We start from the raw sequence: 72,089 nt of genomic DNA, 5'->3' as shown, positions 1-72,089 counted from the left end.
AAAAATTAATTTTGAAAGCATACAAAAATTTAAAATTATATTTATAAAGAACAATAATTAAATATAAAAGAAAAAAACTAAGACACTAAGTTAGCTGAATGTAAAAAGTAATAGAGTGAAGCAGTAAAAAAAAAATCCTAATTGCTCACCCCTTAACTCGCGCCTCACTCATCTCTGCGCCGTCTACTCCACCAAGCACAATGTGTAAGACCCTTAATTATGAAAAGTTATTAATTAATTATTTATAATCTATTATATTTATTTAAGATTATATTTTTGGAAATTTTTATACATAAATTAAGTAAATTTTTATTTATTATTTAGAGTTTTTATAAAATAAATAAATAAATAAATAGTGAATATTTTATATATCTTACTTTTAAATATTTAAATTTTTAATCTTATTTTATAAATAAAAGAGAATTAATTTAATTATTATCAATTTTGATTGAATTAGTATTTTTTCGAAGATAGATTTTAAGTTAGTAATTAAACAGTATTTCAAAAATAATTACTTTATATTTAATTTGATTTTAAATTATTACTTTACTTTATTACTTTATTAATAATTTTACTCTAAAAAAAACTTTAATTTATACTCCCAAAACATTAAACGCTAACTTATTAATCCCAATTTTACTTAAACCTAATTTTCTACCCTAACCATCTAACACACAAACAGCAGCCACATCCCTCACTCACTCACCCACGGTCACACACTCACACTCAATACACACAAAAAGAAACCTAACAGCAATTAAAAAAGAAATAAAAGAAAGAAAGGGGAAGAAGGGAAGCACGAAGAGGGAGAAAGGGGAGAGAGAAGAAAGGAGATCCGAGGATGAGAGGGCTGCGCTGCTGCCACCGCTAGAACCGCGAGGAGAGGGAGTCGCGCCGTCAGCCGCATCGCTGTCCGTGAAGCCATCGCAGTCCGTGAAGCCATCGCCGTCAGCCGCGTCGTTACTGTCGTCGCCGGTTTTCACCACGCCTCGTCACCACCGCCGCGCCGTGCTCCATGACGTCGCCGCCACTGTTCCGTCACAAGAGAAGGACGCACGAGGGAGGAAACAAAACCGCAAAGGAGCTCAGCCATAGAGAGAGGAGACGCGCGTCAGATCTGTTGCCGCCGGTCCGCCCATCGCCAAACCATGTCGCCGTCTGTGAAGCTGTCTCCATCGCCGCTGCCGGAGGTCGCCATCGGAGCCGCCGCTCCACTTCTGTCATTCTTCTTTTTACAGTGAGTTGCCCGCGCCTTGAACCGTGTTTCCTTTTTGTAGTTTCACCTTGTCCTAGGTTCCCAGCAGCAATGTCTGTGTTATTTTTCATGCTTGGTTTTTGGAACAAAGAGCTTCCGACAGAAGATCCTCTTGCTTTTCATGATATGTTTGCATGCCTTGCCTAGCTTCTTAATCATGCCATTGACTACTTAATCATGCCATTGACTACTAAATACTAGACACTGAAATTCTTTCGTTTTGAAGAATAATGCTATCACAAGTTGAATCTTATAATTAGAAATCGTTTTCAAGACTGGGATTGATCTAAACCTATTAAAAGGTCTGAAATTTAAAAAATGTAAAAAATACTCTGTCTTCATTTTCATAACGCATCAAAATTAAGTCTCTTCTTCTTCTTCTTCTTCTTCTCTTCTCATTGGATTGGATCTCTAACAGTAAGCTTCTTCCTTTCAACTCTTCTCATTGGATTGGATCTCTAACAGTAAGCTATTCCTGCTCCTTCTTCTTCTTCTTGACTAACTTTCTATTCATTCATTTTTTTGTAATTGTTTCGATGTATTATTTGCTCTCTTGGAATGCCATAATTTTTATTTGTTAGCCATTTTTTGTTTTGTTTTGTTTGTATTCTCGCAGTCCTGATTATTCGATGTATTCTGCTATTGGAATTGAAATACTTTACTGTTGCTCTAGTTCTTAGTCTTAATTTTACTATATTTTTCTGCTGCCGTCTAAAATTAGAACAATTGGATGATTAGTATTTTAAATATTTTTTGTATATATAGTAATATGGACTGGTAACTGAAAATATTGCAGGGCTTATGTTTTATTGGGTAAACTTTCAGTTTTTGCATTGTTGACAAGGAAATCTTAGGTTCTTTTTAAATTTTTAACCATGGAACATCAAGATTTAGTGGATAAGAATGAAGAGAGCGTTCAATCGATCGAAAAGGTTACTAATACTGAAGATCGGGATAAGATGAAAAAGGTTGAAGGTGTGAAATCTGAGTTGATTAATGTTGATGAGAGCAAGGATTTACAATCTGAAACTAGTTCTATTCAAGAAGTGCAAGGGAGTAAGTCCAAGGGATTTGAAGCTGAAATTAAAGTCAATTCTAATGCACAAGAGTACTATGGTGATAAAGAGGGTGCCAATGGAGATTGTGAGCCCGAAAGGCTATAGCCAAATCTGGATAAAGATTGATGAACTTGCAGTAATTGTCCGCAAAATGAAAGAGTTTATTCCTAGGAAGGACAGATTTCACAAAATGTGCAGGTTCACTAACTGTTTTAATTTCTTGAGTCAGAAGTTGTAGATTTCTTGTCTGAAGGTCAGTATCTAGAAAACCCAGAGGTATGGATTTAATTACCCTATATACAACTAAAACCCATGCAGAAATCCTCATATGTAGTCATTGTTTCATATTCTTTGATCATTTTATATTTGTTAATCATATGATCAGACAAATCTGTTGAATATTTTAATTGATTATCTTGGTACAATTCTTAGCATCATATTGTCATTACTATCTTTGTGATTGTTGTCTGGTGGTGTAGGCTGTTGAGTTTGGACAAAAGCTTGCTAGCAAACTCTTCTTTTATCATGTTCTTGAGTATGTCCAAGCATTTTATTTGACGCTTTCAATTTCTGTTGTTTCAATTATGTTTTATCAGAAAGTTGACAATTCTATGGTGCCTTATTATTTTACTCTAGTGCCTTATTATTTTGATTCTATTTTTTGTATTTTTTTTGTGATTTTGATACTTTTTATTTTCTTAAATTTTTGTGTTTGTGAATTGAGTGTCTTAGGTAACTACATCATCATTATTAACATAGAAATATTAATTCAATTTTGTTATTGATTGTGTTTTTTACAATGCATTGAATTAGGATAGTTTGTATTGTGGAGTTATAGAGAACCGCCTTGAAATTTAGTTTACATAGAGCCCTTTGAAAGTGATAGTCGCTGTGATGCTAGGTTATGGCATAAAGGTTTCGAAATCTAAGTTAAGGATTCAAGTACAACTTCAAGAGGCAATGCAAGACCGTGAGGAGCTAACAAAGGAAATAGATGTGCTCAAAGAAAAACTTGAAAAGCAACAAACACGCCAAGAGGAAGAATTAGCTCGAGTGAAAGCTCAATTGGAAGCTCAACAAGCCGTTGTGAACTTTTTCATAGCGCGCTTTGACAATGAAAGAAACTAGACAATTAAAGGTACTCCTAAAATTGCTTATGGTTTCAATACATATTCCTAGATGATTCATATATTATTAGTATAGTTTAATTTGTATATGGATCTATTTATTACATTTTACTTGTGTCATGGTTGAGAAATGACAAATGTCCTATTATTTGATTTGATAAATTTAGTTGTGTATTAGCTGAGAAATAAGTAGTGAATTGGGTGTTTTTTATGGAACCGTAGACGGTGGAAATATTCAAGTTTTAGGGGAGGTTCTGCCAAAATTTTTCTAAACATTTTGGATAAAAGTTAATGAAAAAAAATTATAATTGGTGTTATATCTTATTTCTAATTTTTTCTTTCAGTTTTTCATATTTTCAGGATTGCTAAAATGGTGACAACATGCTACTATAAGGGTTGAAGAATATTTTGATTCATACAGACACTAATCTATGTTAGACTTTTAACTTTTGGTTGAACTTGTACAAGAAATATAACTTATAGAACTAATCAATGTACTCACTAATGTTATTTTGTTTTAAAATAATTTTAGTTAAATAAAGTATGTTTGAATTATGTATGTTGTTATATATTATATAAATGTTGACTTGCTTAGTAAAGTAGTTAATATATCAGTTAATTAAAAAATAATTTGGTAAATTATGCATGCAATTTGTATTAAAAAAATTATTACAAAAAAAATATTTTGCTTTTGTAACTAAAGAAAAAAAAGTTACAAAATCAAGTTACATTTTGTAACAAAATTTTATGATAGGAAAAAATATATTGTCACAAAATATTTTGGAGATCAAAATTTGTTATCACTTTTTTAATGACTTTTGGTTTTTTGTATTAGAAAAATTTGTTACAAAATATTAGTTTGAATTGTAACAGTTTTATTTTTTGTTACAAAAACTTTTTGTAACGGAACATATTGCAACGACCCTTTTTTTTGTTACAAAATTCTTTTGTTTCAAAATTTCGATTTTTTTTAACAATTTTTTTGGTTACAAATATTTTTTTTTGTAGTGCATGTCCGTGTCAATATCCATGCATCATAGAAATTAACCAATAATCACTTCATTTTTAGTACATATCTAAAATTATTATCACTGTCACCAACTCATCACCATACCACATCTGTTCTTTAGTACAATATTAGGTGTACATTTCTTTTTAGGATAATTTTTTTTAGGTAAAATATTAAATTGATCTTCTATATTTGAATTCAATTCTATTTGGGTCTTTAAAATTTAAAATATTCTATTTAAATTTAAAAAATTTTTATTTGGTTTAAGTGTAGTTATATCGTAAAGTCAATGTTAAATATTAATGTCCTGCTAAACTTTAATGTTCTTTTCTAAAAAAAATAAATACAAATTCAAGAAGCACAGGATCAGCAGTGGATGCATCACTGCGAGCCACTTATCTTAGTTCAAGCACATGGAGAATATCTTCGAAAACTCACTTTTTGCGAAAAAATTTATCGATGCCAACGAGGACAAGGCCATCGTCATCACAGAAAACTTCCTTCGACAACTGAAGAGTTTGGTTATATAAGTTTTTTATATTTAAAAATTGAGTTTCATTAATTATTTAACATTAATTTCATGGTAGGACTACATTGAAACTAAATAATTTTTTTTTAATTTAAATAAGATACTTTAAATTTTAGAGAACAAAACAGAATTAAACCCAAATATAAAGAACTAATTTAATATTTTTTTATATATTTTTAGAATAAATAACCATATTTTTACATTTTTTTCCGTCGTTTCAATGGTTTTTATATCAAAATTAAACATAAAATTAAAACCGTACATATAATTAATGTTTCTCCTTCTATAAACAAAAATACTAGTAGTAAGTGCAACAGAAAAAAATAATAGAAACATAGAACTAAATAAGTTATACAACAGAGATGGATCTATTTTTACGGGTGTGGGAGCAAGCATTTTTATTATAATTTAGAATTTTATTGAATAATGTAGTATAATAATATTTATTTACTTCCATTAAATTATTAAATTTGACCTTACAATAATTTTTTATTCAACTTTTAACATTTGATAGTCAATTTGAGTACTTCATATTAGATATTTATTATAATGATCAATTTTAAAATTTAAATAAGATTGGTATTCTTTCTTAAAAATGGACTCGAAAGAATATTATCTATCCATTTGTGTTTCTTCTTTTAAAATTAGTTTTAGTTTTTTATAACTACACATAAACTTTTTTAACTATGAATATCATCAAGAGCTAATTGTATAAAAGTTGAGTTTTAAATTATTGTTCAACGACATACATAAAAAAAAAAGACATTTTGATTATATATTGTTAAGATTTTAAAATATGAACTATAAAAAATTAAATTTTAAATTATATGTTATTATTTAAATTACTATTTTAGTATTTTAATTTGTAATTAGATATTTTGAAATCTAATCATATTTTATAATAACAAAATATAATTATAACAATAATTATGTTACGTATACATAAAATAATCATTTGTACAAAATAAATTTTAAAATACAAATTTTAAAATACAAAATACACATTAAAAATAAGTTAAATAATATATATATATATTTATACACAAATTTATAATAGATAATTTGATAGCTAATTTTTTATGTAAATTTAATATTTTTATTATAAAAATTATTATCATATTTTATATATTTTATCCCCATTATCAAAATTTTTTGAATCTGTCACTATATACAACTCTTTGTAATAATAAAGGAAAAAAATAAAAAAGACGATGAAGCTTTAGACGTGAGCTTCATCAATTGTTATTATTTTTTCTAGAGAGTTTTTAGAAACTTTTCTATAAATCAAAAATCATAAAGATGGAAAAACAAGCCTTTTTTTTTCTAGAATTTAATAACTTTAGTCTCTGAAATTTACTTTGCTTACGTCATTGTAATTTTTTTTGTTCTAGTTAAATTTAAAATGTGTACAATCCATTTACTCTTTATTGTTAGTTAAACACTAAAGTGACCGATATTATCATGTTAAGATGTTACTTGCCACATCAATATTTAATATTTTAAATCATTATTTAACAAAAAAAATTGACAACAGAAACCAAGATTTAACTTCTAAAGTTTATTTGATCTATCAAACAAAAATATTTATCGGTTTAACAAATACCAGCCCTTCCAGAACATGCTAAGGTTATTAACTAAAAAAGTATTTATAAAAAATAAAAAAATAAATATATTTATTATATATTTATTAAAATAAAAAATTTAAAATTTTTATTAGTAATAATTTTAATATGTGTTATAAAAATATATATTAGCTAAATTTATATTTATAAGTACCAAATATATATATATATATATATAAAAGATAAATTAATTTACTTTAATTAGATGTAGACTGAGTTTGATAAATTTTTTATTTTATAAAAATATAAACAATAATAAATATATTTGATAAAATTAATTTTTAAAATTTAAAAATATTATAATAAAAATAAATATAAAAGTTAATTTTAAAATTAATTAATGTAGGAGGTTATGTTTTTTCTTTAAAAAATGGAAAAACTCAATCCAACAAAGTAGAACAAAGACAAAAATAAACCATGACATAGTATAATAAAAAATAAAAATAAAACTATCTCATTCTCATAGTTGATACTGCTAGAATTTTTTTTTTTTAGTTTTTTACAGTATCTCACAAATTTATAGACTAAAAATTGATTTATTGTAGATTTGATCTCCATTTAAGGATAAGTTATTAGTTAATGAATTATTGTATATAGAATCTCTAACATTTTTTTAATTACTCTATTGATCCTTATAATTTCGCGAAATTTTCAATTAGGTCCCTATACTTTTTTTCCTTTTAATTGGGTCCCTATACGTTAATTTTTTTTTCAATTTAGTCCCTGTCGTGACAAAATCGTTTGATATAACGGAATATTCTGTTCAAAAATAGAATATTCTCTTAATTAAATTAAAACAGCTAATTGAACCCACATCCATTTTTTCAAAATACCAAAATTACCCTTGACATTTTGTCCCAAAAGTAAAAACCCTAGCTGGCGATTGTTCTCTGAAGTCAGTGGCGTTTTTCCTCCCTTTGTTGGTGTCGTCGTCGTCATCCTTGGTGGCATGAGCGTCCGTCGTTGTCATTGTCCATCGTCCTTGGTCTACGCTGCACTGCTCTGCGCTGATCGTCCGTCTGCTCTGCTCAGCGCTGATGGTGTGTCGCTTCCATCGCGTTCCCTCGCCGTGGATCGCCGTGCCATACTGGTGCGGTATTTATAACCCACTAACTTACCGGCAAGTGCACTGGGTCGTACCAAGTAATATCTTACGTGAGTAAGGGTCGATCCCACGATGATTGATGGACTAAGCAACAATAGTGTTTGATAGGCTTAGTTAGACAAATAAAAATTGGTGTTGAGATGCAATATAAAAGACATTAAACAATATCAAAAATATTGAAGAAAGGTAAGTAAATACTTTAGAAAAAATATGGAGAAAATAGTTAAGGTTTCAGAGTTATCTATTTTTCTGGATTAACTTTTCTTACTAACTAATTTAATTATGCAGGATTTAATTTATGGCAAATTGTATGTGACTAGACCCTAATTCCTTAGACCTTCCTAGTCTCCTCTAAAATGTATTAACTGCCAATTCCTTGGTCAATTAATTCCAATTAGAGGGTGATAATTAATTTCTAGTTTATATGCCACAAAAATTCTAATTATCTAAGAGGTAATAAAAGGATTATATGTCACATATCCTATTAAATTCAGATAATTAAAATTTAGGAGAAATAGTTTTCAAGCTGTTGTTCAGGTAAAGAGCTTTTCCAAGTTTTACAAGAACTCAAATAGAAAGATGATCATACTTCCGTTCCACCCAAATTCATAAAATAAAGAGTGAAAACAATTCTTAAATTATAAATCCATACATAAATTAAAATAGTAAAAGCAATAAAATTAATCCATAGAAATAGACAGAGCTCCTAACCTTAACAGTGGAGGTTTAGTTGCTCATGGAAAAGAGAAAATAAGGATTCAGGTAAAAATGTACAGAGTTCCAATCTGATGGCATTAGATCCCTTTTTATATCTAATCCTAATAAATTTAAAATCTAATATTTAAAATTAAACTTAAAATAATATCTTTTCCTAATTTAAGATTTGAATTTAAATTCGAATTAATTAAAATAATCAAGTCTTCAATGGATGGATGGGAACCACTTGATTTGTCCATTCTGCAGCTTCTAATCTGTATTTTCTGGGCTGAAAACTGGGTTAAAATAGCCCAGAAATCGCCCCCAGCGTTTTTCTGCGTTTTCTGCATGTGGCGCATGTGACGCGTCCGCGTCGTTCACGCGTTCGCGTCATTTGTTCAGATTCCAATCCACGTGTTCGCGTCAGGCACGCGATCGCGTCATTGCGATTTCCTCTATTCCGCGCGGTCACGTGAGCCATGCGTCCGCGCCGGTATTCGCTGGTCATCTCCTTGACTTCTTCTCTTTCTCTGCAGAAACTTCATCAAATCCATCCGAATGCTACCTAAAATAAATAAAATTGCACAAAACTCAAAATAGCATCCATAGTGGCTAAAATATAATTAATTCTTAATTAAATTCAACAATTTAGGTGCAAATTCACTAGGAAAATATAGGAAAGATGCTCACGCATCACAACACCAAACTTAAACTGTTGTTTGTCCTCAAGCAACCAAAACTAATATAAGCTTAGGATGTGAATTTGCATGAGAATGAGAGTTCGATTAAGCCCATGTCTTCTCTTATAGTGGGGTTTACAACTGCAATCCTGAATAGTTTTGGCATCTCACTTTATCCTTTGAAGTTCAGAATGATTGGCATCCTTAGGAACTCAGAATTTAGATAGTGTTATTGATTCCCCTAATTCAGTATGTTGATTCTTGAACACAGCTACTTTATGAGTCTTGGCCGTGACCCTAAGCATTTTGTTTTCCAATATTAACACCGGATACATAAATTCCACAGACACATAACTGGGTGAACCTTTTCAGATTGTGACTCAGCTTTGCTGGAGTCCCCAGTTAGAGGTGCCCAGAGTTCTTAAGCACACTCTTTTTGTTTTGGATCACGACTTTAACCGCTCAGTCTCAAGCTTTTCACTTGACACCTTCACACCACAAGCACATGGTTAGGGACAGCTTGATTTAGCCGCTTAGGCCAGGATTTTATTCCTTTTGGCCCTCCTATCCATTAATGCTCAAAGCCTTGGATCCTTTTTACCCTTTGTCTTTTAGTTTAAAGGGTTATTGGCTTTTTCTCTGTTTTTTTTTATTTTATATATATATTGCAAGCTTTGTGTTTTTCACTGCTTTTTTTTGCTTCAAGAATCAATTTTATGATTTTTCAGATTATCAATAACATTTTCCTTTTTCATCATTCTTTCAAGAGCCAACAATTTTAACATTCATAAACTTCACTATCAAAAATATGCACTGTTCAAGCATTCATTCAGAATCATAGAAAATACCACCACATCTAAGTAAGTGAGACTACTCTAAAAATTAAATTCAAACTCTCATGCACTACATCTGTTTTTCTTTCTTTTTGATTTCAAGTTTAGTGGGCAATACATGAGACATCTTTCAGAATTAAAGCATTTAACAGAAAAATTAAACTAGAACCTATGAATCTACTAATAAAGGATCATGCAATAAACAAAACAAAGTAGTAGGAAATCGGAACATACATAATAAAAGTGGGAGGGAATAAAAAATGAAAGGAACTCAACCACCTGGGTTATCTTAGCGGTCGTTTTATTCTTCAGGTTGTGCTCCTTTGTGAAGATGATTCGCCTCCCTTTGGTGCCATAAGAATAAACAGAAAATCCTTAAGTGAAGCGTCAACACCAAACTTAAAGGTTTGCTTGTCCTCAAGTAAATAAGAACTGAAAATAGAAGAGACAAATGTTAAAATTAAAGAAAAAATAAAAGGATAAGAGAATAAGAGAGAATTAGGATTGGGAGAGAGAGAAAGAAAACTGGGCGGCGCAAGCGACGCGTTCGCGTCAATGACGCGATCGCGTACGTCGCGCATTCTTCATAATGACGCGTTAGCGTCAGGCACGCGTCCGCGTGCCTTAGATTCTGTGCGATTCGCGCGAAGCCAGCCACGCGCCCGCGTGACTTTCTATTCGCATGGCTTGGGAGCCAAATTCTCATACGACGCGTTCGCGTCGTGCATGCGCACGCGTGGATGGCCATATGTGCAACTGACGTGAACGTGTCAATCACGCGTCCGCGTGACCAAATTTGTGCTTTTAGCACACTTCTTGCCCCAAGCCAGCATAACTCTCTGTCCAGATGCTCTTTTACGTCGAATTTGCAGGTCATGCGTTCGCGTCAGTGACGCGCCCGCGTGAATGGCGAAAATCACAAACGACGCGAACGCATGAGGTACGTGTTCGCGTGGAATCGTTTGTGCGAAAGGCATGAATCCAGTGCCACTCCCGCGCAACTCTCTATCAATTTTTATTTTTTACGCACACATGATTGACGTGTCCGCGTCAATGACGCTTGCGCGTCATGTGCCTCCTTTTTTTTTTTGAAATATAGCTTGAGGTGTTTGGTTCCTGGAAGAACATAGCTGCATGATCAGAAAATTAGTAAGAACTCAATAAAAATCAAATAACTAAGAAAACTACTACTACGAAAAATAACTAAGAATGAAAAAGAACGATCATACCACGGTGGGTTGTCTCCCACCAAGCACTTTTAGTTAAAGTCCTTAAGTTGGACATGTTGTGAGCTTTTTGTCATGGTGACTTGTGCTTGTACTGATCCAGGAATCTCCACCAATGTTTGTAATTCCAATGGCTATTGGGATCCCAAACTAGGCGCATAAAGCCTTTGAAGCAAGTGACAAGGCCCCAAGAGTGTTGATTGTGGGAATGAATTCCAGGGTCCCAAACCTTGATTTTACACCCGTCTTCTTGTGTATCACCATTGTTTTCACCGGGTGGCAATTGATCTGAATTCTCACAGAGACATCCAAAAAACCTTTTAGACCCGTTCAATTGAACTCTACACCAATTCTTGCACTTCAATTCGGAGCATGCAACTATATTGAACCTTGCTTGACAATTCTTAGCACTAACCATCTTCCTCTTACTCTTAATGCCACAAAGAGCTCTAAGTTGACCATCCGTCTCCAGTAGCCCATATTCAAGTTGGAAAGTAAGGGTTAAGGATAGAAATTTTACCCACTTGAATGTTGTATTGGATGGTGATGGCTTTGGGAGAGGTCTTGCAAGCTCCATTCCCTTGTGTTCTTCTTTGAACTCTTCCACTTCTTTGCAGGCTTCCTCAATTTCAACATCTTCTTCTTGGTAGCTGTCTTCTAATTCAATCTCTTCTTCATTTCTTACCAAGGGCATGGGAGGTTGTGCATCTTCCTCCTTCGTGGGTGCATCTTCCTCCTTTGTTTTTGCATCTTCCTCTTCTTCCATGTGTGAGGATGGAAAGTTCTCTAGTTCACTGGAGTATGAACTCTTTTGATTGATTTTCTCACTTTCTTCTATAGGATCTTGTATTATATTTCTTGGGAAGGAATTTGCTTGCTCCTCTTCCTGTGACTTGATAATCGACTGCACGTGCTTCTCTATATTTTTGACACTTGTCTTTATATCCTGTAAGAATTCTTTCATGAGAAGCTCAAGATTTGATGGTATTTGAAATGAATAAGAAGGAGGTGATGATTCTTGATAAGATTAAAAAGATGATGGTTCTTGGTATGGATAGGGAGATAGTGGCTCTTGATATGGGTAAAAAGATGGTGGTTCTTGATATGGATAGAGAGGTGGTGGCTCTTGGTATGGATATGAAGATGGTGGTTCTTGATATGAATATGGAGATGGTGATTCTTGATAGTTGGAATATGGAGCACTGAAGTTTCTTTGGTTTTGACCTTGCCCACCAAAATTCGGGTAGTTCCTCCATCCACAATCATATGAATTACTACTTGGGTGGGAGTAGTAACCCATGTGATCCCTCTCCATTATTTTTCCTTAGCACAACACACCAAAAAGAATTAAACGCACCATGTGGTAATTAAGAAAGTAAAGAAGAAAGAAAAAAAAATTTTTGAAAAGAAATAAAATAAAAAAATAATAAAAATAAAAGAAGAATTCAAAAATAAATAAAAAGAGGTCAACTAAAAAAAGAATTTAAACAAATAAAAATACTACTATTTTAAAAAGTATTTTTTAAAAGAAAGTTAGTACGGGACATCAAATTTAATTTTAGAAATTAAAAAAAAATATTAATATTAAATTATTTTTATTTTATTTTATTTTTTTAAAACAAAACAAAAAAAAAGAAACGAATGAGAAAGAACAGGGAGGGGGGGCAGGAACCAAAGAAAAAAAAAGTGTAACGGAAAAGAAAAAATAAAACGTAAAGAAAAAGATTTTTTTTTTTCGAAAATACTAATAATAAAAAAAATTTAATTAAAAGAAAAATTATCTAAGTAATCAAACAACAAATAGTTGTCAATCACAATCAATTCTCGACAACGACGCCAAAAACTTGGTGCGGTATTTATAACCCATTAACTTATCGGCAAGTGCAATGGGTCGTACCAAGTAATACCTTACGTGAGTAAGGGTCGATCCCACGAGGATTGATGGACTAAGCAACAATAGTGTTTGATAGGCTTAGTTAAACAAACAAAAATTGGTGTTGAGATGCAATATAAAAGATATTAAACAATATCAAAAATATTGAAGAAAGGCGAGTAAATACTTTAGAAAAAATATGGAGAAGATAGTTAAGGTTTCAGAGTTATCTATTTTTCCGGATTAACTTTTCTTACTAACTAATTTAATTATGCAGGATTTAATTTATGGCAAACTGTATGTGATTAGACCCTAATTCCTTAGACCTTCCTAGTCTCCTCTAAAATTCATTAACTGCCAATTCCTTGGTCAATTAATTCAAATTAGAGGGTGATAATCAATTTCTAGTTTATATGCCACAAAAACTCTAATTATCCAAGAGGTAAAAGGATTATATGTCACGTATCCTATTAAATTCAGATAATTAAAATTTAGGAGAAATAGTTTTCAAGCTGTTGTTCAGGTAAAGAGCTTTTCCAAGTTTTACAAGAACTCAAATAGAAAGAGGGTCATACTTCCGTTCCACCCAAATTCATAAAATAAAGAGCGAAAACAATTCTTAAATTATAAATCCATACATAAATTAAAATAGTAAAAGCAATAAAATTAATCCATAGAAATAGACGGAGCTCCTAACCTTAACAGTGAAGGTTTAGTTGCTCATGGAAAAGAGAAAATAAGGATTCAGGTAAAAATGTACAGAGTTCCAATCTGATGGCATTAGATCCCTTTTTATATCTAATCCTAATAAATTTAAAATCTAATATTTAAAATTAAACTTAAAATAATATCTTTTCCTAATTTAAGATTTGAATTTAAATTCGAATTAATTAAAATAATCAAGTCTTCAATGGATGGATGGGGACCACTTGATTTGTCCATTCTGCAGCTTCTAATCTATATTTTCTGGGCTGGAAACTCGGTTAAAACAGCCCAGAAATCGCCCCCAGCGTTTTCTGCGTTTTCTGCATGTGGTGCATGTGACGCGTCCGCGTCGTCCACGCGTTCATGTTATTTGTGCAGATTCCAATCCACGTGTTCGCGTCAGGCACGCGATCGCGTCATTGCGATTTCCTCTATTCTGCGCGGTCGCGTGAGCCATGCGTCCGCGTCGGTATTCGCTGGTCATCTCCTTGGCTTCTTCTCTTTCTCTGCAGAAACTTCATCAAATCCATCCGAATGCTACCTAAAATAAATAAAATTGCACAAAACTCAAAATAGCATCTATAGTGGCTAAAATATAATTAATTCTTAATTAAATTCAACAATTTAGGTGCAAATTCACTAGGAAAATATAGGAAAGATGCTCACGCATCACATGCCTCGCGTCGCCGCACCACGCCTCGCCTGGCCGCACCTCGCCTTGTTGCCTGAGGTCCTTGGTCGTAATTGGTCAGTTTCACCTTCAATTGCACTTTCTTTTTTAGCTTTTTGCCTCAGTTTGGTTATGCTCTTTTCATGTGGAACGGATTTTTTGTGGTAGCTTTAGGTTTTTAGAGGGAAGGAGAAGGAATCAAACATATAAGGAGGGTTTAGAGAGGGAACTACTCTGTTTTCCCATTACAATTGGGGTTAATAATATTTTAGAAAAAAAATATGAGGGGAATTAGGATATCCATAATATTTGTAAGTAACAGCAAAAATTGATGAATATATAAGGCTCTGCCTCCGAGTCTGACCTTGATTGCAGCAGTTAGGCTTATTGGTGTCCTTTAGAAGGAAATTAACATTACATGCTACTAACATTTAGTATTTAGGCAAGTTTTGATGGGTAAATAGTCTTGAAACTTTAGTGTATATATAAACTAGGAGTGGAATGTTTTGATTTTTGACTTCTGACTGGTAACTTATAATTGATACTAACTCTGGCCATACATGAATGTTGCTATGAAAAATTGTGTTGACTCACTATATTATGGATATCTTGTTACTGCTTTGTGCTGGCTGTAAATAGTTGAAAATCTGGATGCTTTTGATATTGAAGGTGTCCAAATGGCTTATTTGCTATATGTATCATTCTATCATTCAAAGGCATGGCAAAGGTTCGGTAAATGGTTAAGTCTTTTAGGATAGGGCCATTTCATTTTGAGGGTCCATAGTTTAATGAATTGTTAAGTCTTTTTGTGGTTGATGTTGTATGCAATGCAAAGGACTTGGTTTATGATATGTTAGTATTAATACATGGGAGAGATTAAGAGAAACTTATTGAAGACTCTTGTTATGGATTCATAAAGTCTACTATGACTGATGGTGTAAAGGATGACCAATTGTATTACCATGATGATACAGATCCTTTAAATTTAAAGTAATCATGAACATGATAACAAAACAAATTACGTCTCTTTTTTGGTATATGTCTTTAGATTTAGAGGCATCTTGATTGATACAAAATCCTAAAATTTTTCTGTCTATAAACCATGAATAATTTTGAGTTCGATTTAAGATGAGATATTTGTTATTGGAAATGTGGTAATTCTTGATAGCTTTGTTCAAATAATGAGTTCATTATGACTCTATATGTTGATGTATTCTCATTGATCTTTTGGATCAAGATGAGTATTCTTTTACTGCTTTTGGGAAGAAAAGGAAAAAAAAGAAAGCTAGAGTGTGTTCTATAAGTTAACAAACTATATAGCTGACTTTGTAGCATGTATTGCTGAAAGCAGGCTACTAAAGCTTTTGGTAGAGATGACTATCTTGTTGGGACATCTGCTGAACTCAAATATGCTCTTTCAGAATTCTTCTCAGCTTGGAAACCAGCCGTTATTAATGTTATTGTTGATTCTCATGCTAGTTCAAAGAGTGGGAGGCGGCAACACAAGAACTAATTTCTACATTATTTGTATTACACTAAAATTACGTTTTCTATTGTTTTCATTTTTAGATTTTAAATTTCAATAACACAAATTTCCTAGCTTTGTGGTTTTCTATAGTGTACCATGATATGATAAAAACACAAACTATATTCCATGAATCCACACAAATATAAAATGTTACATGATCATAATGAATACTTGAATGATAGAAACTGAATTTTATATATACTTATTACTACTATTTCTATTTTATTTTATCCATTCTTTTTTTTTAGATTCTTAAGATAAGGTATTTTTAAAGTCATAAAAAAAAGAGAAGGTATTTTTGGTACAATTTGTATATAAATAAGCAAAAGAATGATAGTGACAAAATAAAATAGATTATAAGAATATTTTTCATGTCTTAGAATCATTGAATAGGGATTATAGGAATATCTTTCATTGAATATTTATAGTTTTACCGAAATTTTTAATTAAGTCCCTATATTTTTTTTTCTTTTCAATTAGGTCCCTAAGAGTATAAAAATAATTTCATAATTCACTAACATTTTTTTTACGTTTAACGTTAATAGGGACTAAATTGAAAAAAAAAATTAACGTATAGGGACCCAATTAAAAGGAAAAAAAGTATAGGGACCTAATTGAAAATTTCGCGAAACTATAAGGACCAACAGAGTAATTAAACCTAAATACAATACACTTTTAAAAATTCCATCTTAAATGCTTTTAAAATATTCTTATTTTTTAAAACGGTAAAGTACTAAATTAGTCCTTTATGTTTGGGTCTAATTCTGTTTTGATTCTTTAAGATTTAAAATGTCCTATTTGAATAACAAAAAAATTTTATTTAACTTCAATAAAGTCCAGCCATTTAGCTTTAATATAATGTAAAGTCAATGTTAAATAATTAACGTTATTGTTCTACCAAACTTTAATATCCTTCCTTAAAAAAGATGTACAAACTTGAGAGGATTAGCAGTGGATGCATCACATGCATTATCATTAATCTTGGATCAAGTATATGGAGAACATCTTCGAGAACTTGGTTTTCGCTGAGAAGTTTGTTACTGGCAGGACAAAGCCATTATCATCTCTATTACACAGGAAATTTTTTTCGACAACCGAAGAGTTTAGTTATATAAATTTTCTATATTTAAAAACTGAGTTTCATTAAATATTTAACATTAATTTCACAGTAAGACTATATTAAAATTAAATAAAATTTTTTTAAATTCAAATATGACACTTTAAACTTCAGAGACCAAAATAAAATTAAATCTAAAACATAAAAGACTAACTTAATATTTTATTCTTATTAAAAAATACAAACTTAAGAACATAATATTGTCAAAAAAAAAAAAGAAAAATTTGTGCTTTTTTTAAAAACGCAAACGCTCTTAAATTTTTACCAAAAGTCCTACTTTTGGTATTGCTTTATATTAGTAAACTAGTATCTCTTATCATTAAATCAAAAGATTGTCAACCGCAGACTTAATGCAGAACGCAATAGAGTAATAATGATTTGAATGAAGAGAGAGAATATAAATTTAATTCAATATAACTTTGTTTTTTTTATTTATATTTTTATGGTTCTTTAAGTTTTTAGTTATAATGTACTCACATGGATACACGGACACAAAATACAATATGATATAAGATACATTAATAAATAAATTTAAAATTTTATAAGATATAAAGATATACATATATATAAAATATAAAATATTTTTTAGATAAATTATAATAATATTTTATTATTTTATTAATATTAAAATATAAATTAATTTTTTAATTATTTTTAATATATTATTTTAATTATATAAAATATTTAAAATAATTTTTTGTTTTAATAAATAATAATATATTATTTCTAAATTTATTTTAAAAATACATGTTAAAAATAAGGTTGAACACACTAATATGTAATGGTATATTTAGATGTATTTAAATATATTTAAAATATTTTTTTTTTATTTTTAATTAAGATTCGGTTGGATATAACAAACATGTATATCGAACAAATATCCATTAGTGTTATGTTTAAAATGTGTCCAACACACTAACACGCACGATTCAACAAGTAAAAAAAATATATCTCTTGTAATTTTTATGGTAATAAAAATAAAAAGATCCAACCTTTGGCACTTACCTATAAGAGAAAAGTTTGGTTTATCAAAATCACATCTTTGATACAGCTATATATATATATCTCTTCATCACTCCATGTATAATCAATCTAAATCTTAATAACTGTGAAGCCGGGAACAATGATGAAGCAAACTCTGCCAAGATTTATCATTGTTTTGCTTCTTGTTCTCTCCTTTGACTCTGGTATGTAATAATACATATACACTATTGTACAATTGCAATAAATAAATAAAAAATAATACATGAAGATTACATGCATATATATGTTTGTTGATGCAGATTATTGTGGATTATTATTAGCAACGGCAAGACCTGATGTTCATTATTGTGAAGCAAGAGAAACCGTTGAACATTGCAGCCAACCGGAGTGCTATCATTTGTGTATTCGGAAGTATGCACATGCTGAATTGGGATTTACCAGTGGCTTTTGCTATAATACTAAAATTTGTGATTGCTTTTACTATGATTACGACCCAAATTGCAATGCCCCCAAAAACCCTTGATATTTCCCTACCTAAGTTACCTTCATAATAATGGCCTTAGTTAGTTCCTTTTGTTATTGTTCTTGTATTAATATGTCTGACCGAAGTATAGCTCGTCGCAACGAAGATGAAAAAAGGTTTCTATTATTTTAGTATTTTACTGGATGAGAAATATTTTGGCAAATAAAAGTGCCTTAGTTTAGATATTTGTATAAGGCACTTTGATTTTCAAGTTAATATGAAAAATGTATTAGAATAATAAAATAATTCAAATTGAAATTTATCCCGGGTAGAAAAGTAAATGATGTTATATATCTATTAAATTGTGAATGACATCGACGATTATCCTATTTAAAAATGGAAAATTAATTTGAGAAATTATTTTATTTGATTTTTGCTTCAATAATAATTGCAATAATGCACAGTAGGCAAATAACTAATTGGTCGTGAATTTGAATTTTATTTAAGGGTTTGTCTTTGATCAATGGGTTGCTGCATGCACAATACAAGATTTAAACTTTTAACACTTGTTTAAGTAGATAAATGAGCTAACCATTCAATCAACTCAAATGGATTAAATTATGTGAGTTATAGGTATATGATAATATATTATTTTGTTGGAGGTGAAATACTGAAATGCATGTATTTCGTTGGGGCAAAATGTATATAAGTCCATGAAATTTTAAACCGAAAAGAACGTTTAGCAGAGCATTCTAACAATATAAAATGTAGCATCGTAGTTGAAAGATGATCCGTTTCGCCCCTAGCTAACAAATTGTCACCATGCATATATTTGTATCATACTATTGTTAATCACCTTTTTGCAATACACGATTAGTTGAGTCATTTAAAAAATAGTTAGTGGCATCTCTGTTCTATATTATTAAGGCCGAAAGTAAGTCGAATTAGACCAAATTTAAGTTCAGTTCACAAAAATTAAGCTTGACTTACAGTTTGATTTATTAACAATCGAGCCTATTTTGCAAGCTCAAGCGCGGCTCAACGAAAGCTCATGAGCTGACTCAAATAATATGAATATAATCTATAATTCTATATCAATAAATTATAACTTATTATATATATATTAAAAAATATTAAAAAAGATAAATTTTATATATTGTCTACCTATCAATTATAAATTTTTTATTTATGTCCTACATAAAAATTATATATAAAAAATGACTATAAAATTTTAATTAAATAATTAAGAATATATATATCTGTGTGTGTGTGTTATTTATAAAATTATATATATAAAATTATTATGTATACGCATATCTTATATACATTTATATATACTTTTAATATTTTATATATAATCGAGCTAGTTCATGAGCTGATGAATTGAGTTTATCCAAACTCAAACTCGACTCATTTAATTTATGAGCTCAATTCTAAGTTCAAACTCGGCTCACCAACTCACGAGTTTAGCTTATCGAACTATTAACAAATCAAACTCGAACTGGTTCATGAATTGGCTTGACTCACTTTCAGTTCTATATATTATGAATATTTATTTATTTAGTATATTTTATATATAAACTAGTATTTTTATCCATATCTTAATATTTAGTTTTATTATAAATTTAAAATTTAATAAAATCTAAGGTTTTTTTTTAAATAAATACTAAAGATTTTATCAAATGAGAGAAAGAAAGGGATACGAGATTAGCGTTCTGTTTTAGTATATTTTTCATTTTTTTTGTGCAACGAATGCTTTATGGATTATTGTTTTTCTTGTTAGAAGAGCGCTTCCCAGATATGCGATTTTTAGTCGGCATACCCAACAAAAAAAGGTATCATCGTGAGAAATCCAACAAAAAAAGGTATCATCGTGAGAAATGATCGTATCTGAATAAATAGTTTTTTAAAAAATAATATTTTGGTAATAAATTTTAGAAATGGTGGTATATTGATTAAATAGTCAAGAGAGATAGAACGAGAAAAAAAGGGAAAATTCCTTAATTAAAAAAAATTATTTTAATTACAATAAAAAAAATATCATATAATATATTTTGATTGTCAAATCAATGACCTATTATAGATATTAATTTTAATTGTAATAAAAAAATATTGTATGATACATTTTGATGGTGAAATGACTTAAATTAGTAATTAGTGATAATATATAAAAAATGAAATAGGTGGAGGAGGAAGAGACATACAAAAGCGTATAGGGAAAGGAGATACCTCTGATTTTGAAGAAAAAATGTCAATTTAATTATAATGAAAGAGGGTGTCATATATCACATTTTTTAAAAAATTAATAATATATAATGGATTAGTAATAATATATAAGAGATATAGAATTGATAAATAAAAAAAAAAGATATAAAAGGAGAAAGAGAGAGCTTTTTAATTTTAAAAAAAGAAATTATTTCAATTGCAATGAAAGTGCTATATGACACATTTGATAATAAATGTTAGAAATCATGACGTATTAATTAAAAATTTAAAACAGATAGAGTGAGTGGAGAAGAGAGAGAACTTTTTAATTTAAAAAAAAATAATTTATTTTAATAATTAATTGACTACTTTTTATAAGTGTAGCCTTAGGTCTTTTGTTTTTTTTTTTTTTTTTTGTATACTATAGCTACTGTATATAAGTGTAACCTTAGGTCTCAGTTTTTTTTTTTTTTTTTGTATACTATAACTACTGTATATAAGTATAGACATAGGTCTTTATATATATATATATATATCTAATAATTATTAATACAACATAATAGTTAATATGATTACATGTATAATAATTCTGTATTTTTATTTAAATGAGTTGATATTATAAAATAAAAATAAATACATAATTATACTAAATAATTCCTTTAAATAATAAAAATTATCTCTAACCAAAATATATTTATAATAATGATCCAAAAATACTAGAATGAAGTTAATTATAAAAATTCATACATCTCACACTAAAATAAACATAGTCATATCAAAATAACCATAATATCACTTAGAATTTACTACTAAAAATTAGATATAGTATACAAAATTAGATTCTACATCTACTACTAAACCACAACCAGCAGAGTACTCATGAAATTTTTGATACCTCTACAACCAACTACAACAGCACCTGAAACAGTTAAATTTAGGGACAAATTTAAGTGACTAAAAAGTTTAGACTCCTACCCTGGATGCCAGAAACAAAATATGATTAAAAGTTTGATTTTGTGAAATACCTATTAGGGAGACGAAGAACTTCGATCAACACAACTTAAAACAGAAGAGCAATAGCAATTGCCAATGCGCCAACATATACTTGTAGTAAATTATTAAGACATAAAAGAACCATACATACAACATCAGTATTTCAGTGCAGGAAGAACGTTTGAGAAACAAAAGGTAAGAATTTAAAGTTTCTGACCAGCATGCATGGTGAGATTAGAAAACAGTAATGTTATTCTGTTCAAATCAAAAGCAACATTTCACAAGATTTTCCCACTTGAGCTTGCAATGAAGGGAACACGTAGACATAGTAAACCAAGAAAGCGTATACAAAAAAAAAAATAACATGGTCACGGCAAAAGAGGTGAATTCAAGAAATTATGCATTCTTGTTTCATTCAAACCATGAAAATCTGCAGGTGTTTCTTTCTTCCATTTCCTTTAACACAATCCTGATATGTCCCTATAGCACTGTTCATGCACTAATTAACCAGACTTTCACACTTAAATTAGATATGGACAAATTCATATGTACCAAGTGCACAAAATCAGAAATACAACAACCAGAATTGCACAAACAAATTTCAGGTTCTATGGAACAAGGAACAGATAAGGACATACCACATCTAAGTTCGGAAAATGAGTTGATCCATGGCCGCTATTCGCATCAATCGGAGACTGTTGGTAAGAATTAAATTGATATAATCAAACAGATTTGGGACCCAGCAGCAGCAACAGCAATTAAATCATTCAAGAGATAACGGCAAAACAACAAAATAGGGCAGGAAAAAAAAAAGACAACCTAGAAGAAGGTGGAAATTAGGGCAGAACCGGATAGCACAGGGCAGAAGAGCAGCAGGCAGAATCGAAGAAGGCAAAAGGCGAGTCGTGGTCCTCATGGTGTAAGTTAAGGGTGTTCAACGGCCAGGTGAAGATGGAACCGGCGATGGAGTTCGCGGCTCAGAGGCTGCGAAACAGAGGAGCGGCGGCAAAGACAGCAGACGCTGGTGGTGCTGGGTGAGCCACCAAATTTTGCTCCTGAAAAGGAAACACAATTATGTCCACTGGCAGGTCTCCATCGGAACAGTTTGCTAAGTTTTTAAAAATCATAAGGACACATCAAATATCTTATTATTGCTTCATCAAAGGACATATGCTCAGGATCTTAGATTTAACAATTTTTTCTATCTTATATTTACTTAATTTGAATTAATAACTTCAAACTTAACTACTTAAAGCATGCACTACTCAATCATTTTTTCCATGAAATGGAATTTTGTAACTCATCAATATGTTCATATATTTCTCTGTAAATAAGCCCCCATATTAGGCATTCACTTTGGCTTCATTCAAAATTTTAGTTGAACCTCAGATAGAAAAGAGAAATAAAGCTGGCAGAAACATACCAAGATAAAGTCTTATTGGATGTTGAAAAGATAGTTCACGAGCATACCCAAATTTCTCTTGAGGACGCCACGAACTACACTTGAAGTCTGAAAGGGGAGGGGGAAAAATGAAAAAATCATCCTCGACAAAACATTAAGGTGTATTGACAGGTATTAGTCATCTTAAATTTTTCCCTTTAAACCATGCTCACAACCAGCAAAGCATACAAAATTAAAGATGATTTTTCATATGCAGAAGTTTCATAGTTGTTTCATGCAGGCTACCTTTATCACCGCATCTTTTATGGAAAGACTCATGAAAGTTTACAGCATCATCTGAGAAAAAGTACCTAAAGAAGTCTTCAACCTTTATCTGCAGTTTGTAAATTTAAAATTTTAAAATTTCTAATAAATTTACAAGACTAATATTACTAATATCAACAAGGGAAAACTTGAAAATGAAAAAAAATGGTATTTTTTCTAATAAGAAATACCGGAAAATCAGCTTCTGCAACACGTGTATTCTTCTGGGACTGCACATTAGAAAATAAGCTCAGATTAGCAGAGTTTTTGAAAAAATATGATGGATTAATAAAACATATTATAAGTTAAATACAATAGACATTTTCTTTTTATCCTTTTTATAAAAGAATAATTTCAGTAAGATTTAAGGAGATGGATAATATGATAAAAAAAGCAAAACAAAGGATTCATCTATAAAGCATAGCTTTTCAAACCCTAAACACAATGGGCATGAAAAATTGATCAATTTTGCTCAGGCAAAGTTTCCTAGCGTTATATATTTAATATTTTTTAACTTCTCAGACCATAAACAAACAGAGGGGCTGGAGAATTTCAAAGACGGGATCAATCAAGTCAGTTTACCAACTTCTATTTGTAAGAAATAGTAGTTAAGCAAAGAGCTTATATGGCTAATCCACCGCAGTTAACTATTTAAGTGTAACAGAGCTGCAATACAATATAGCATACAAACTCCAAACTCATCTGTCTGTAACTATTTAGATCATGTTTTGATGCATCTTTTATAGTTAAACCAACCTTTTCCACAATCTTCAGAACTTTCTCAAATCCTTTCTTGTCCTTTTTCTTCCTATTGTTACTACTCAAATCCAAACCTTCTTGCACGTACAATGCATAGAATTCCCTACGTTCAGCCGACAGTGCAGCCAAAACCGGTCCAACCCCATAGATTCCCTCACCAACAATCTTAGGCACAGTGGATTCTGTGGCCTCTTTCCAAGTCTTTCTACCCCAATTTTCCTGCTTATTCCATCTTCTAAACTCAGGCCTTTCTGATCCAACTTTTGCTCCCCCCCCATCCCCCTGTACCTGTTCTTTATGTTATCCCACCTTGGATCATCAATGGCTTCCTCTATTTCACCATCACCTACTTCACCATCATCATGATTATCAAACTTCCCATACCTGGTTCCATAGTCACTTCTCTCAGTCCTCTGAACTCTCACTTTCTCAGCCAATCCGCTATTCCTTTCTTTACTTGCTAATGATGGTCCTGGCTTAGAAAAACCTTCATGATCATGAACTACTGCTTTCTCTAACCTCTCAACCGATTGCTCCCAAGAGGACTTGGTATTCACCTTCTTTCCTGAACCTTCCTGAATAGAGCTACTAATCTTATACGGTTTCGCTCCAAACTCAAAACTTCCTGATTGTTACAAACTTCAGGCAGGTTATTTTGTGACAATGTATGATAAAGTATACGCCTGAATCAATATAAAAGCAAAAATTTCATTTTATTTATATTTCAACAAATATCTCGACATGCCGTTTGGTTTCAGTCTACAAACTACACTTAAAGTCTGAAAGGGGAGGGGAAAAAAATGAAAAAATCATCCTCAACATGCCATTTGGATTCAATCTCACAAACAAAAATACCACGCATCTTCATCAACAACAGCATTAATCACGCTCTGATCACACAGTTACAATTCATCAACCAGACTTGGGTTCCTGTCTCCTTAGAACTCAAGGATACAGTCGTACGAGCCTATAGAACAGATCCTGTTCAAGTAAGATCGTATCCTTGTGTATCACTCTTTGGCTATATAACTCTCCTTATCTAGCTAAAAACAATCGATGTAAGACTAACTTCGCTCTAGCAACTAATTTTAATATACACGTAACATAGATCATTACTTAGTGTTATCATTTAGTGTCAACAACCTACCAAATAAAATAAAATGATTACTCTTATCAATTCCCAAATACTAATTAGGAGTTTAGTAAAAATTTAACTAACAATTGTTTTAAGAATTTAGCTAATATATTTTTTAAGGACACATGATAAATTTATCATTAGTTAAAGGTTTTAAAATTTTTTTATTTAATAAATACAAAATAAATATATTAAAAATTTAAATCTTTTGTATTTCCAATAAAAAATTTTTTAATTTGTAATCTTAATATATGTCTTTAGAACATAAAATAAATAAATTCTTAATTTAAAGACAAATTAATATTGTTAATAATAAAAAATTTTAAATAATTTATTTTAATAAATACAAACAAATACATTAAGAATTTAATTTTTATCTCTTTTTATAATTTTTTAATTAATAATTTTATCATGTATCATATTACCTATTGTTGTTCTCTCCTTTGTCTCTGGTATTTTTTACTAAGTAACATTCTTTATCATCCATTCATGATTTGGCTGATTTTTTTAGATATGATCATTACCGGTGAGTTATGCTGAGATATGATCATTACCGATGATTTACACTGTTATGACGGTATTGCGTTTTTGAAATTTTGGGGGAAGAAATCGGTGCCACCGATTTCAAGCAGAGAGGAAGAACCACAAATCGGTCCCACCGATTTGTGTGAGAGAGGTTGATGGGGAACAAATCGGTGCCACCGATTTGTGTGAGGGAGAGGTTGATGGGGAACAAATCGGTGCCACCGATTTCTGGTGGAGGAAGACGTTATCGGATGAGTGCAGTAATCGGTCCCACCGATTACTAGAGGCAGAAAATTTTATTTTAATCCGGGGTGCACAAATCGGACCCACCGATTTGGGAGGTGCAGCGGTCGGTCCGTCCGATTTGCCCGTTAGTGCATACAAAAAGCGGATGGTGAGTTCACAGAAGCCCCATTTCTTCCTCGTCATGTTCATCCTCTTCTCTTCTGTTCTCTGATTCATCTCCATTTTTTTTTGTAAAAAAAAATTCTGTGAGGTTGAAAATAGTCAAGTACGTATAGTGTTATGGATGATAGAGTTGTATTGAAGATTTATTATTACGGACAGATCTTATTGCAAACATATGAGGGAGTTCAATTTGTGTGTGAAAATCCATTAAATGTTGTTATTCCGTTCATATTGTCATTTGAGGAATTGAAAGGTGTGATTTGTGAGAAGATAGATTCTCAAAGATGTAGGAGAATATCGTGTATTTTGTACAGGTATCCTTTACCTGTGTTTGGTGGGTTTGTTCAATTTCAGACCAAGTACGTGACGCACGAAGCAGATATGCATGAAATGTTTTCAATGTACATGGAAAATCGCCACCGGATGTCGTGCATCGAGTTATATATTGAGTTTGAGCAATCTGAAGCGGACCGTAACATTGAATTGGAAGATTATAATAGTGAAAGCGGAGATGAATTTGAAAGTAACTATGAGATCATCGGTCCAGGTGAAGACGAAGATGAAGCTGGCGGCGCCATGAACGCAGAAGTGGCGGAAGTTGCAAATGCACTAGCAGACTCGCATCCGTTTCAAGAGCCTTCTTTCATGCGGTCGTTGGATTTGGAGGCTATGCACGCACCAGAGTTTCCGCAATATATGAATGCAGGTGCGTAAACCTAGGTAGCTATGTGAAACTCTGAAGTAGCAGATCAATAAGTCGGATGAGTAATGTATGTGATATGTGACTAGGCATTTGTGACCATAGCGCTTGATTTTTTTATTAATTAATAGTTTTTTGTTGTGAATGATATTTAGTTGTTCTTTACGTAGATTTCAATAGCGAAAAATAAGAGTATAACAATCTTACATAGTAAAGTGTGTTTATTAATTGAGTTGTAATAAAAGACTTCTTACTGAGTACATAATGAAGCATTTATTACTTTTGATGTATGCAGCGCCTCCTGTTGTGGCGGATGGTGAGTTTACAGTGGGGATGGAATTCAGTTCAAGGGAGGCAGTAACAAAGGCAATGAAAGATTATACCATCCGGAGAGGTGTGGACTATCGGGTATATGAGTCGGAACCGACGACATTCTATGCCAAATGTACACAATATGGGAATGGTTGTGACTGGTTGATCAGGGTAACCAAAATGCAGAAGAAGTACTGTTGGGAGATAAGGAGGTACAATGGAAGTCACACTTGTACCAGGTCTACTATTTCTCAAGACCATTCAAAGCTGGATTCCAAGACAGTTGCAGAAGCAATAAAGCCGTTGGTAGAGGTTGACCCGTCTATAAAGGTGAAATCAGTAATTGCTGATGTCCAGTCAAAGTTTAACTACACCATCAGTTATCGCAAGGCTTGGTTAGCAAAGCAGCAGGCGGTCGAATCAATTTTCGGAAGTTGGGAAGCATCGTACGAAACTTTGCCCATATGGTTTGAGGCCATGTGCCACAAAGAGCCATCAGCAGTGGTTCACTTTGAAACAATGCCTGCTTACCAGGGGGATGATTTGGTTCCTGATATACGTGTTCTACATAGAATTTTCTGGAGTTATTACCCCTGTATAAGGGCCTTCAGACACTGCAAGCCAGTGGTGTAGGTGGACGGAACTCATTTGTATGGAAAATACAAGGGTTGTTTATTGGTTGCAGTCTCACAAGATGGTAATAACAACATCGTGCCTATTGCATTTGCCATAGTGGAGGGAGAGACTTCTGATGCATGGTACTTTTTTCTGAGCAACCTGCGTCAACATGTGGTGACACGTGATGGTGTGGGACTTATCTCTGATCGACACGATTCGATTAGGTCAGCTATTGAACGAAGTAATGGGGCGTGGTCTCCTCCTAGAGCTTTCCATATGTTTTGTATCCGCCATATTGAGTCCAACTTCTATTACTCTCCTGAATCAGAGTCATCGGAATACGTCTAGGGTTTCCACTTTGTATGATCCCTCCCGCCGCTTCAGCACTTCTGCTCGAGTCAACAGACATTCTGGCACCAGAATTATCAGATGAAGTGCGAACCCGAGATCTCAAATCCAATGACCCCCTAGCTGGAGTAATACCAGCCAAATGTGCTTGGTGGTCAGTGGGAATGTCAACATAGTTACCTGAATGTGAGTGGTAAGACCCCGATGCCATGAAACCAAGCAGCTGACTGAATGAAGGTTGCTCTCCATACTCAAACTGTGGACCACCCCAATTCTGTTGATGTGCCGGGACTGACGCTGAGTAATAATCAGACGGATGCGTGTCAGGAACATATGGTGTAAAATACTCAACCCCCTGTTGTGGCGGTTCCGGTGGCGGTGGTGGTGGAGGTACTGGTGTCGGTTCCGGTTCCGGTGCCGGTGGTGGTGGTGGTGGAGGACCTTCTGGATTCTCTTCAAAGACAAGGTTCGACAATTGCAAGTGGTCACCAAATGCTGCTCGGTACCAATGCATGTAAATTTCCAACGGATAATGTAAATGCTCGAAGTCATCCGAGAGAGTGTGACTATATCGATTTGTCCACTGCATCACCTAAAGAGAGTGGGTATCGGCCCAATCTTGATTCTTAGGCCCAGTTAGAACTTCACCGTGTGATGCACCTAGATCCTGCCCTTGAGCAGGAACACCCTGTGTCAATCCAAATTGCCTCCTGACTCTATCAGTTGCATGCCACTCAATGCATTCAAAAGATATAAGTGGCACTGTGGCACTCCAGATAACCGAATTATGACGGATGGCTAAAGGAATTACGTCTGGGTCGATGTATCCAATGCCATAAGCCTGCCAAACAAACTGGACACATCGAACCAGTCAGATTATTACACAACAATTAATTCACTTAACAAGTTACATAAAGTACTTGTATTTTACAAAATACTTGTCCTTCTTGTAGACCATCCAACAACCTCCTGTAGTGCGCAAGCGTTTTATATCGGTAGGGATAGTTTTGACGGTCCCAGTTATGCCACCTGCCGACGGACAATCCATTAGTTAACTTATCTTACCATAAAAAAAAATACAATTTCTATCAATTCTTTCAATGCATACTATAATCAAAATTACCTGTTTGCAACTGGAAACACTACGGGATTGCCGGGAATCGGCGCTAGAAATGGTAGCCGGATCCAAGCCCAACTGACCAACAGTGTCAGTGGACCGTCCATCTCCTTGCAGTCGACACGAGTTGCCCTACACAATGATCTATACAAGTGTGCCAGGCACGCTGAACCCCAACTAAACTGTATGATCCCACCGAAGTTGCGGAGCAAAGGTAAAAATTTCCAGTGCACCGCTGTACCCGACTTATCTGCAAACAGAACTGTCCCAAATAACATTATGTGACACTTTACATACATCTGTATGTGCACATCATCATTCAACACTATACGATCTTTCAAACCCCTAAACCACTTTAATTTTATAAAGCTCCCTCTACAATCCGTCTTCCTCGATGCAATTCCAAATTGGTGCAAGCACTCGGCTTCCAATGCCTCAAAGCTACTCATGGTCGGACCTGTAACCGGAAGACTATTTGTCGGCAGACCGAGGATTAGCGCCACATCCTCCAAGGTCACGGCACACTCACCAACCGGAAAATGAAAAGTGTGAGTCTCGAGCCGCCATCTCTCAATCAGAGCATTAATCATTGCTGACTGACCTTTAATAACTCCAATTTGGGATACATAATAAAATCCAGTCTCGCGTAAATGTGGCTCAACAATTTCGTTGTATGGATCCGGCGGATGTAAATGATCACACATTAACATCCTTGAAGCCTACAATATCACATTTCCATTATAAGAACAAGTATAATATAACTATATTATTCAAAAACACAATTATCCTTAACATGTCCATTATAACTAATTCCCAGCATAATTGCATTTCAAACATACACATTAAATCTGTTATACAGTAAATCCTTCAATCATATTCATTACTTTATAACAGAAATTAATTAACCTTACACAGTAAATCAGCCTCTATTATTATTATTATTATTATTATTATTATTATTATTATTATTATTATTATTATTATTATTATTATTATTATTCATACATATAAAACAGCATATTAATTTTTTTTAATTATTATTATTATTTTTCAAACAACATACATACTAGTTTTATTATTATTATTATTATTATTATTCAAACAGCATACATACTAATTTTTTTATTATAATTATAATTTTTATTACTATTATTATTCGTATAGAACAGCATACTAATTTATTATTATTATTATTATTATTATTCAAACAGCATACATATTAATTAGTTATTATTATTATTATTATTATTATTATTATTATTATTATTATTATTATTATTATTATTATTATTATTATTATTATCTAACACAGCATATAATTTTAGTTATTATTAATTTATTGTTTAAATTTTACTAAATTAAAATTCAATTGTTAAAGATCATAAATAAAACAATAAATTAAATTTTTATTTTTCATCATAATAATTAATTAAACTCAATTACTAATACTGATAATATACTAACTAACCATATCATTCATACATTCATACATACATACATATAAAGTTTATTTCTATTTTAATTTCTATTTCTAACCACCTAATAATAGAATTATACATACATACATACATGCTTAATTTCTACTTAATGCCATTCTAATATATTGCTAATAAAATTTAAAATTCTCACTATCATTATTTTTAAATAAAATTATTAAAAAATAAAAACTTACATAATTTGGATCTCCAAGATAATTAACAATATGAACCTCTGGTTGATTTACTTCCTTAATTTTTCGTCTTTTTGGCATTTTTACTCAGATTTTTTACTGAGCTTTTTGGTGGTCCAACAATGGTGAAATGGTGGGGTTTAAGCGTTGCAGAAAGGGGAAAGGGATAGTTTGTGTGAGAGTAAATGAGAAACTGTTGGGAGGGTGAAAGAGATAGGGAAACACGGGTTTTGAGGGATGAAACACGCATAGGAGTCACGGGCTACCCACAAGCCAGCTGCATGCGTGACGCGTGGCAAGGGGTCACCAATCGGTGCCACCGATTTGCGTCCCATCCGCGCCCTGAAATCGTTGCCACCGATTTCCGTCCCCCCTCATCGGTGCCACCGATTTCTTCAACAACGCCGTCACATCTCCGTGAAACACCCCAAACCCTCATAACGCTATGAAACTCGTTCACCGTCTCCATATCAAAATTAAAAAACTCTCATGATTTATCCTTGTTATTTGTTCTATAGAAATAATTAATTAATAATAAATAATACTGTTTTATTGTTGTAGTTTTTCATGCCATGCATCTTTTATTCTTTGAATTTTGTTTTTCTTAAGTGAGTGACCGTGGCTTTTAGGTAGTCTAACCTCAACTTTGATGAGACCAAGCATCTATCCAGTCTTTCTCTAACAAAACTCTCACCATATTGCTTGTTGCTCCATGTAAATTTACTCCCAATATATCCCAAATTCACCAGTCCTCCTTCATTCATAAAGTTGTTGAAAGCTTCAATGGAACTTCTCGACTTCATACGATCCCCCTTTTTTTTATGATGTGCTGAAATGGCGTTAAAGTCACCAATCACTAAGGAATATTAACTCGAGCAACGAAGAATTTCCAGTTTCTTACCAAATTGATCATTCCTTCGGTTCTCTCTCACAAATTAATTCTCGTGATACCGAAAACAATGAGGAATCAGATTATGTCCACTTTTCTTATTGTTTTGTTTGCTGTTCTCTCCTTTATTTTTGGTATGTACTACTAATTAACATTGCTTATCATCCATTCATATTCATCCTTGTCATGTGTTCTAGAAATAATTAATTAATAACGAATAATATTATTTTATTGTTGCAGATGGTAGATTATTAATAGTGACATAGCATATAACTAAATGTCAAGCTAGCGAAAATATCCATTGATGTATGCACCAAATCGCATTATTATTCATTGTGTGATCAGAAGTATTCAAGTTACTTGAGACTTGCAAAAGGTAATTGCTCGAGTAACACAATCTGCAATTATATTTACCTCAGCTTTAACATAGATTGCCATGCCAAAAATCATTTGATTTGATTTGCTACAATCATTATTATGCCTTCCGTTAATTACTACATCATTCACCTTTGGACCCCAAGAAGTGCATTGAAGAAATAATGCATTCCCTCTTTAAAATGTATAATCTTTGAGATCGTGGCGGCACACACGTAACCCTCGTGGATTAACTCGCTTAACCTAAGCAAAATGGTATTATGGGAATGAATTTGTTCTAGGATTAACAATGCATTCCCTCTTCTTTTTTTGGGGGGTAACATAAGGGGCCTAAGACCCAAAGAAGAATGACAAATTTTTTGGACTGGGAAAGACATTGTTTAACAAGTGATGTCTACTGCACTTCTTATTGTATAGACCATTTTTTGGGGGGGATCTTGGGTCTGGACACTTGAATTTACGTCAATTTATTTAATTTGAAACGAAAAACCTCAATCAATACTGGACATAAAAGCCTATTAGACATTGCAGTAAGACCAAAGTCATAAAAATAAAAATAGCTAATATGCAACTAGTGGTTAGCTCACTAGTCCGCTTAAGCAAGTGTCGGGGGTTCGAATCCCGCCTTGTGCATGCAGCAACCCATTGGCCAGCGGCAAACCCTTAAATGGAGCTCAGTACCGCGACGGATTAGTCCTTGACCTGCCGGGTTGGGGGATACCGTGGGAAACCAAAAAAAAAAAGAATTATTTGTTTTGTTTTTCTTTGGTCAGTTTGTTTTGTTTCTTTGTGTTGGGGTTTTGTTTTGTTTGTATTTTTGGTTTCTTTGGGCCTATGACGCTCATTCGTATATCAGCAATGGGGGAATTCATGCCTCATTGCCTCAAATGATCTCCATCACTATGTTGAGGTAATGCCTTCTGCTGATCTGCTTAATCTCCATTCAAGACTAAATTTTTACATTGATCTCTAAAATTTACTATTTTTATTATTTTAATTTATCAGATTTAAAATTCATTATACTGGTTCTTGAAATCTAACTCCAGATACTATATTGATTCTTAGATCTTTTTAAGCCTTGAGTCAACGAACAGAATGCTGAGCTAGCAAAAAATATCTTTTGGTTTTAGCTCTTAAATAAGGTAAAAACAAAATTGTTTTGAAGAATTGATTGTGTACTAAAAATATAAAACTTTTTTGTACATAATTATTTTTATAATGACCTACAAACATGGTCAAAAAAGAGTTAAGTTCCTCTTAAGGGTATTGGGCTAAAAGGATGGAACCCAAAATAACACCTTGAGGAGTTGAATTTCTCTTCGGTGGAAACTATATTGGTGGAAGTGGATTGGTTGGATTTGGAATGTAAGGGTGTCATCTAGTTGAAAGAAAACCAAACTAGATGTCCATTCACTAATGTCACATGTCAGGAGCTTTAGTTTAACGTGTGGGTATCAACTTCCTACCCTTTTCAGCTGACAAGACTTGAGGTGATCCCAAATACTTAAAGATATTTTGGAAAGAGCAGTAAACCAAATGTCAGACTAAAAACCATTGGCCAATGGATGTCCTCTTCATCATGGTTTTACACTATAAAAGAGACCTCAAGCCATCTCTGTAAATCATCTTTTCCTTCATTCTTCATCCTTCACTCTCACTCTTCACTTTCACCTTGATCATCTTCTTCTTCACAGATCTTGAAACCCTTTTCATCCTTTACTTTCACCTTCACCTTCATCCTCTTCTTAGAGCTTCTCTTCTCTGTAAACCATTCTTGTCCACTTTAAACAAAGCTCGTTCATCCTTTTGTGACATTAGTGGAGGTCTCAACACTTGTTCTCCACCTCTCTTCCTCACTATTAATTCTTGTATTGTTTATTTGCCATTAACAGAAGTGTCTTCCTCACAAGTTTACTTACTCCTAATCTCTCACCTTAACTATTATTTTTCACTTAATCTATTTCTCACGAAACCCACCCGAATCAAGAATAAAGGGAAATATAATGATTTGCACATTATATAAACTCTTCTTTCTCTTCTTGTTTTTGCCTTATTTAAGTGCCAAAACAAAATGACGCTCTTTAGCCATGTGTCTAGCATGGCAAGTTTGAGCCAATTCATTACTTAATTCGCTGATTTAATACTAGAAAGGGTCCAAGGATCAATATAATGTCCACAACTAAATCTCGAGAACCAGTATAAATAATTTTGAATTTGATAGACTAAAATAGTAAAAATTGTTAATCTAAAACACCACTTTGAAGATTTAGTCCTCCATTCAAGTTTGATGTGAGATATACATTTTTCACACAAATATCTTGTGCTTTTCTGGTAAGGAAAGCAGAAACAAATGCATTTAGTGCTATTATATATCTTAACCCTTTTGCTCTTATATGCAGCAACAGAGTGACAAGAAACAATGAAGCTTGCACATCGTTGTTGGGACTATTCACTTCTCAGTTTCAACGGGAGTGGTTTCTGCAATAAAGGCAGGAACAATCAGTTGCATTTATATATACGGTAACTTGAATAAATTTTAGCATTATCATCACCATTCTGAATACAATGAAAACGTTATTGAATTACAAACCTTAAAAGCTAGGCGCTTCAAGTTGTTCCATTCAAAATCATTTTTGCAGTATGCTGATCGCACCTATAATAATTCAAGTAGCTCGGTAAACGTGATTAACTAAGTTCTTATGTCTTGATGATTCTCTCATCATAGTGGCACAGAATTTGTCCCCATCTTTCAACGAGTGTCTACTCAAAAATTCCATTAACTCTTCATGTGCTTCGGGGTTGTAGCTCTGCTCAAGGAAATTATCAACATTATTACAAAATTGAACACATGGGAGCATGTAATAAAATCTGTTGAGTATGATATATACTATTACAAAATTTAAACGTTTAAAGACTGAAACTTTTCCCTTTTCTAATGTATTTCTCATGGCTGAAAGTAATTAGTGTGAACATATGCTTAAGCAAGAAGAACCAAAACAAAAACTAACAAAAGCTTAGCAGAAAAAGGCAATTTCAAAGAAGGAATTATCAACCTCAAGTTGAGCAGCAACAATTTTAATTGCAGTGTAGTTAAAAGAAATTGTGTAGGTTATTAGCAGCCTTTTTTTCTGGAAAGCTTCTCCAAATCCTGCATCCAACCATATTACTCTATTGGTATATATATATATATATGCAATGAAACACGGAGATAAAGCAAGCCTATTGTAGCCAATGAGTTATAGCTCAAATGGCATAGTCTCCCCATACTCAATTAAGAAGTTGCGGGTTCGAGTCTCCTATCTTTGGTAAAAAAAAAAAAAAAAAGCAAGCCTATTTTTACTATTAAACACACAGATAAAATTTAAGCTAAATTTTAATCCACTTTAAGTATACTGTATAAGGTAATTTGCTACCGTCTCCATTTTCATTATAATACGTAGTTTGATAGCGTTTTAGAAAGTGACATTTTTCTCCTTTTATTTATTCACATTGTACTAACCTTTTGTAACTACTAAACATTTGAAAATCGCCCATTTGGAGTTACGCTTGCTTCCCTTTCCAGATGAAGCTTAAGTAGTCATATTCTCCACGCAAACATCCAATTTTAAATTAAACATGACAATGCTTCAAAACAATTTAAATAAACATAAATACTAAAATATTAGCAATTTTTTGCTAATATTAACAATATATTAAATTTTATATATTCTAGTACTTTTTACATAACACATATAAATTAGTAAAATTTATATATTTATATTCGTCCAAGGTCCAACTTCTCAACGATTTTTCCATTTCCATAAGCACAAAAATGAGCAGAAAGCCAAACGCAAGAAAACAGCAGCATGTTCCATTGATTGATCTCCTTATTCTCTGTTATCTTCTCTTGTTCCCTGCCACAACCACAAAATCCGAAGCTAAATGCAGTTCTGGGTGCAACCTTGCACTAGCTTCCTATTACCTATGGCCAGGAACAAACCTCACTTACATCACCACCATCTTCGGAAAACCACAGTCAGAGATTCTGAAATACAACCCTGAAATAAAAAACCCAGATTCCATTGATAAGCAAGAAAGGATCAACGTTCCCTTCTCATGTGACTGCTTGAACGGTGATTTCTTAGGTCACACTTTTTCATACGAAACACATCGCGGTGACACGTACAATAACATTGCTCATGTTGCTTTCTCAAACCTCACAACTCAGGAGTGGCTGAGTAGGGTTAATAGCTATCCAGCTATAAACATTCCTGATGGTGTTCAGATCAATGTCACTGTAAATTGTTCCTGCGGAGATATACATGTGTCTAAGGATTATGGATTGTTTGCCACGTATCCCCTTAGGATCGGCCAGGATTTGAACACGGTGGCGGCCGAATCCACCGTGCCGGCCGAGTTGCTGCAGAGGTACAATCAGGGCTCTGATTTTGGTGCCGGGAATGGAATTGTTTTTGTGCCGGCCAAAGGTACGTGTAGCTCTATTTTATGCATTTTTCTTATGCAACTGGTCATATATAAAATAGAGAAAAATAAATTAAGTAGTAAAACATAAAATCATAGTAATATTTAAATTATAATAAAATCTTCAGATTTAATATACATTTTATAAAATCGATTAACTTATTTAAAATTAAAATATAAAAAAAATTTAAAAATTAAATTAAATTTTTAGCTCTTATAATTTTAAATTTAAAAATATTCAAAATTTTAGTGACCATGACACAAAAATAATAATTAAGATGAAAAGACATGTTATCATTATGTTAACTAATATAGTTAAATATGTTAAATTACTTAAATACTTTTAATAATTATTTTTAGAAAAAAATTCTAAACAATCTTTGACAATTATCTCAAAAGATAATGAAATTTTTAACAAAAAAAATCAACTTAATTCTTGATAATTATCTTAAAAGAATAATGAGACTTTTGTGCCAAAAAAAAAATCAAAGGACGGGTTGTGTATTTTTTTTAAACTTTGTTGTACTTTCAAAATAATTGTCAAAGACGGCCGAAGTATTCACTTTTTTTTATATAAAAATATATTCAGGCAAATAGTTGTACTTTAATAAATAAATAAAAAATTGGTTCCAATTTTGGCCTTTCAACTGTATGTGAAGTTGTATTTTTTGTGCGCTTAATTATTATTAGGTATAGCTCTAGTTTGGCTTTGGCCATTCACGAAATTATCTTATAATTTCAAGCCAGTTCATGTATGGTGTTGAAATGATTTTTGGTTTATATATACTATTTTGAGAAACCGTTTGCTTGAAATTGAATGTTGTTTTAAGTTTGTAAGTGAGTTTCAAACATCTTTAGTGAAAGTTGAGACTTCCTCGCCGAGACGGTGGTTTCTCACCTTTGGTGAGGGTTACGACTTCCCCGTCTTTCCTGAGGTCCAAACAGAATGTTTACATGCATTTTTTTTTAATTAAAAACGTATATTTTAATTATTTCAACGAATAAGAGGAATGACATAGTCTTCTCATATTCATTTAAAAAGTTGCGGGTTCGAGTCTCCTATCTTTAGTTAAAAAAAAAAACGAATAAGAGGCATATATTCTCCTTTTGATTCAGTATATTCGACCGTTTTGGAAAACAATAATTTCGACAATAATTGTTAAAATTGGACTAGACGGATCAGTTCGACTGAAAATTTAGTGAATCGAATTTTAAATTAGTCCATGACCAAAAAAAAATAGAATTTTAAATTAGTCCAATCTAACATTCTAACAATTTAAGAAAAAAAATAGATTAAAATCATACCAAATCAGTCAACATTAACAAAAAAGCCTTTTTGGTAATTCTTTTTGTGTCACTAGATCAAATTGCTTTTCATTATATTTGTTTTTTCTAAGTACATAACATATTTAAATTAAATTATATTTTTAAAATTTATATTTATTAATTATAATTAAACAATTCAATTAATGACTCACTAATTAAATTAATAAATTAATAATTTAAACGATTCGATTACCGATTGGTTCTGACAATTATGATCTTCACAACTATCAACTTACAGAAATAAAACATACATTTTAATTTTATTTTATTAACGGCAATCATTAGTCTAGCAATGAAACGAAATAATGGAATGAAAAAAATCTTGCTGGTGTATTATTTTTATGATCCCTTCTGATAATAGGTTTGGAGATCGAGAGTTGTTAAAAATAAATAAATAAATAATAGAGATCACGCTTCGTTCATATTTGTCCGCTTCTTATTTAGCCTGACGATAATTTCTTATGAAACAAAACAAATTGACATAGATCAGAATTGCAATAAAATTTGTCACTTTTGTCAAGAAGATTTATTGTTTGATATTATATGTAATCGTATTATACTATTGCCGATATCCATAAGTTCAAATGGTATAATTTTTCTATACTCATTTAGAGTTCGAATCTCCTTATTCAACAAAATTTATTGATCTTAAATTTCAATACTCTAGTCTACTAAATATCATATTTATTTAGTATAAAAGAAACATGATGTCACTAACAATAATATTACCTGGACAGGCGGCTAAGCAGGTATATTTTAGTTTAATAAAGTTAGAAGATAATTTCAGTTGGCAGTATTTCCTTTTAGAACACCTAATGAGTGAGAATTAATATCAATTAAAATATGTGTAGTTTAATCATTATATAATTTCAGTTTATGTTAATAAAATTATAAATCATTCAACTAATAAGAATAAAACGCATATACTTGATTTTTTTTTGAAGAAAGAGAGCTCAACACAATAGAATGGAGCAAACATTAAAAGGTAACAACACAAAAACCAAAATAAAGATACATAACTCTGGAGTAGGATCTGCTGTTATCTCCGGCATTGCTATCAACAACCAAACGGATTAACGCCACACCATTCCTTGTAGCTCAGAAACGACTTATTCTTTATTCCATCAACACCTGTTTCCAATTTCTGGAAGATCCTGTTATTCCGTTCTAACCAAATATTTCAGATAACCGCGAAGAATCCTATCTGCCACTTCTTCCTCTCAGAACTACGACCAGACATTTTCATCCAACTCTCAAACAGTTCTTTTACAGTCCCCGGAATAGCCCATGCTCTGTCTGCACCCCTCAACCAAGCGCACCACACCTGCCAAGTAATTTCACAACCAAGAAACAAATGGTGCACAAATTCTATTTCTTTTTTACACAACACACAAATCGTATCGCTATTGGGTATAATTCCTAGCCTACTCAGTCTCTCTTTAGTGTTGATCCTGCCTATTAGGACAAACCACGCAAAAAGCTCTACTCTTGGCGGCACCAATCCTCTCCAAATGGCACTAGTGAAGCTGTAGCTTGTGATGTCTTTTGGGAGAGTCTCTTTCTGTAGCACCTGCACAAAGGAATTAGTAGAATAGATACCTGTGTTATCAAATTTCCATACAATTGTATCGTCTCTACTAGGCAACATTCTTACTACTCGCAATCGGTCATATAGTTGATTGAGCAGCTCAAGTTCCCATTGGAATAACTCTCTCCTCCACTGAAAGTTCCACACCCACTCTATCCCATCACAGAACCCACAATCACCTACTATAGATCCTTGTTGGTTTGAAACAGAGAAGAGTCTTGGAAAACTATCTTTTAACGGACCACCTTGTAGCCAATCGTCCTCCCAAAAACGGATACATCTGCCATTTCCCACCTCCATAGCCAAACCACTAATCATCATATCTCTCCTATGTGGCTCTTTAAAATTAAGCTGACAAATATCTTTCCACGGGCCTCCTCTTATAGGTAATGGCTGTTTTGACAACATCACAGAAGGGTCCAACAGATTACAAGAACAGACAACCTTCTTCCACAGCGGACAGTCTTCCTTCGAAAAATGCCACCACCACTTGAACAGTAGCACCGTATTCATGATCAACGCATCCCCCACCCCCAAACCTCCTAACTTTTTCAGTGCTTGTACCATCTCCCATTTCACAAGTGGTATACCGTTTTTCCCATCATCTTTACTCCACAAAAATCTTCTCTGTAACCCGATAATCTTGTCTGCAACCGCTTTTGGCATTTTGTACAAGCTCAGGTAGTAAACCGGCAGACTATTCAGGACAGATTTTATGAGTACCAGCTTGCCAGCTTTGTTGAGGGACTTAGCTTTCCACAAACTGAGCTTATCTTCCACCTTATCTATGATCGGTTTCCATGTCTTCACCAACCGGGGGTTTGCACCTAACGAGATTCCTAAATACCTGACTGGTAAAGTAGCTTCGGCGCATCCCAACAAACCACACATATCTGTCGCCCATTCCTGCTCACAGTTAACCGGAATCAGATTTGACTTCTCGAAGTTGATACTCAGGCCAGACATCCACTCGAAACAACGCAAAAGCCTCTTATAGTTCATTATTGTTTCTGTATCCTGAGGACAAAATAAAATTGTGTCATCCGCAAATTGGAGATGCGACAATTCTATGTTGTCCCTACCCACCAACAGTGGAGAGATGCGCCCATTCCTGACTGCCTCACCCACCATCCTATGCAAGACGTCAACAACCAGAACGAATAGGAAAGGCGACAGCGGATCTCCTTGTCTCAAACCTCTCTCCATCCTGAACGGCTTGGTTGGTGATCCATTAATCAACAATGAAATGGATGCTGTGGTCACACATTCCTTCACCCATGCTCTCCATCTGGGGCCAAATCCCATATTTTGGAGCACCTCATCCACAAAGCTCCATCTCACTTTGTCATAAGCTTTCTGAAAGTCAAGTTTGCTAATTGCCGCCTGCTTCTTACGCGACTTCAGCCATTGGACCGTCTCACAAGCAATGAGGGCACCGTCATGTATCTTGCGACCCTTCACAAATGCAGACTGCATCTCTCCCACTAAACCTGGCATTACTGACCGCATTCTTCTCACCAAGACTTTGGATATCACCTTATAAACACAACCAACCATGCTAATTGGCCTTAAATCTTTAATTTCCTTAGCTCCCACAAATTTTGGGGCTAGCGCCACCCATGTTACGTTAGCATCTGTTGGTAGCTTCGTACTTTGGAAAAAGTCCAAAACAGCTGCAGTAAACTCTTGGCCAATCTCATCCCAACATTTCTTTATGAAGTTCATATTGTAACCATCAATACCTGGCGCTTTACTGGATCCACAATCCCAAACTGCCTCTCGAACTTCCTCGGGTGATGGTACCACCTCTAACTCTCCTGCTTCCTCCTCATTAATCTGCCTTACCAACCCAGCACGGATTCCAACCCTTGGGTAGAGTTCCTGTCGATATAGTTCTTTATAGTATCCTGTAATTGCAACTTTTATTCTAGCCTGGTTCCTCACTACTCTGCCATTAATTACCAGAGACTCGATTCTGTTGTTTCTTCTTCTAGCTGATGCTATATTATGGAAGTACCTGGTGTTCTTATCCATGTCCCTAGCATGTTGAGATCGGGACATCTGCTTCCAATGAATCTCTTTTCTGGCATACCACTTCGCACAACAAGTCACAAGAGCCTTCCGTCTAGCTTCCAGTGTTCCATCATAACTGCCAGCACTGACCACGTCATCAATCTTCTTGATTTCTTCCTCAAACTTCTTTATTCTGTTTTCAATATCCCCAAAATTGTCCTTGTGCCATTTCCTAAGCGGAACCGTCAACGCCTTCAACTTACTAGTAAAATGTTCATTACCCAAGTTCCTCCACTCCTCCTTCACCATCCTCAGAAACCCTTCATGTGTAAACCAGGAGTCTAAGCTTCGGAACGGTCTTGGACCAGCACTAAATCTCGCATCTTCTAGAATCAACGGGTAATGATCTAATAACCCTCTAGGTCCTCCTCTCAAACGAGTATCTGGAAACTCCTCAAGCCACTCCACACTGACAAGAACCCTATCTATTCGGCTACAAGAACGACCTCGAAACCATGTGAATTTCCGATCAGTAAGCGGTAGATCCACTAGCTGTAAATCTTGCACCCATTCCTTAAAGTCTTCTGCAGTAGCCGGTAAACTAGCTGCATCCTTTCTTTCCTCCAACTTTAGTATTTCATTAAAGTCCCCCATAAAACAAAACGGAACCTGACATAGGCCCACAATATAGCTCAACTCCTCCCACATCTTCAGTTTCTCATTCCGGACATGTGCGCCATACACCAAACAGAATGCACAGTTAAAGTTATTTTTTGTCAGCACGCCTTCCACACAAAGCCACCCATCTCCTTTATAGTAGTTCAATTGTTTAAACAGCAAATCATCCCACATTAATAATAAACCGCCAGAGGCTCCTACTGATTCCACATATTCCCAGCCCACCGTGTCACAACCCCACACTCGACCAACATCAAATTTAGTCACTACCTCCCTCTTAGTTTCAATTAATCCTAGCATATTCAATTTAAACTTCTTTTTCAACTCTTTCACCATACTCAACTTTCCATCCCCTCCTAAGCCTCTAATATTCCAGCAACTATAAATCATTTAAATGAATTATTACACACCTTTTTATGTTGTTTGGGCCTACACCTCCTTGCTTTCTCCTTTTGTTTTGCAATCTTTCTTTTCGCCGCCAGAGCTTCATTCTGACTTTTTAAAATCGCCATAATATCTTCTTCTTCATCATAAAAAACTGCACCTGACTCCATAGCTAGCTTCTATGTTTCTTTATTTTCGGCTATCTGATATTCCTGCAGACGCCTCTTATCAGCTTCCTGATTTGTTTCTTCCTCTTCCGCATTAGATCCTACCTCCTCTGTGCCCTTACCTTCCACATCTCTATTTTCTCCAGCTTCATCCTCTTTTCCGATCTCTAAATCATTACTCTTGTCCTTCTGCAGTTGTACCCTACCGCTTCCCTGAGTCCCCTGCTCCACCCTTCTTCCATCCGGTTTGTCCACAGCCTCCCCTTGTTCATGGCGTTCCTCAATCCCCTTCGCTAACCGGCTCTCCACCCCAGCGTAACAATTGCCCCTCCGCTGGATTCCAAGACCCTTCACCGAATCCGACCCCGACAGCCCATAGGGACGCGCAGCTGAGTCAAGATGCATGGTACTTCCATTCAATGCAGCGTGATTAGCGAGTGGAGGGCGCTGAGGTAAGCAGCCCGTTTCAGAGAGTCCAGCTGCGTCCAAGATTTGTTCCTACTGACCCGACCCGACGGACCCGATCAGCTCTTGACCCAACCCATCTCCCTGCCCGGTCTCTTGTTGTCCAGCCGCACAGTCCATTCGCTTCTCCTTGAGCAGCCCAATTCCTGCATGATCAATCAGGAGACAAGGCTTGGAGCCTTGTAAGTGGGCCGCAGCATTATTGGAGCCCAACCCCACACATTCCCAACCTTGTCTACCTTCCTCCAATCTTTTGGATCCACTTCCATCATCAATGCAAATATCCGTATTCGTTCTTTCCGAATCCGCTTCATCATAATTGTCAAATCTCGCACAAGCAGCCTCGCCATTAATTCCATTAATTCTGATAGAACCCGTTTCCATTTGCATTTGATGCTGTTTTGAATTTTCTTGATTGCACTCGTTCAAAAAAATATCTGATGTTACCATTCTACCCTTGTCCTCATCCCTGTCATTTTCCCGTTCCATGATGATCTCGGTCGCCGGATCCCAGACCGCCGCCATCACCACTTTTTCACCAGACTGTGGGTTTGAACTTTCGCCTCTTTCCCGTACATTTGCATCCTCCAGTAAACTATTATCTCCATATACCTCATGTCCCACCTCTTTTACAAAGACATCGAAACCACTAGTACCTACGGTGAGATGCACCCATTCCTTGATAACATCAAACACACAAGTATCAATTAACACACGACCAGAACTGAACGATAAGGCTGATTCCGTCCTTTCATCACACTTGATTACTTCTCCCCATAGTCCGCCTATTCTGTTGAACGTCTCCACTGACCAAGTATGTAGCGGTATTCCAAAACATTCCAGCCAAACTCTTCTAGTCTCACTGCGTTCCGATTCCTCCCATCTCCATACAGTATGAAAGAATTGCAGGAAGCAATTCATTTTGAATGTGAACGCTTCTACCGCATTCTTCACGGTGTCAAAAACTAGCAAGGCTTTATACGCTCCAAGTTCTCTGACTTCAACAACCTGAGGAAAATTCTTTTTGATCCCTCTCTATAGCGATATGAAGTTAATTGCCGTCGTTGTTCCTCCTACCAGACTCCTTAGCAACCAATCGAAATTCTCTTTTGCTATTGGAACTTCAACCTTTTTCGTCCAACCGTTTCCGTGCGGATCCTTGGTAGATGTAGCGCTCTTCGTTTCTTCCACTCGTATCGGACTTTTTCCTTTCCAAGGTTGCCTTTTCTCTATCTCAGGTCTTGCATTATCTCCCTTGCGTATCCTGGTGGTCTTCCCTTCCATTGGCCTTCTATACTTTGCCTCACTTACTGAGATTATTTTTCCCCTAATACTTGTTTGATGCATTTCTGCTATAGCCTTCAATGCCCCCCTTTCGTTGTATATCGAACAAACGCAAACAAGTACACCTTCTCATTTTTCATTTTTCGAGCTAAATAGATGTCGTTGATTCGTCCCGTCCATTGGAACAACTGAAAAAGTTCCTTCTTGGAGACATCTTGTGGCAGATTGGTGATGAAAACAGAGAACGAATCATTTTCCAAACGTAAATACTCTTCTCTATTCCAAACCTTAGGGTCATTTTTCTGTAACTCTCTAGTTCTACCCCACTCTGTGTTTCCCCCCCGTCACTCTCGCTCTCTCTCTTTCTCTCTCTCTCATTCTCTCAAACGCATATACTTGGTGTATTCATTTTTTTCTTATATATAAAAATGACATGCAAATCTTTTAATTGAGATAAACTTTGTCTTGAAAGAATTGTCAAGTATTTTGTGATTGATTTTCTACAGAAAAATTTTGTATGCATTAATTGCTGATCTTTTGTGCTTTTAAATGCAGATGAAAATGGAAAGTTTCCGCCACTGCTATTGGGGTAGGCTTATAGTTTGGCCAATTTAAGTTTCAACATTATTCAATTCTTTGCAATGAGTCAATTCTGTTCTAAGTTTTTTTAGTAATTGCAACATTTATGCCTTCTTTTTTTTTCTCTCTCTCTTTTGCAGATCAGGTGATGTTAACACTCTTAAGTGTGGTCATAAGTAATCTTGGTGAGTGATTTTGCTATGAGGTGGTGACATTGTTGTTGTTGTTGTACCAATTTGTTTAAACAGGAATCTCTGGTGGAGCCATTGCTGGCATAGTTATTGGAGGTGCTGTTACTGGATTATTATTATTGGCACTTGTTCTCTATTTTGCTCTATTTAGAAGAAAGAAAGTGGTGGCTGAGGTGTCCCTTCTCCCTCATGATCAATTTACTCAACTCCAACATGGTACCCTTTCTTAGCTTGTTTTCTTTCAATGCTCTAATGTTTCTCAAGCATTCATGCTTTATTTTACTTAATCATTCTGATGATACTATGGTTAATGACTAATAAGTTAGTTAATCAAGTAGCATTATGATTGAATAGTATACTTATCAGAATGTATGACAGATAAGTGTGTTTTAGCCTCAACTTTTTGGCCTTGTTTGTAATAATGTAATGTAAGATTTCTGCTTTTGGAGATGAAATTGAAATTGAAATGTGAATATAAAAAAATCTTATTTAGGTTGTGGAAGCAGGTTGAGTAAGGGATCAGAATCTTCCCCTGTGATTTCGCCAAGGTTGACCGGTATTACAGTTGACAAGTCAGTGGAGTTCTCATATGAAGAGTTGGCCAAAGCTACTAATGGCTTTAGCATAGATAACAAAATTGGTCAAGGTGGTTTTGGTTCTGTATACTATGCAGAGCTTAGGGATGAGGTCTGTCACATCCTGTTTAAAAATCTCTATTAAAATCATAAGAATGTTTTCTAGATTGAGATTCAATTCTATACTCATTTATTTTGCAGAAAGCGGCAATTAAGAGAATGGATATGCAAGCATCAAAAGAATTCCTTGCTGAACTCAAGGTTCTAACACGCGTCCATCACTTGAACTTGGTATGAATGAAATTTTGCTTCATCTTATTCAAATTGCATTGTGAAGGATTCATAATTTTAATGTATGTTACTTATGCAGGTGCGTTTAATAGGATATTGTGTTGAAGGCTCCTTATTTTTGGTTTATGAATACATTGAGAATGGCAATCTAAGTCAACATTTGCGTGGCTCAGGTAAAATTAATAAACAAGAACAATTCATTCATGATCTCATAGTCTTGGTTTCAGTTTGGAGATTGTTAATTAATATAGTTGCTATATAGGGAGGGATTCATTATCATGGCCTATTAGAGTTCAAATTGCACTGGATTCAGCAAGAGGACTGGAATACATTCATGAGCATACAGTTCCTGTCTATATCCATAGAGATATTAAGTCAGCAAACATTTTGATAGACAAAAACTTTCGCGGAAAGGTTTGCGTTGCATCGAGCGCTTATCACTGTTATTTTGCAGCAGATTTGATCCAGAATCTGTTGATTTTGGATATGCATTTCCAGAAAGTTGAATGCTGAGTTTACAACCTTTATCACAGGTTGCAGATTTTGGTCTAACAAGATTGACTGAATATGGTAGCTCTTCATTACAGACACGTCTTGTTGGTACATTTGGCTATATGCCTCCAGAGTATGATTCTTACTTACCATTTAACTCCTTACCTATAGATGTTCTTTCAATGTTCTTTCGACCGTGTAAATGGTTAGCAAAAGCGCTTATTCTGTCAGTACATCAAAATTAAACTCTTAGCAAGTAGACCACTAAGACAAAAGTTTATTGATGTTATCCATATATTTCTCAATATATACCATACATTGGTAGTATTAGTGGCTGTTTGATTATGGTGTTTGATTCACTTGGAGTTTCAAAATGTGTGTTAATAGTACAAAACTTTTCTTAACTATATATATATTGACCAAGTGCATACTTTTTATGCAGATATGCACAGTATGGTGAAGTTTCCCCCAAAATAGATGTATATGCTTTTGGTGTTGTTCTCTATGAACTCATATCCGGAAAGGAAGCTATTATCAAGACAAATGAAATTGTGACTGAATCAAAAGGGCTAGTTGCCTTGGTCTGTTTTTTCCTTTTCCTTTTTTTTTTGTTGGTCTAATCACTATTTATAACTCATCACACATTCCACTCAATATATTTTCACTTTCTTTGTGGAAAAAAAATTGCAGTTTGAAGAGGTTCTTAGTCAAACAGACCCAAAAGAAGATCTTTCAAAATATGTTGATCCTAGACTTGGTGACAACTACTCTGTTGACTCTGTATTTAAGGTGATTATTACTTGAACAGTTGAACTTGTTGAGAAATTACACTCAACGTTTTAATATTGGAGGATATTATATTCGATATTAAATTAAAGACATATTAATTTTTATTGAGGTTTAAAATGATTACGTGACATATAATATTTTTATATTTTTCTAAAAAATGATCCTAATTTGGTGACTATTTATATGAAATTATTTTTATTTATGATCTCTATACGAAGATAACTCAAATATAATAATTTAACAGTTTTACTTATGATCTTCACATAAAAACAACTCAATTAATATAATTTTGTATGAGTCTACTTTTTATAGATATATAATTGATTCTATACAAAAAAAAATAATTTCAATAAAAGTCAGTGCAATAAAATGCAGAGTTCTAATTAAAATATTGATAATATTAGAAAGACAAAAAATAATTCGTCTAAATAATTTGAGTTTAATTTATTTAATATTTATTTATTATAAGATGTATTAAATAAAGCCAAAAATAATAAATTTTGACCATTTTTAACTAATATTTTTATTATTATTAAACATTTCTATTAGAACACTAGTGGACATCAAATGGAAAGTTGAGATAGAATAGGAACAAATAACAAACCGAAGATTCATTTTTTTTGGTTGACTTTGAGTTTGACTTTTGCAGATGTGTCAACTTGCTAGAGCTTGCACACATGAAAACCCTCAACTAAGGCCAAGCATGAGATCAATTGTGGTAGCATTAATGACACTTTCATCAGCAACTGAGGATTGGGATGTTGGCTCTTTCTATGAAAACCAAGCTTTGGTGCATTTAATGGCTGGAAGGTAGCCTTAGCTTAGTGGGGTTATTCATAGTCATATATTTACATATACATGTTTCTCTTCGCCCTTAAGCAATATAGAACTCCCAATTTTCTCAGCACGAGCAATCTAGCATTATTCATGACATGAATCTAATCTCTACTTTGAATCTGTAAATAAAAACAATATTATATATATAAATATATCTTTAGATTTTATATAACTTTTATGTGTCTTTAAAGATGTACAGCAATAAAGATCTTATAATGTTTGATTCTTATTATTTTACATTTAATGTTTTACGTGTTGTATATTTGTATATATTCACTTTATATATACTTTTAGATTGCCTAGGACACAAAATCTATTATGTTTAACAATTATTTATAAAAGATTAGAACTCAGACATAAAAGAAAATTAAGTTAACAGATACTAAAAAAAATCCTTTGAATTGTCATTAATAAAAAATAATCTCCTTAAGAGTATTAAAATAGATTTTATTTATTAAGCTTAACAAATTTTTAAATATGTTTGTTTTTTTGTGTTAATTAAAGTAGAAACGTCTTTTTATGATTATAAACATGTAACATAGTTTGCACGCATATTTATTTGAGCGGAGTTTAATCTCAAAAACAATAATAGTACAATTAAAATTTTAGGAATGCACAACCTTAAATTTCAACTATCATTATATAATTTAGTCACTTATATAGGACTTTTAGCTTAAACTATTTTTAAAGGATTAACTATGTTTAAAATTAAATTTTAAACTATTCGTAAAAGAAACAAATTTTAAAAATTTAAGTTATCTAATAGGATGTTGAGAAAACCATATCATTTGAGTTTGGCTAAAAGTTTTTTTTAAAAGCAAAGAGAATATTTAATTTTATTAGAAAAAAATATAAAATCCAAAATTGAGGACTAAAAAAAAAGTGAAAGACTCCTAAAACTTCACATTTTTTATTAGAAGAATACGTACTCTTTTAAAAAATATAATATCAAAATTTTTTTTGAACAATTGAATTATTATAAAAGAGCTTTAAAAAGATAAAAAAAAATAAATCTTAAACAGAATTAACTGGATTCTTTAGGAGGTTTGTTTTTAAAGCAAAAATAATTCGTATTATATATTTTGGATTTAAGTTAATAAATTTTAATTATATACTCCATAATTATATGTCTATTAGGATCCATTTAATTTCCTATTTCCAAGTTGCAAACGTTACTATTTGGTTTTTTTTTTTTTTCTAAACGTTAGTGACTATTAATTTACGGGCTACTATTATCATAAGGCAAAAACTCACCTGCAGACTGCAGTGGACTTCATATAAATTATTTTGGATGAATGACACGGACTACTATTTGATTTAAAAAAATTGATTTATTTTATATAAATGATTTAATTAAAAAATCAATTGATATAGCTATGATGTTAGATTTTTCACCGTATTTTATTTAAAAATAAATTAACTAATTTAAATTGAGAAATTATAGTTAATTATTTGCTATATAATTTTTTTAACCAAAATTATAATTAAAAAATAAAATTATCTAATATATTAGATCACCTCAATATTAATCAGGTTTTTTTTCTATTATAAAATATAAAAAAAAATTAATTCCCAAAAAAATTCATGTTACCTTTTAGGATTTAATTTTTTTTATTGTGTTTTCATAAAGTTTATACAAAATTCACCTATCACATTGACTAAACTTTATTTATTTACGTAAAGTTTATTTATGGAATCACCAAACTTATTTGATACATATTCTTCATTGAGTTTCACTCCTTCTTTCCATATTTTTTGAGGTGTCATTTTCTTTTCTTCAAAAATTCATTTGTTTTTTGCTACCTATATTCTTCGTAACAGAATTGCTACTAAACTACTCATCCGAATCTTAGATTTTTTGTTCGGCTTCTTTATAACTTTCATCCACCATATGAGAAAAACCTCATCATCTTCTTCTCCATTTCCTCCATGCATGTCATCAAGCTACCAAATAAGCTTCAAGTGCGGACAAGAGACAAAACAGTGTATAATTGACTCTGGAGCTTGGTTGCAGCGATGACATATTTTTGAAATTGTAACTATTCTTCTGTATAGTTTCAATCGGAGCCTTCCATAAAGCGTTTTTCACATATGAACCTTCACCTTTTTTGGCGTTTCTAAGTCCCATACAAAATTCCATAGAGCTTTATTCTTAAATTTATCAGCAAGAAATTCAATGGAAGATGGCTAATATTACTATTAGTAGTACTCATAACTAGCTTAAAGGTAAAACTTATCTCTTGATTTATGAGCATCTAAATATTTTCTTCATATATAACTTCACTATTTTCTGTATATGTGAACCAAATTTTCATATCCTAAATCTTGTTTATAGTCATGCATAAAAGTAATTACAGACTTTGTGTCGCAAGAAAAATAGAAAATATTCACATGTGCGTTTTTTACGGATGAGTTCAGTAGTCTTCCAAAAATCACAAGGCCAGAGCACAAATATTTTTTCAATTTGTATTTTTTTTTAAGTTATATAGTGTGCTTCAATCTAATTAAAAGAGCATGTACTGAAAATATGTTTGCCATATCTTTGTTTTTTATATGTTTATTGATTTTGGATGATTTTTTATGGAATATATTAAGAAGATGATAATGTATGTTATTGACCAAGCTGTCAAAGATAAGGATTATTATGAGTATCTTTTTGGAATTAATACAACTTAAAACTAACTTTATTCACTTTTAACTTGGAGGTAGTATTTTTTGCAGTTTTTTGGATGTAGTGATTTAGATTAAATTGTTAGAAAAAAATATATGTAGTTATAATTATCCATTTGATTAATAAAGAGCATCATTTTTTTGGTCATAGACTTTTTTGTTATTTATTGATGTATTAATATGCATTTATAAAACCAATTTCAAAGAAATGAATTATATAAAGGAATTTCAAATAATATAACGGAAAATTACGTGCATGCATGTTTGGGCGCCATTATTTTGTTAAAAAATGATATTTTTTAATGAAAAAATATATTTTTTTATCTTTTAACGTGTTTGGCAAATTTCTAGTAGTAAAAGTAAAAGCACTAGTAAAATAAAAAAAATATCTTTTTTGAGAAGCTGTAATTTACATCTTTTTTTAAAAGATCTTTTTTCCTTAAAAAAATGTTTTTCATGTAATAAATAAACAAAAAGTACTTTTATATTGTTATACCCAAACATAATTTATTGATAAAAAGACTTTTTTACATGAGATATCCAAACATAAAATTACTTTTACTTTTCTATAAGATCTTTTAAAAAAAGATAACTCAAAAAAAATCTTTTCTTAAAAGCTCACCCAAACAAGTCCTATGTCCATTTTTTTTCTCCAAAGATAATAGGTTATATTTCATTAATTATTAAAAAATAAAATACAAAGATGTCCAAAAGCAGGACAGCATAATAAAAGGTGGGGATTTCCCAAAAATACTACACTGAAGGTATTCATCCGACGGTGCGTGGTCGAAAAACGAAGAAAAATCTTAAAGAAGAAAGAATGATAAATCCAATTGCATGCAACTAAGAGTTTGCCTCATGGAGATGACGCTAAACTGGGAGTTCTTTGGATTTCACAGAGCAACTTGATAGAGCTTGCTAGAATGGCAGACGGCATAGAAGTAGAACCTTCAAAAATCAACTGGTTGCGAGCTTTCCAACAGTTCCAGCAAATGATGGCAAGCAATTGAGGATTACGGTCAGCATTCTTCAACGGGTTAAGTATCTCTGTTGATGCAGTCCACCATGTCCAAAAGTCGTTAGAACTCTGAGGGGGAAGACAGTCACGAAGATAAATCTGAGACCATACGTCTTTAATTCTAGAGCAATCGATTAAACAATGAGTGACTGTTTCCGTTGCTTCATGACAGCAGGGGCATATTGGTGATATAGATGGGATGCGGTGATGAATCTGAGCAAGCACCGGAAGTCGGCCATGGAGAGCTTTCCAGATAAATAGCTTAATTTTGTGAGGCAAGTTCAACTTCCATAGATCAATCCACGGCTTTTTCTGCTGCATATAATTAGGGCAAAGCTCCAGAGGCAGATGGTAAAATAAATAGCCAATTCTGTAACCTGAAGTTGTATCATATTACTTGGATTTGTTCAAATTCCATTGCAATTTGTCCCTACCCTGCTGAATTTTAACTGACAAAATTCTGTTTGCAATGTCTTGGGAAAATAATTCTTGAATGAGATTCTGATTCCAATTCCTATCTTCAGTAATTAGATCTTTAACTCTTGGAACCAACTCAGAAATAGCTTGTCTATTTGGCATGTCAGAAATCATTAAAGGATACGGAGGAGGCAGCCAAGGATCCTCAAAGGTTCGGATATTCTCACAAGTACCCACAGCCCAATTAAGACATTTTTCAACAATCTTTCGGCCTTCCAGTATGCTCCTCCATCCCCAAGAAGGTAAGACTCCAATTTCTGCCGTTATAGCATTACCATTGCTAAAGTATTTACCTCTTAGTATTTTGGATAATAAGGAAGTAGGTTGTGTTACAAGTCGCCAAAACTGTTTGCCTAAAAGCGCCAGATTTTGGATTCTGAGATCTTTAAATCCAAGGCCTCCTTCTTTTCGTGGGCGAGTCATAGTGTCCCAGCTAATCCAAGCCATCCGCCTTTCAGAACCTTTTTGTCCCCACCAGAACTGAGAAAGTAGAGAGTGAATTTCCGAAATTAAACCATCAGGCAACTTGAACCAAGACAATGTGTAAATAGGAATAGCTTCTCCCACTGCCTTAAGCAATATGTGTCTACCACCTGACGAAAGAAGATTGCGCTTCCACCCTTGGATTCTTTTCCGAATCTTTTCTTTGATCATACTAAAAGAAGCCTTTTTCGATTTAGAGACTGTAGAAGGCAAATCAAGGTATTTATCCTGAGCCCCAATATGATTAATATTCATAAAGTTAGCCAATTATAAGTAATAGAAAAGCATTCCGTTTGGGGGCTAAGTTAAGTGAACGAAGGATGTAGGTCTACGGGTATTTTGGTGAGGCGGTGCTGCTAGGGGTGGCAATGGGTAGGGTAGGGTAGGGTTTGGATTCAACTTTAACTCTATTCGAGGGTTGAGAATATCTCAACCCTAACTTTATCTGTTCTTAATCTGCGGGTACCCGATCCTACCCGCGAGTTACAAAAAATATACAACGTTATTATATAACTTGATGATAATTTAAAATAGAATTAATTTTTATGTAAAAAAAATATTAAATTATCTATTAATGATTTTTTTTTATTGGTGGATCTTTTACATTTAGTGAGAGGTTTTTGATTCAATTCAACATTCACTTAAAATATATTTTTATATAAGTATATAATATAAACATATATAGAGTGTGGGTTGGTCGGGTAGGGTTGAGGCTCCCGAAAATCCTACCCGCACTCTACCATATCCGCTGCGGATTGGGTTGACAACCCTACCCGATCGAGTGGGGTCGGATTGGGTACCTGCGGATAGGGTACATATTGCCACCCCTATGTGCCGCGCCCTCGGCTAAAAAGCTTCACGGCCTAAGTTGCCGACGTGTCACTATTCTGTGGGACCCACCTTCTAACGTCAAAACTCAAAACTGAAAACTAAAAGGAGCCCAAAAAGAACAAAAACAACACTCCTACGTCGCCGTTTCAACGCATGCAGCTAGCCAACTACCGCTATATTTGGCAGCCCTATGGTATCATTATCATTCATCACTCCAAACGCAAATGCTTGTTTTCTTTCTTTAGATATATAGTTGATGGCCAATTATAGCGTACAGATGCCTTCATACAGATATTCCCATTCGATAAAATTTGGCAATTTACTGTTTGGTAGACAGCAGCTTGTCAAAGCCTATCGCAACAAGTGTTATTCAGCCGAGCCGCATCCGAACTGATGTGAGCAGCGGCAACCTTGTAACTTGTAAGGGTTCATTGTTGGGTTTCGTTTCATATATAGTCCAATGGCTATATTTTGAAGACACCAATAAGAAACTTCTTTTTTTATTTTATGGAACACAGCAAAAATAAAAAGGACTAATGTAATCCTGAATTAATTACTTTTAAGAAATTATATTTGTGCAAACAATCACATTACTTTTTACATATTTAAAAAATTATTTAAACACTAACTCTTACTCTCTCTTATTTTGATCAAATTAAATTATGGATGTTATTAATTTTTTTCACATTACATTTGTCACCTCTAAACTTATATTCAAAAGGTATAAAAAAACTAATTTTATGCAGATTTTCTTTGTAGTTTTAATTTAGATAACATTATATGATATTTGCCTCTCAAAATATTTTTTCAAGATTTTCACTAAAAATTAGTAGCTACATGAAACATAGGTTTAAGATTAGCAAATAAGAACAAGTCTTGAAGCAGAATATATTTAATATAGGTTTTATAAACATTAATAAATAATCATCGTCAGTTTTTACTTTTTATAATTAAATTTTTTATCAACAATAATATATAATTATAGATAAAATTAAATTAATATTGTGGCTAATTTATTACCAATATATCTATTTCACTTATTAATGGCAGAATATTGTTTTTAACATAGACTCATTTTTGACAAAAACACTATACGTCCATTGTCAAGTTGATATAAAATTAGAATTCTTTAGATTAAAACATTTAATACTAATTGAATGTGTAAGAGTATTAGAGTTTGTTTAGAATATTATGAATTATAATACACTCAAGAGTTGAATTTTTTTTTTTTTTTGGTTTTAGAATTGTTAGTCAAGATAATTACTTTTGAAGGTTAAACTGATTCGAAACGTTAAATGAGGTTTTGAAATGGAAGTAGATATCAGAAGAGATGCACGTGCAAGCATCAAGTAGAGAACTGCTGGCATGGATTTGACGGACATGATGAATCGAGTAGCTACTCGAATGAGGAGGATCGAAGGCTTTTTCAAGTTAAGGATTTTTCAGTAATACTTTTGGGCAAAAGAGCGGGAACGGTTACCCAAAGTTTCGCACACAAGGGGCATCATGTCATTTATGGTCGGTTATGAAAATGGGTTATAAATATTAGAAAGTCTTAGGAAATTAAGGTTGGAACTTTTCTTCAGAAATACACTTAAACATACTCATATCCCAGTGAATTTCTAAGTCTGCATTCGAGTTCGATTTTTATAGGGTTCCTTCCATGTCTTTATCTTTTTAATTTATGATTTTCAACAAACTTTACTTTTCAAACAAATTTATCTTTCAAGCATTGTTTAATTTTCATGTCAAATTTACATTTCAGCATCTTTAATTTTTATGTCCAAAGTCCTTTGATTCAATCAAAGGCATTTTATCACTTTTTTTAAATTCAATGCAAACCTTTTCAATTTCAGTCAGTTTATCTTCTATTATTTTATTTGATACCCTTTTAACATTTTTAATACTCGTCTAATTCGAAGACCTTTGATGCACTTATAGAAAAATTGGTACCTGCAAAAGAGGAGTAGATTTCGCTCTCAGACCATTAGAATCGAACCACCATCGATTTACTAAAAATCGACAAAACAAGAATAACTAAAAATGAATGATTTAAATTATTTTGAGAATTCTAATTCTCATTTTTCTTCCTTTGTAAATCAAACAAAAAATGATTAGATTTTTAAATACACTCTTCCACTCTTCAAACTTAATTCTATTCTATTAATATATCATAGTAATTCCAAATCATAGAATTGAGTTTTAAATAGAAATATTTTTTTTAAAAAAATAAATTTTTTTCACATGTTAAATAGTTTTTAAATAAGCTCTTAGAATTTGACTGATAATTAAAATACTAATCAATTGTGTATAAATAATGCAATATGTCTTTGAGTGGAGGAATTGTTGGCTTTCGTAGAAAGTTGCGCGAAGATTCGAATCCTGATTAAAAGAAGAAAGTGGACAATATATATGAGTGTGTGTATATGTATATAGCCTCTAAAATATATCATCATAATAAATTATATATATATTGTCAGAAATTGAATTAGATTTAATTTATCCATGTTACACAACTCAAAATACATGATATTTGCTATTCAATTATGCATTTATGTATGGAAAATAATCATGCAATTTTCTAATGTTATTTAATTTAACAAAAATATTATTTATACATTAAAATTAGATATCAAAATTAATTATTATATATTTTTATACAAATATATGTATAAATTAATTTATTTTTAATATGTATTTTATACTAATAACTAATTTTAATGATTAATTTTAATATACAATTAAAATAATTATTTAATTAGTTATGCAATCTAATTATGCTTGGTTTTGTTATGTAATTTATTAAAGATATTTAATTAGTTTATGCAATTTAATTAACCAATAATTTTGAATTATCTTCATTTTAGTTGTTTATATAAATATAGGTGAGTTAGCTTGTCTTATTTCAATATAAAAATAATATAGAATAATAAAAATTATAATGGTTTAATCTCTAGTAATGTTATATTCTTATTTATTTGATATAATTATTTACGTATCTTTATTTATTAAACTTATTTAAATCTTCATTTTTCAATACAATTAAATAATTTTATTCTAAAAAGGGTTTTATACTTTTATAGTCATTTCAAATAAATTATAATGTTATTAGCTTTTGTAATTAAATTCAAATTTTTTAATTTCTAGTACAAGTAAACAAAATTAATTTTAAAAAAATATTTTAGACCTTTTAAAATTACTTCCAATTATTTAACATTTTAAATAAGAATTTTTATTTTCTTTTATTATTACTACTACTACTACCAGTTTGCATATTATTATTAAGAGGAAGTGTAAGGAGCCAATGAAGTATCTATACAATGTGTACAACTGGGGTATAGAAATGTTCGATTCAATAGGATATCAGATGTTTATTATCCTTGGTACTCGGATGGTTATTCTGGATAATATGAGTATATTGTGTTGAAAAATTAGTAGTATTTTATTTTGAATGTTCATTTTTAACTCATATTAGGCCAAATAAATAACCCATTATACATATTATACAAATACTCCATTGACTTCCTAGCGAAATTCTATTATTAATTATTATTAGTATTCCATATACTTCGATATATTTTCAATTGATAGTTAATTCTAACATATACTTTCAATTGGTGATATTCATGTAATGGTAGGTGTTTGCCTAGTGATTGAGCATTTTCTATATAGTGATTTTAAACATATATATTTTCTTCCATTTCTTTTTAGTTTTGAGTCAAATTTCTTCGGCACATGATTCAAATCTTATTTTTTGGACCTTATACTTACTCGCCTTATAATACACAATAAATGAATTAAAAAGATTAAGATGTAAATATCCTCCAATAAAGCCCAAAATGCCCAGATCCAATTAACGAAATAACTGTGCCAATTTCTATTATTCCTTGTAAGAGCAGGCTAAGCCACAACTAAGCCATAATTCCACTCTCCTCGTTCTTCAAACTCTGCACTCAACTACAACACGTGTCTAACAAAGAATAATTTTTGTAAATCTGTATCAATTAACATCTGTACCATAGAGTGACCCATAGTTGATAATTTGATGAAATCGTAAATTTTGTGTTAACGTGATTTATGTTGGGAAATCTTTATATTAAAATGAATTATAGTAAAATAAATATTGTTTGGATTATGCTACTCAAAATCACTTTTAGATAAAAAACTACTAAAAGAGACCTAAATTTAAATAATTTTTTATATTATCTTATTATTTTACTTTAGATATTTGAATAGATGTTATATTAATTTATTTTATAATAAAAATATTTATCATATAAATAAAATAAATACAATAAAAATAAAATTATAAAAGAGAGTACGTATTATAATTCTATAATGTCAAATAAAAAGAAAATGTTCTATAATCTTTTTAGTACCTTTATTACTCTTTAATTTATATCATTTTAGAATATACATTTTTATTATTTAGGACTCTTTTGTTACTTATAATTAGTATATAATAAAAACAAAAATAAAATACAGCAACAAATACAATAAAAACACAAAAAAAAATCATATTAAACATAGTATATAATAATTACAGCTAACAACATGTATCATATGAACAAACAAATTACAATAAGAAGTAAATAAAATTCATATAAATAAAATAAAATAAAAAAACAAAAAATTTTATATACAACGTAAAAAAAATTATATAAACAAAAAATAATAAAAATATCATAAAAATTAATAAAAATAAGAATTTATATCAACAATAATTGTTATATGAATAAAAAAGTACAATAAAAATATAAATAGAACACTACAAAAGAAATATCAAAATACTAAAGAGTAAAGTATCGTTTTTGTCCCCAACGTTTGCGGTAAGTCTCAAAGTTGTCCTTAGCATTTCAATCGTCCTATTTAAGTCCCTAACGTTTCAAAATTGATTCAATGTTGTCCTGCCGTTAATGATCGGTTAACAGAATTGACGGCGGGACAAAATTAAGACGATTTTAAAATGTTAGAGACTTAAATAGGACGAAAACGTTAGGGACAAAAATGATACATAAAAATAAATTTTAATTTAATTTTATCTTTCAATAATATTAATTTTTTACTGTACATAGTATTCAATTATTTTTTAATTACATCTAAATAAATTATACTTAATCACATTACTTTAATTTTAAATAAATTTATTTTTTTATAATTTTAAAGAATTTTGATACATTAGAGACAAAAGATATAATTTATATTTTATTGTATATATATTTCTGCAAGTTTATATACTAGTTATTGAGATAATACTCAATTTGGTCCCTGAACTTACACGCGAGTCTCAATTTAGTCCCTGAAATTTCAATTGCCTCTATTTAGTCCCCAAACTTTGTGACCATAACTCATGTTAGTCCTTGAAACAATTTTCAACGTACAAACGTTAATGGAACACTGTTGTGACAGCCGGATGCCACACTAAACTTTGTAAAATGATGTCGTTTTGGTTTTGGCACTCAAATAATCTAAAAACAACATCCTAAATGGTGTTTATTAAAATTTTACCTAACAAAATAAGTAATACAATGTCGTTTTTGAGCTATTTAAATGTCAAAACCAAAACTGCATCATTTTACAAGTTTTAACGTGACATGTGATAGTCTACAATAGCGCTCTATTAACGTTTTTATACTAAAAATGGTCTCAGGGACTAATATGAGGCACGTTTATAAACTTCGGGGACTAAATAAAGGCAATTAAAACCTCAAGGACTAAATTGAGGCTCGGGTGTAAGTTCAGGGACCAAATTGAATATTATCTCCTAGTTATTCTACAAACATTTCATGATAATTACAAATTTTTAAGAGTAAAATTATAAAAAAAAATTAATTTATTTAAAATGAAAGTAATACGATTAAGTGTAATTTACTTAGATGTGATTAAAAAATAATTGAATACTATGTATAGTAAAAAATTGATATTATTGAAAGATAAAATTAAAATTTATTTCTATGTATCATTTTTGTCCCAAACGTTTTTGTCCTATTTAAGTCCCTAACAATTTTGTCCCGCCGTCAATTCTGTTAACGGATCTCTAAGGCAGGATAACATTGAGTCATTTTTGAAACGTTAGTAACTTAAATAGGACGATTGAAACGTTAGGGACAATTTTGGGACTTACCCCAACCGTTGGGCACAAAAACGATACTTTACTCAAATACTAAAAAAATAATATAAAACATAGTTATTGTATAAATAGAAAATACAATAAAAATATAAAAATTAAAATATGAAAGAGAGTACTAAAAATAATAAAAAAAAATAAATTTTTTACTTGGACAGTGATCATCTAAAAGGTTTTGATAGAAAAAAAATTCAAAACGAAGAACATACACAACAAATGAATGAACGAAGAACTACTGTGAAAGTTATGGTTACTTGCATTCTTTTTATAGAAGAGAATGGAGGATAGAGTTGATAAAATTTTTTTTTTTCATCTAATTCTTCCAATGGTAGGGGTGAGCACGGGTCAGTTTGGTTCGGGTTCATGGTAAAATTAGAATTGAATCGATCAAAATATAATTAGTTTGGTTTGGTTTGAATTTGTATTTTTTTTATACATGTATCCGAATCAAACAAATCGATTAAGAACGGATTGGTTCGGTTCGGGTAATTGGGTACCCGATGACTTTGAAATTCATAAAAAAAATCAAATTTTTATCTTAAAAATTCAACAAGTACAATAAACATGTAACATCAATAGAAATAATCCAAACATGTTAAACACCAAATACATTACAAACTAAACTCATTAAAATCCAAACATATTAATAGTGAATAATCTTTGTCTAATGAAAAAGTCATATATATATTTTTTATTTTTTTATTTAATTAATATATGATCGGATTTGCGGGTTGGTTCGGATTCTACACTTCCAGAATCGATATCTGAACCAATCACTAACAAAGACCATCGGTTTGGTTCGGGTTGAACCCAATTACCTGTTGGTTCTAAAACCAATTTAATTAATTCGGTTCGAATCCGAATAGGTAATCGAATACCCGCTACCTATGCTCACCCCTATCCAATGGTAATTAACTTTTCCAAGGTAAACGCAGAATATATGTTTAGAGGTGAAAACACTTCTGGATTTAGAGTTTCAATAAATTGTCAAATATAAAAATAAAATGTTTAAGACAGTCAAACGGATTTCTAACAACATCGTTTCACATTTGGGTCTAATCCTTAAATTAATTGCGTTTCTTTGTGTATGCTATAGTAAGGAGCTCTACCTGCATCAATAGTGACTGCTAATGGAGCAACATCAACATTAAAAAGAAACTTCAGTGGAGTAAGACAAGATTGGGCCTTACCCAATAAAAATCCATTTCGCCGCAAATTCGCAACACCAACGAAACGATACCTCTTGACAAAAAAAAAAAAAAAACGAAACCTGAACGAAGCATTAGCTTAGGCACAGATAGCAATGGAAGACAGTTTCAGAGTCCGCGTCGACAAAGCCTTCGGTTCTCTTCCTCTTTCTTCAACCTCCCCTTCTTCTCTCTCCTTTCTCTGGTTCCTCGCCGACGACGAAATCAACTCCACACCCTCCAACCAATCCGAACCTAAACCCGACCCTACACCCTCCGCAACCTCCTCTTTTTCTTCCAGCTTCCGGGTTCAGCTAGAGAATGACCTCGATAATCTCAACGACAAAGACGACGATAACGAAGATGGTGACGCGGGGTTTCGTCGTACTCAGCTCAAACCCGACGATTACGACGATGAACAGTGGCAAATTAGGTCTGGTATTGGCCTCGATTGCACCCTTGATCACGAGGTACTACTAATCCCTTATCTCTTGTTTAATATTTTGATCAATTTTCACTGAATATTTGAAATTACAATTGGAACCTACACGAATTGAAATTTGGATGCTGAAAATATAGCTGCATTTGAATCAACTAGGGTTTGTGCCATTTTTGCTGGTTAAATATTTAAGATGTTTACTTTAGATAATATTTCTGAATGAAAATCTTGAATCAATTGGTTTGTGCAGGAAGAGGAAGATAAATATGATAAACAAGCAATTGGGAAAGAGAACCAGGGGGATCGAGTTTATATGAAGGATATAGCTGAATTTTCTTGTCTTACTCCGCTGAAGCTTCTTCTTGACGTTGTTGATGCTCCATTAGCAGCCAATATTGATGCAGTTAGAGCTCCTCACCACCAACATACACAAAGAAATGCAATCAATTTAAGGATTACGGCCAAACACGAAACGACGTAGTTGGGATAGGATAGGAACAAACTGAAGAAGATGCAGAACTCTAATTAAAACACTAGTGAACATCAAATAAATAGTAAGTTGGGATAGGATAGGAACAAACTGAAGAAGCGAAGATTGATTCTGCTTTTTTTTTGTTGACTTTGAGTTTGACTTTGCAGATGTGTCAACATGCTAGAGCTTGTACACATGAAAACCCTTAACTAAGGGCAAGCATGAGATCAATTGTGGTAGCATTAATGACACTTTCATCAGCAAGTGAGGATTGGGATGTTGGCTCTTTTTATGAAAACCAAGCTTTGGTGCATCTAATGGCTGGAAGGTAGTCTTAGCTTAACGGGATTACTCAGTCATATACTTATATACACGTTTCTCTTCACCCTCAAGCTATATAGAACTCCCAATTTTCTCAACACTAGCAATCTAAACATTATTCATGACATGAATCTAATCTCCACTTTGAAAAACAAAGCATTTTCTATCTCCAAAAAGAAAAACAAAAACAAAAGATTCTTAAAGATATAATATCAAACAATTGAATTATTATCTGATTTTTAAGAAAATAAAAAGATTTTGAAAAGATAAAAAAAAATATCTTAAATTGAATTAACTAGGATCTTTGGGAGATTTATTTTTAAAGCAATGATAGTCCGAAATTCCATATTATATATTTGGATTTGACTTAATAAGTTTATAATTTATATATTCGATAATAATAAAATATCTATTGGGATCCTTTAATTTTCTGTTTCCTTATCGTAAGTGATACTATTTGTTTTTCTGTTACAAAACTTTTTAGGCTACTTAATTTACGGCATACTACTATTTTAAATACAAAATTTTAATTATTTACTAATTAGTTGACTCAATTCAATTCTCTCCATCTTATTTTTGACTTTATTTTTGAAAAGGATTCTATCATGCTTCTTTTATAGAGTATAAAATTTTCACTCAATATTTAGCTACAATCACTGAACATTTTTTTTCCATTCTCGTATGTCATGCTTGTTCATTCACTTCTTTTCTTCGTTCTCTTTCTTTTCAATCTGATACTGATACTCAGATAGACTGAACATTAGACTGAACATTCACCCACGAAGTCGAAGCTACTGGATCATTCAACAAGGACAGTTGGAATCTACGCGTTGATCCAACCTGCACTAATCAATCATGTTCTTCCATGCTGTTATATCGAAGTTTCTTTAGGAATTGGACAACTGGAGATTACAGGAAACTTAGTTCTTTTAAAATTTATGGAAGTATGTATCACATATAGTTGTTACTTTCAAGGAACACCTTTTATTCACCTGGTCTCCACAACTATATTGTTTATATTAATCATGATGCAGCTTTTCATTGTGAGTTTTTCTTCCCTTTGTCATTAGAAAATAAAATGCTAAATTCAGAAGAAAAAAGGAACAAAGCGCCAAGAAGATGTGTTGTTACCTCGAACAAGAAAAGAAAAATTGAAGAATCTAAGGACGCTGGACAAACCTTGAAGATATGTCATCAGTGTTTGAAAAAGGAAAGAGCAGCATTTGTACCTTGCACTACATGTAGAAAAATGTATTGTATGCGGTGCATCCATCAATGGTATGGTAGTTTATTATATTTAAGCATTATTGTTATGAAAGGTTTATGCACATTTGTTCATGTCATTTATAATGTCTTCTTAGAATATAACTAGAACAAATCTCGGGTCTGTTGCACTTTCAAACTGAAATTGTCGATTTTTTCTCATATATAATTTTTTTTTGAGAAAAGTTGTTAAGAAATCCGCCATCCAATTGTAATTTGCAGAATTTGCTATGCTTCTTTGAACAATTTCGGTAGCTCACATCTTGACATTGTAGACTACGGTTGTAACTAATTCTCGTTTTCGTTTACTCATAGGTATCCCAATCTGACAATAACAGATATTTCATTAAGGTGTCCCTTATGCCGTAACAACTGCAATTGCAATGTTTGCTTGCGTTCAAAGGCAATCTTTGAGGTTTGTTTTATTATAGTAAAATTAAAGTGCTACATCTTAAACATACAAGGAAATTTTGGATAACACATTGATTTTCTATCTATTATCAGACGTCTACAAGGGACATCACATGTACTGAAAAAGTTCAGCATCTGGTTTATATGATCAAATTAGTTCTTCCATTTATGAAACAAATTTGTGAAGAACAAATTCAAGAGCAAGAGATTGAAGCTAAAATACAAGGTATTTTATTATTTTAAACCCCAGCTATGGCTTCTTTCATGCATCTTTTTAGCAAAATCACTAACAGGAAGCTTTGATACTATATTAGGAAAATCATATTATGAGCTTAAGATACCACAATCTCCTAGCGATGACGAGCGTATCTATTGGTACATATCCTCCTCTAGCTTTGTATACTAGAATGATTTATAAGATTCTTATGTTATGTTTTTTATTTTTTTTTGGTTCTTGGAGCAGTGATCATTGTGCTACTTCAATTGTTGATCTTCACAGAAGCTGCCCCAAGTGTTCATTTGAAATTTGCCTTAATTGCTGTAAAGAAATTCGCAAAGGAAGCATTTCGGTACTGCCTGAAATGAAGTTCCAATATGTGAATAGGGGCTTTGATTATATGCATGGTGGTGACCCTTTACCAGTGTCTAGTAATTTAGAGTCTCCAAAGGGTCATCACACTAGGGTATCTACCAAATGGAATGGCAACAGTGATGGAAGGGTTAGATGTGCTCCTAAAGAAATCGGAGGTTGCGGCCACTCATCGATGGTGTTGAAGCGTGTGCTTCCAGATGGTTGGATATCTGAATTGGAAGCCAAAGCTAATGAAATCTTAAATTTCTTTTTCAAAACTGAACATGAAGAAGCTCTTCAGAAGGAAGCAATTTCATGCAGCAACTCTATGCTGAGAGCAGCTTCTAGAGATAGCCCTGAAGACAACAACCTATACTATCCAGAGTCTAATGAGATATCAAATGAAGGTTTAGGCCTCTTCAGGAAGCATTGGACTAATGGTGAACCGATTATAGTTCGCAACGTTCTTAAGCAGGGGACAGGTCTGAGTTGGGAGCCAATGGTTATCTTGAGGGCACTATCTGAAGGTTTAGGTTACAAGATCAACTCAGATATGTCAGTGAAGGCTATTGATTGCTTGGCTACTTGTGAGGTTTGGTCTACTACTCCTTTTGGTGCTTTAATACTTGGTTTTACCAAATTTTGCTGCCAGTATCAGCATATGAATTAGCTAAATTTGAAAGTTATACCGATTGGAATGAGGTTACATGATCAATACCTTGGCTTTATATTTACCTGTGTGTTGTTGCATACGAAATTTCACATTCTGTATACTATGGAGCATGCACTGAACTCTTTCTAAAGGCATACTTATAATTAAAACAGAGAAGTAGCGAATTGTATATTGAAATGAGTTGTGGCCTGTTCCACGCCTTATTTCTAGTCATCCACATGATATTATTCTCATGATTTGGTGCATTTCCATTGATTTTCTCTGTTTTAGAATCCAGATATTATGTTGCTGCAACTATCATCTTACATAATAGCAATGTACTAGAATTCTGACCCGAACCCACCGTTATAAATCTTTGCAGGTTGAAATTAAAGCTCGCATGTTCTTTAAAGGTTATATGGAGGGAAGAAGATATGTTAACCTTTGGCCAGAGATGCTGAAGCTAAAGGATTGGCCTCCCTCTAACAAGTTTGAAGATCTTTTGCCGCACCACTTTAACGAGTTTATCAGTTGCTTACCATTCCAAGAGTACACTGATCTTCGAGCTGGAGTCCTCAATCTTGCTGCAAAGTTGCCAGAACATGTCATAAAGCCTGATATGGGTCCGAAAACATATATTGCTTATGGGATTACAGAAGAACTTGGCAGAGGGGATTCTGTGACTAATCTCCACTGCGACATGTCAGACGCTGTATGTTTCATTACTTCCTAATTTTTGTCTTGGCCTTCTTCTTTTTCGAACTTGCATTTTTATTTGTGCTTTGAATGTTAATCTTTGTCCATAAATAATCCCTTTAAATTGTAGAAGATGAGCCATTTTGTAACAGTAGAAAACATAGCTTTAACTTTCTACATTATTTTGCCAAATTTAAAAGATTCTTTCTATGCATGTAATATCTATCTTGTATATAATATCTATGTTATAAGATTGTACAATATTCATATGAATATCATAAATAATAGATGTAACTTCTATTTAAACTAATTTAAACTTGAGGGGTAATTTTGGACGGTACAACATCACATATTTTTCACATCTAATATGTCAATCCATTTAAAAATTTTATGTACGATGTCTTTTTGTTTGAAATGGTAGCATACTTATTAATTATTTTCTGATTTCTTATTCAATATTGTCACAGGTGAATATTTTGACTCACACTGTGGAAGTGAAGTTAACTGATGAACAACATTCTGCCATCTCAAAATTGAAAAAAGCACACAAAGAACAAGATAAGAAAGAGCAAAATGATCAAGAAAGTGTTGCTGAATACAACAGAGAACTGAAAGAAAATAATGAGAAGTGCTTTATTAGGATCAATCCAAAGAATTTTCCAAATGATGTATCTGCAATCTCGGAAGAAACAAGAGAAACAGGTGCTGCTCTTTGGGATATTTTCAGAAGAGAGGACACTGAAAAATTAGGAGCATATCTAAGAAAACACTCCAAAGAATTTCGACATATTTATTGTTCGCCAGTTGAAGAGGTACTCCAAAGAATTCCTGTTTGTCCTTATTATTCATGCTTTATTTATGTGGCTAGTTTATTGATTTATTTCTTTATTTTGATAGGTTGTGCATCCAATTCATGATCAATGTTTCTACTTGACTTTAGAGCACAAAAAGAAGTTGAAAGAGGAATATGGTTAGTACTTAGTACAAGAAAAAAAATACAAATTGCTTAATAGTTAATTAATTAGTTATGTAATTAATCTTAATGTACTAACTAATTACTTGAATGAATCTTAATATTCAGGTGTAGAAGCTTGGACTTTTGAACAAAAACTTGGTGAGGCAGTGTTTATTCCTGCTGGATGCCCTCATCAAGTGAGAAATCTGAAGGTAAAAAATCTCCTTTTAGCACATATACTGTGAGAAATTATTTATTATTTGATTAAATTTTATTGTAAATATTTTTTTTTTACATTTTCAATGTAATAGCTAATGCTACTATTAGTAGTACTCATAAATAGTTAAAAGTAAAACCTATCTCTTGATTTATGAGCATCTAAATATTTTCTTCATACTTAATCTCACTGTCAAGTTCTATATTATCTATATATGTGAACTTAATTTTCATGTTCTAAATCTTCCACACAGTCATGCACAAAAGTGGCTGCAGATTTTGTGTCACCAGAGAATGTTCACATGTGTTTGCGTCTTACGGATGAGTTTCGTAATCTTCCAAAGAATCACAAAGTCAGAGAAGAAAAACTCGAGGTGATTCAATTAGCTTCTAACACAAATATTTTCATTTTGCATTTCTTTTCTTAATTATAATGTGTTTCAATCTAATTAAAAGAACATGTAGTGTAAATAATGTTTATCTTTGTTTTTTTATGTTTATTGATTATAGATGATTTTTTATGGAACAGATTAAGAAGATGATAATCTATGCTATTGACCAAGCTGTTAAAGATTTAGAGAGATTATTATGAGTACTTCGTTGGGATTAATACAGCTTAAAACCGTATTCACTTCTGACTTAGAAGTTGTTGTAATTTTTGCAACTTTTTGGATGCAGTGATTTAGATTAAATTGTTAGAAAAAATTTATAATTATCCATTTCATTAATAAAGAGCATAATCTTTTTGTTATGGATTTCTTTGTTATTTATTGATGTATTTATATGCATAATGCATTCATAAAGCCAATTTCAAAGAAAGGAATTATGTAAAAGAATTTCTATAAAGGAATTTTAAATAATTTAGCAAAAGATTTTGTCGATTATTACATAGTAAATGGTAAAATTTTACTCCGATTTTTAACTATTTTGTTAACTTTCATTCCGCTCCTCGCGGATTGAAAAATGACATTGTGGTCCTAACAAATTAACTTCGGCAGGCATTCTACTATTCTGTTAATGTCTTTTTCCAAGAGTTAATGAATTTTGCCTACTTGCCACGTTAGCTTATGACGTGTCAAAAAATCATTCTAAAAACAAAATGCTTCTGTCATACGCTACAGTAAAATAGAACAATTAAACTTTTCAGTAAAATAGAACAATTAAACTTTTGAGAAAAATTTAGAAGATCCTTAAAACCCCTTACTAATTATTTGAACATAGACACATAAATTTATAATTAACTATAAAGTAAGACAAGTATTTCTAAATTTCAATAAGTCATTGTACTTACTATTGTACTGATTGTTGGTCTTGATTGGTAGTAACCTTAGTTCCTTGCTGCTTCTTCTTTTTATGTTGCAGAAATTTTGTTTCATTACATAGTGTAAGAAAGGGTTGGTTTCAAATGCTTATGTTCACCGTTTTGATTGATGGGTAATGCAAATATGAAATATTGATTTGGCCTAGAAGAATTTTCAGGTAATGATCAATCATCAAGGCATTAGGCCAGACTTGATCACATACAATACGTGATCAATGACCTTTGCAAAATCGGTGATTTGAAGGAAGTTAGGAAACTTGTGAATGACATGAGTGAGGGAGGTTTAACATCTGACAAGATCACGTTCACAACACTGATAAATGAAAATTGTAAAGTTGATTATATAAAATTTGTATTAGAGGCTGCAAAATATTAAAAGGGATTGAATTTGATGAGGTAGTTTTTATTGTACTTATATAAAGACTTTGTAGTTTGTAGAGAAGAAGAAAGAGAAGGAGGACCAAGAATGTAATGCTGCCACCAACCAAGGCCAGCTACCAGTGCAGCAAATATAATGGTTTATTAAAATTTAGGGATAATTGTGATATTTCATGGTTTATTATGGGTTTATGTGTCTATGTTTAAATTAGTTAGGAATTTAAATGTCTCTTAAAATTTTTTTAAGAGCTTAATTGTCTTATCTTACTGTAGCATATTGCTGAGACGGCAGAGAACGTTTTGTCCCTTAGAATAGTTCTTTGACACGTCATCAGCTAACGTAACACATAGGCAAAATCTATTTTTTAGTCAGAGATATTAATAGAAGGGGTAAAAGATCTGACATAGTTAATCATTAGAGGCCACGCGCAATGTCATTTTTCAATAGGTAAAAAGATGGAATGAGAGTTAACAAAATAATTAGAGATCCAAGTGGAGTTTTACTCAAAAATATATGTTTGATTGTTTGGTTTAATGTTAAAATAGATCAAATCATAGATTGAACTATAAAGAAATAGTAAATTGAGTAACTATAATGGCTTCTGGAAAAGGTTACCTTCAAGTAGCCAGAAGTGTTGAACAACAAAATATAAGCTATAAATTAATTTAGTCTGTAAATTAAAAGAATGTCATTGATTGGCAACTAGGTCCTATATACTAAAGCCACTATGAGTGTTTTCAAGTTTGGAAAATGATACTATTCCTTACTCATACATATTATTTATTAAAATATTATTTGATTAAAAAAAGTTTCCTTCACGTTACATTTTCACGTGGTATGATCTATATGATGTTAGCTTAATTAGGTTCTTAATTAGCTGGATTTGAAGTTCTGTAGCAAAAGACCATGCTCATTCACCTATTTTATTGATTAATTAGGTAGTGTTTGGTAAAAAAATTGAGACTGAAAAATTAAAATTAAAAAATAGACAGAAAATATTATTATATATTTATATGAGAAAAATTAAACTCTAATTTAATTTAGACAAAAAAAATAAATTTAAAATTAATTAATAAAATAAAAATATTTTAAATATAAATTATTTTTTAAATTTTGATTTTAATTTTTAAAAATTTTAATTTTTTATATTTTAATTTTTTAAAAATATTAAAAAAATTAAAATTTTATATTTTAAAATTAAAATTTTAATTTTAATTTTAAACTAATAAACATAATACTACAAACATAATACTAAGTCTTAATCTTTATTTTCGTTCAACAAAACAAAAATTATTCACATTTGAGAGAGGAAGATGTTTAATTGCTTAGTGGCCAAGGGTAGTGTTTGATTAAGAGTGGAAGGCAGGTAATAACCCATTATATGGACTACGGAATATTATAACATGTTCTTTATTGGCTCAATTTATACTTCTGTACTCTTAACGCAATGAAAACATTATTAAACCGCAAGTTGATCTATCATTTTGGGTTTAGCATTTGACAAGAAAATATGATGAGAGTAAAAAGATAATTTAAAACGGTTTAACTTTTATTTTTTAAACAATCATGATAAAAAATTAAAAATTTAGATTTAGTTTGATAAAGTTTTTACTTTTTAAAAATAGTTTATAAAAATTAATTTTTAAAAGATAATATTTTAAAAATTGTAATATTTATGTTTGGTAAATTAAATTAAAAATAGCTTTCAATAAACACAAGCAACAACAATTGCGTTTGGTAAAATAACTATTAAAATTTAAAAATACTATAATAGACATAGATGTAACCATTAAATTTAAAAATCAGTTAACATATGAGGTTATATTAGACTTTTAAATTTTGAAAAGCACAAACCAACTTTAAAAAGCTCTATCTTAGATGCTTTTAAAAATACTCAATCGTTTAAAAGTTGCAAGCACAAGCACATGGTCTTTTTGATTAATCAAATACAAAATGAGGAGCTTGAACTTTTAAAAAATACAAGCACCTCTTCAAAAAATTTTACCAAACCAAACTGTAATAACATTTTTAAGATTAAAATCAATCGTAATAATCCGTAGGTTAAAAATCAGCTAGAATATATTTAAATATTATATAAATATATAATGATTAAATTCTAAACACATATATATGAATTAGTGTATAAATGTTTATTAATATACTTTTTTACATATAGAATAATAGTAAATATTATAAATAACATCAAAATTTTAGACATTACAAATATAAATTTTATAAATTATATACAATAATAGATATTTTTTTAAAAATAACATCAAATTTTTTCGGTCCGCTTATTATAATAAGAAATTGAGAAAAAGGCAAATAGATTCCCGACCTTTTGCACTGCGAATATTTTTATCTTTGACCATTTGAAAATATTTTTAAATTCCTCACCTCTTTAAAAGTTGGACGGATTAGTCCATCCGTGCAAATGCCTCCGTTAGACCCAATGAAAAAGTCTGACGTGTCTCTCGTTTTAATGACTTGGCGTTACGGGTGCATACGTGGTATATAAGTGGAATGGTAGTTTTGAAAATTGGACAAATAAGTCCCTCCCCTCAAAACTGCGTCGTTTTGTGTGGCATCCCTTTACATACATGGGTGGTGAACTTGGCTCCTCCGAGCGTTTCCATGGCTTACATAGTTTTCCATGGTTAAATTGTCTTTAATTGGCCAATGTTATTGATTATCACCACCACAATTTGAGTGCGATTTTCCTCTATCACCATTCATGCTCTCAACCATCCAAAGAAAAATAGTTCTTACGAGAGAATTTAATATTCCCTTGATAAACCAGGCGGAAAGATAGAAGGTTGCACCACAGACAGGAGATAAAGAGCGAAAGTTGAATTGGCAGTGTTGAAAACTTCATAATGGCCTATTGCAATCCTATGATACAATTTTTGCAAAAGGTGTGGCCACAGCACAATACATAGGGCACATTTTTAACAATGTTAAAAGATTCTCAGCATATTGGGGATTCCAGCTCTTCTTCTCTCCCAACAACCGAGTTCTCATCATCAGAACATTCCGATGCAGAATGAGTTGGCTTTGTGGAATTATTTTTCTGCCGCACACTTTCAGCAATATAATTTGGAGCAAAGTTCCACATTCTCAATCATAATAGGTAAAATGACCAAGCATAACGGATTATTTGGACTTCAATGGGATCATTAGTGGTCAACTCTAAGCATCCAATCTGAAAAAGCCAAATAAGATGGAATCACATAACTGTAGCT

The 72,089-nt window shown here is 32.2% G+C and overlaps 3 protein-coding genes, 2 long non-coding RNA genes and 2 pseudogenes across 7 annotated transcripts; 3 read left to right on the top strand and 4 right to left on the bottom strand.

Moving 5' to 3' along the window:
* The first annotated feature begins 18,061 nt into the window (after positions 1–18,061).
* On the top strand, positions 18,062–18,798 carry LOC140178412 (uncharacterized). Its single transcript, XR_011871619.1, has 2 exons — positions 18,062–18,220; positions 18,317–18,798. It is a non-coding gene; the product is annotated as an uncharacterized lncRNA (long non-coding RNA).
* A 6,175-nt stretch (positions 18,799–24,973) lies between these two features.
* LOC112746384 (small nucleolar RNA U3) lies at positions 24,974–25,141 on the bottom strand (annotated as a pseudogene).
* Positions 25,142–28,780: 3,639 nt separating this feature from the next.
* LOC140178442 (serine/threonine-protein phosphatase 7 long form homolog) lies at positions 28,781–31,413 on the bottom strand. Its single transcript, XM_072215521.1, has 4 exons — positions 31,282–31,413; positions 29,312–30,024; positions 29,127–29,217; positions 28,781–29,041 (listed from the first exon to the last, which is right to left on the bottom strand). Exons 1-4 carry the CDS (start codon positions 31,411–31,413, stop codon positions 28,781–28,783), a joined length of 1,197 nt encoding a protein of 398 aa, XP_072071622.1.
* Positions 31,414–34,475: 3,062 nt separating this feature from the next.
* LOC112741250 (uncharacterized) lies at positions 34,476–35,553 on the bottom strand. Its single transcript, XR_003171401.2, has 3 exons — positions 35,292–35,553; positions 34,829–35,045; positions 34,476–34,716 (listed from the first exon to the last, which is right to left on the bottom strand). It is a non-coding gene; the product is annotated as an uncharacterized lncRNA (long non-coding RNA).
* Positions 35,554–35,975: 422 nt separating this feature from the next.
* Positions 35,976–48,530, top strand: LOC112741249 (chitin elicitor receptor kinase 1). Its single transcript, XM_025790143.3, has 12 exons — positions 35,976–36,704; positions 45,160–45,193; positions 45,324–45,328; positions 45,432–45,590; positions 45,868–46,061; positions 46,151–46,240; positions 46,320–46,413; positions 46,503–46,654; positions 46,774–46,865; positions 47,175–47,313; positions 47,423–47,521; positions 48,171–48,530. The coding sequence occupies exons 1-12, from the start codon at positions 36,050–36,052 to the stop codon at positions 48,333–48,335; spliced, it is 1,878 nt and encodes a 625-aa protein (XP_025645928.1). The 5' UTR covers positions 35,976–36,049; the 3' UTR covers positions 48,336–48,530.
* Positions 48,531–61,840: 13,310 nt separating this feature from the next.
* On the top strand, positions 61,841–67,898 carry LOC112741247 (lysine-specific demethylase JMJ29). 3 transcript variants are annotated; one of them, XM_072215422.1, is made up of 14 exons: positions 61,841–62,144; positions 62,230–62,390; positions 63,132–63,327; positions 63,454–63,661; positions 63,962–64,061; positions 64,151–64,283; positions 64,372–64,432; positions 64,521–65,220; positions 65,663–65,992; positions 66,444–66,788; positions 66,874–66,946; positions 67,058–67,143; positions 67,402–67,521; positions 67,677–67,898. In XM_072215422.1, exons 3-14 carry the CDS (start codon positions 63,249–63,251, stop codon positions 67,737–67,739), a joined length of 2,298 nt encoding a protein of 765 aa, XP_072071523.1. In that variant the 5' UTR covers positions 61,841–62,144; positions 62,230–62,390; positions 63,132–63,248; the 3' UTR covers positions 67,740–67,898. The 3 variants fall into 3 exon arrangements, with proteins under 3 accessions (XP_072071523.1, XP_025645924.1, XP_025645925.1); XM_025790139.3 differs by having other exon boundaries at positions 61,845–62,144; positions 63,148–63,327; XM_025790140.3 differs by having other exon boundaries at positions 61,845–62,144; positions 63,136–63,327.
* Positions 67,899–71,439: 3,541 nt separating this feature from the next.
* Positions 71,440–72,089, bottom strand: part of LOC112742147 (uncharacterized) — an 840-nt pseudogene continuing 190 nt past the window's right edge.

Source organism: Arachis hypogaea, chromosome 14 (genome assembly GCF_003086295.3).
Source record: "Arachis hypogaea cultivar Tifrunner chromosome 14, arahy.Tifrunner.gnm2.J5K5, whole genome shotgun sequence".
NCBI lineage: Eukaryota > Viridiplantae > Streptophyta > Magnoliopsida > Fabales > Fabaceae > Arachis > Arachis hypogaea.
This window is presented reverse-complemented; position numbering and strand designations above follow the sequence as displayed.

Coding starts and splice junctions, on each gene's coding strand:
- LOC140178442 (XM_072215521.1), bottom strand. CDS start 31,413: ATGAGGGTTTGGGGTGTTTCACGGAGATGTGACGGCGTTGTTGAAGAA. Junction 30,025..31,281: donor CAAATCGGTGGCACCGATTG/GTGACCCCTTGC, acceptor GTGATATTGTAG/GCTTCAAGGATGTTAATGTG. Junction 29,042..29,126: donor ATGGTCTACAAGAAGGACAA/GTATTTTGTAAA, acceptor CGATGTGTCCAG/TTTGTTTGGCAGGCTTATGG.
- LOC112741249 (XM_025790143.3), top strand. CDS start 36,050: ATGAGCAGAAAGCCAAACGCAAGAAAACAGCAGCATGTTCCATTGATT. Junction 45,591..45,867: donor ATTTACTCAACTCCAACATG/GTACCCTTTCTT, acceptor AATCTTATTTAG/GTTGTGGAAGCAGGTTGAGT. Junction 46,062..46,150: donor ATGCAGAGCTTAGGGATGAG/GTCTGTCACATC, acceptor TTTATTTTGCAG/AAAGCGGCAATTAAGAGAAT.
- LOC112741247 (XM_072215422.1), top strand. CDS start 63,249: ATGCTGTTATATCGAAGTTTCTTTAGGAATTGGACAACTGGAGATTAC. Junction 64,062..64,150: donor GTTCAAAGGCAATCTTTGAG/GTTTGTTTTATT, acceptor ATCTATTATCAG/ACGTCTACAAGGGACATCAC. Junction 65,221..65,662: donor ATTGCTTGGCTACTTGTGAG/GTTTGGTCTACT, acceptor AAATCTTTGCAG/GTTGAAATTAAAGCTCGCAT.